The sequence below is a fragment of the Ranitomeya variabilis genome, chromosome 3 (assembly GCF_051348905.1).
Source record: "Ranitomeya variabilis isolate aRanVar5 chromosome 3, aRanVar5.hap1, whole genome shotgun sequence".
Classification (NCBI taxonomy): domain Eukaryota; kingdom Metazoa; phylum Chordata; class Amphibia; order Anura; family Dendrobatidae; genus Ranitomeya; species Ranitomeya variabilis.
Genome location: NC_135234.1, coordinates 10,661,440 through 10,733,008, shown reverse-complemented (window position 1 = coordinate 10,733,008; position 71,569 = coordinate 10,661,440). Strand labels below are relative to the sequence as shown.

Genomic DNA, 71,569 nt, shown 5'->3' with positions numbered 1-71,569 from the left:
ACCTCGATTACTCTCCGGCATTCAACCGATGCAGTCTTAAAAAGGACTGCCACCCGGCTACACGGCTCGGCCGCAAGAGACCAGTACGAAGACCCGCACCTCCACTCGCTCTCCGCCTTGCGTATGGCCCCCATATCCGTAAGCCTGGTCTCCTGCAAAAACAAAATTTTAGCCTCAAATCGGGTGAGAAAATCAAAGGCTGCAAATCTAGCCGCATCAGACTTTATACTAGGGACATTAATGGTCGCTAGAGTCAACGGGGTGGGTGCCGCCATCATGAGTGATCGAGTTAGATGGCCTTTTTCTTCCCTCCACCCTTTTTCTTAGCCCGCTCATCTCCGGATGATTAAGCCCCCCCTCTTCTTTTCAGAGAGACAGAGGTATCCATCCCTCCCACCTCTTTCTCATCTCCGGACCCAGGGTCGTCCCTACCTCCCGAGGAAGACACACCCTCTGGAGAAGGGACTCCCCCGCCTCCCAAAGGCCCTCCCGATGTTACCTCCGGAACCTCACCCCCGACTCCCGTCTCAGCAGGATCGTCAAGGGCTTGGAACCGGTTGGAGAGGGGATCAGAGGGGAGTCGGTGGGACCTTCCTTAGGCACCTTGGTCAGGGAAGAAGATTTTCCACCTTTTTTCTTTTTTTTACTTTTGGCACTCTTGGTACCCTTGTCACCCATTTCTTTTGTCTGTTCCCCTCCATCCTCATCAAAACTTTCATATTGAGAGGCATCTGAGAGACCAGCCACTTCCTCATTCTCCATCCGTCTGATCTCCACATTCACCGCTTCCTCCCCCGGGGCCTCAGTGACATGGGCCGTCGCCTCGGAGGAGGGGGCAGCCATTAGCCCAGTTTCCCTCAGCTCCTCCTGCCCCCTGCCCTCCTGACGCCTTGCCTGCCTCTGCTGGTAAGAGGGGCCCCTAGCCCTGCCATTCCTCATTGGCCCTTCAGCTCCTCCCCCCGCTGCCACCTCCAACCCCTGCAGAAGTTGCACCGCCAGGAACTTCCTCGCGGCTCCCCTCCGCCCGGCTGGCCATGGCATTAGAGAAGGAACGAGGGCAGCGGCTGAACGGGTGACCTAGATCACCACACAGGTGGCATCGAATGACACCACAGGATGCGGCGAGGTGACCCACCTCGCCACACAAGGAACATTTCTGCACTTTGCAGCCTGCGCTGAAGTGGCGAGGATCACCGCACCTGTGGCATACCTTCGGCTGCCCCTGGTAGAAGACCAGAATCCGATCCCTTCCCAGGAAAGCCGAGGAAGAGATGTGGGTGACAGTGCCACCTGAATGCTTCAACTTTACCATGAAGGTCCAGCCTCCTGACCAGATACCAAAATCGTCCCGGTTCTTCTTAGGGACCTCCACAACCTCGCCGTACTGGCTCAACCAGGTCATTATGTCAACACCAGAAAGAGACTCATTACATGTTAAAACGGTCACTTTCTTCGGCCCACTTTGGCGAGAAATTGCCTCCAGAGCAAACCCTCGCCAGCTGGGCTCCTCTTTTACCAGCTCATAATTCGACCAAAAGAGCTCCAAGCCCTCCGGCCGAACAAAGCTGATATCAAAGGTGGAGGTCGCAAAAGGATGTATCAGAGCAAAGATGTCAATAGCCCTGAAGTCCATCTTCATGAGGAGGTTCACTACATTTGTCCTGGATGGACACGCCTCATCGCCCCTCCAGCGAAGACGAACCACATTTCTCCTGGAGACCCCTGCCCGGCTGTCGGGAGGGACCACACGGCCTCCCCCCCCCCCCTTTTCTCTTGGAAGGCAGCTAGACCAAACTTATCTAGCCAGTAGGACAACGCCACCTCTCTTCCCTCTACATTGATCGTCCGCTCCCCTTTTTTGAGGGCCTCCAGGAAACGGCGGCGAAAAGCTTCATTCCCTGGGTCCGGAGATGAGGAAGACCCCTGTGGAACCACACTGGCAGCAGCCGCATAACTAATGGCGGCTGCAGGTGAGGGGGACGATGGACCAGCCCCTATATTCCCTGAACCCTCAACCTCACAGTCAACCATCTCCACCTCACTTACCTCAGCCTCACCATTTTCACTGGTAGAAATCACCGCACTGGTACCATTCACACCAACCATACCTCCAGCAGAAACCACCCCTGACCCGTCACCATTATCACAAACAATATTCACACCACTTCCATTCTTATTTACATTTTTGTTTGCGGGGAGCGTTGACCACCGGCAAGGTACCCACAGCCTCCACCCCCCGAGTGTCAGCAGGTGCAGCAGGCACCAGGCCGCCCCCCGTTTCCACAGAGGATCGGGCCTGGACACCTCCACAGGTTTTATTACCGCCCGCCACAGGGCCACACTCCAGACCATGCACACTGTCCGGCTCTGCAGCCGCATGCCCACTCTCGCCCCCTCTGCTACCGCCAGCAGAGACGGCGACCTGCGCCATACGACTTGTACTCTCCCCACTCCCTCGCACCGGACCCACTGCAGGTCCCGGGCCGGGGTGGGTAGCGGGCTCCACACAGCGGGACCGGGGGGTCCCAGGAAGGGGGACAAACCCCTACCTCTCCTCCGATGTTTTCTTCCTTTTTTTGCTTTTCTTTTTCCCCCTTCTGGTTGCCTCGTCCCCGCAGACCTCATCCCCAAACTTCAGGTGGGCATAATTTACTGGGGACTCTAGCTGACGGATCTGCTGCAAGACGAGGCAACCCCCACTGCTGCTGTTATCGCTGCTGCTATCATCCGCATCACCCCCATCATCCTCTGAAATGCTGTTGTCTGATGGGAGGCCTGGAGATCACTTACCAAGCCCCCAGGTGGGTACGGTGCCTCCTCCATCTCCTCATGGTCCACCTCCTCCACCTGGGTCGGACGCCAAGACCCCTCTGGCTCCTTCGCAGCAGCCATGTTGTGGAATCGGTCCTCATTTTCCAGCTTTTCCCGTAAGGGCCCGCTGTTGTCCAATATAGCCGCTCTCCGGGCTTCCATGCCCTCAATGCATATCCTCAGGCTGGATATCCTGGCTGTTAGGGCAGACTTCTCTGTGCGGGAGGCTCTGCTTGTAGCTTGCCTCACCTCCTTCAGCTCCTCCCGGAGCCTTTTCAGGGTCTTCCCAGCCTCCTTATACTTACTGAGGTACGCATGAACGCGGGAGCCATAGCTGGTAACCGGCTCCCGTGCGGCCCTAGTGCCCCAATCCTTCGGCACCGCCGCCGCTGCACCTCTGCGAGTACTCCGCTCACCTCCGGGAGGAGACACCACAGTGGCCCTCGCCTCAGCCTTAGGGGCTTTGCAGCCCTCCTGGGTCTTCCTGGGCTCCTCCATGTTTCGGGCCTTGCCAGATCTGGTGACCCTCTTTGCCGGTAGCAATGAGCTCCCACCCCTCGCCGGCTTAAACCGAGGGGTGGGAGACGGGGACCCAGCCCCACAGTCCATCCACTGCACCCCTCTCTTTCCTGGGTCAGAGAGGGGGTGGGAATTCCTGGGTGAAAAAAAAAACTGGTGACTCTCCTGGAGCAAACAGACCAGCACCTTCCTCCACAGACTACAGGCTCCTAGTGGTGGCTGTATAATCTGTATGTAGTGAGCTCCCACTAGTGGTGGCTGTATAAATCTGTATGTAGTGAACTCTTTTATTATAAAAATACAAAACTTACAATAAATAGCAAAAATCAAAACCCCAGCAAAAGCAACTGTCCGAGTCCAACATTACCCCCCCAGTCCAAAGCAAAGTCCGAGTCCAGCATAACTGCCCCCAGTCAAAGCAACCCCGCAAAAGAAAACAAAACTGCCTTCTTCTTTCTCAGAGAAGCTTCCTCCATCTTTCTTTCTTATGTTGTTTTCCGTCCTTTACTCGTCTTTTCACTTTTTATCCATCCAGATCTCCTCCTCCCCAGGTTACATCACCCAAGGAGAGAAGAAACATTTTATTAATACACACGCACATACACACTTCATACCAAACCTGACAAAGAAAAACTCTGGTCCATCGCCCAAAAAGAAACATTATAGCCACCTGGCTTAAACACATCTATCTAAATCACACAAAACACATTTTTTTTCCTTTTTATCTATTTTATAATTTTTTTTTTTTTTTAATATATATATATATATATATATATTTTTTTTTTTACACAGCAAACACAACTATAAACAACCTACCACCAAACCCACACAATACAAAAATTAGCTCACCGAGGAACTTATATCCTCTTGCCTACAAGACAGGATCATCACATTACAATACAATGCTACATAACTCTATATACAACACTTACCCAGAGCCAGGATTGGTGCCTGTAAGCCCTATATCAATAATTCACTTCTGCAAAACAAAAATCTGATAGTGAAAAGCCCCAGCCCGCCACCGGGAAACCGGAGATGACAGGCTTCTACCCTAACAATCCTTACCCTACCAGCCGTCCCTACCTGTCTAGACATCTGTCCCTATTTATCTGCCTACCTTTCCCTGTCTCTCCCTGCCTGACCCTACTACCCTACCTAATTCACCGCGTGCCTACCTAACTGTCCCTAGGCTGTCCCTATCCTGTCCCTACCTATCTACCTGTCCCTACTGAAGCTATCTACCTGTCCCTATCATTTACCTGCTTATCTAAGCCCTAGGTACATTAAATGAGAACCCTCTCCAGAGAAGAGAGGCCCTCGCTGCACCCAGCCTGTCATACTCCAGAGAGCGCACCTTCACCAGGCCACCCAGAATGTTCCTAACAACCTCGTCCCTGGGGAGGATTTTCTGCTGAGTTGACACTAAGCACCGTGCGTTCCACGTGTAAAACCTGACCACTAAACTGACTAGAAATAAAGTGCCCCGATCTCGGCCACCCAGGGATCCGAAGGCCCCATACGCCCACTCCGCATAGGAAAGGTGTGCCAGCCGAGGCCAGCCTATGGAAGCACCCACCCTGTTGTAGACCCCTGTATTAAAAGGACACTGAAGGAGGAAGTGCTCCATGCTTTCCAGCGTGTCGCAACACCCCTCACGGGGACAACCCCAATCATCGGAGTTCCTACACTTCAGGTTGTCCCTTACATACAGTTTCCCATGGAAGCAGCGCCAAGCCAAGTCCCAAAACTTCAAGGGGACCCGTGTAGAATTCAATAACCTCAGCCCACCCTCCAGATCCCGACTTGGGCAATCTTTGAGCACCAGAGGCTTCTGGAAATGGGTCAACAGGACCCTCCTGTCAAGGAATTTCCTCGACATGGTCCTGATCTCCCACATTCCCAGACCCCACCGGCGGATCACCTTCAGAACCGGGGTAGCTTAAGCCGGGAGATGCCCGTGCGGTGTGCGCAGGTCCTTCACTTGCCCTCCTGTCTCCCATTCCTGGAAGAAGGGTCGAAGCCATCCCCTGCAGGAGAATACCCATGGAGGAGCCCTCTCTGACCAGAGGTTGGCGATGTTAGTCTTGACAAAAGTGTTTATTAGAAACACCACTGGGTTGACCATACCCAACCCTCCTAGTCTCCTCGTGCGGTACGTGACCTCCCGCTTGACTAGGTTCAGCCTATTTCCCCATAACATCTGGAAAAACAGGCTGTAGACCCGTGTCCAGAGCGGCTCTGGCAACATGCAGACACTGCCCAGGTATATTAACAAGGGTAGCAAAAAACCCTTAACCAGGCTAACCCTTTCCCTCAGGGTCAAAGACCAACCCTTCCATTGGTCCACCTTCTGGGCGGCGATCTTAAGTCTGCCCTCCCAATTTTGCTGGGGGTAGTCCCCAGGGCCAAATTCGATGCCTAGGATTTTTGCCGATGCCTGGGGCTCTGGAAGAGTGTCCGGGAGACCAAAACTAGGGTCACCCCCTCCCAGCCAGAGACTCTCACACTTTTCCTGATTAATTCTGGACCCAGAAGCCTCCGAGTAGCGATCAACCTCAGACATGACCCACTCCGCCTCCTCACCCGAGGACACGAAAAGGGAGACGTCATCGGCATACGCTACCACCCTCAGAGTGGCTTCCGGGGCCACCTGGTCCATCCTGACTCCCGCCAACGGCCCACGCTCAATCCTCCTTAAAAGGGGATCTATCGCGAACACGTATAACAGCGGGCTCAATGGACAGCCCTGGCGGACCCCAGACCCAACCTCAAAAGGGCGGCCAGACCAACCATTCACGAGCGGGAAAGTCTCTGCCCCCGCGTACAAGATCTTTAGCCAATTTACAAACCCCCCAGGCAGACCGTACCTCAGAAGGACGGACCAGAGGTACTCATGGTTAACCCGATCAAAAGCCTTCGCCTGGTCTAAGGACAGCAAGTACCCCTTCCAGTGACCTGCCCTGCCCTGCTCCACTGCCTCTCGGACACCGAGCACAGCACTAAACGTACTGCGGCCTGGAACAGAGCAGTGCTGGGCCCCCGAAAGGAGCCGGGGTGCAAACTTCACCAGCCGTTTGAACAGCACCTTTGCCAGAACCTTCCGGTCCGTATTGAGAAGCGCTATGGGACGCCAATTCTCAATACGGGACGGGTCCTTACCCTTTGACAGGATAATCAGGGCCGACTGCCTCATTGACCGGGAGAGAGCGCCCGAGGAGAGACACTCGTTAAACACCTCGGTCAAGAGGGGGACCAAGGAGTCCCTAAATGTCTTATAAAACTCGGATGTTAAGCCATCCGGACCTGGCGATTTCTTAGGCCGAAGCCCATCAATGGCCAGTCGCACTTCCTCTTCCCTGATTGGTTCTGTCAAAACGTGAAGCGAGGGGTCATCTCCTGGCTCAGGGATGGCCTCGGCCAGGAAAGCCGACATCACGTTCCGATCCAGATCCCTCTTCTCCAAGAGGTGTGAGTAGAAAGATCTGATCACCTCCAGGATCCCTGATTTGGATCTGTTCAGGGAACCCGTATCGTCGACCAAACCTGTCACCACCTTACAACTCACTGACATCTTACAGTTTCTGTAGGGGTCAGGCGAGCGGTACCTCCCGAAATCCCTCTCAAAAAACAAAGATGTGTGCCTATCGTACTGACACCTCTTGAGTAAAGACTTCACTCTGGAGATCTCCTCACGGTCACCTCCAGCCGAGACGAGATGTTCGAGTTTCCTCCTCAGTTCCTGATACAGGCGGTACCTGCTCAGGCTCCTGAGGCTCGAGAGCCGGCGGAAGAAACTCGCAACCCGATCCTTGAACATCTCCCACCACTCTGACTTATCGCTACAGAGATCCAAAAGCGGTACCTGGCTCTGAAGAAAGTCCTCAAAGGATTGTCTTATCTCTGCTTCTTCCAAGAGGGACGAATTCAGCTTCCATAGTCCCCTTCCCATCCGAGGGGTTTCTGAAACATTCAGAGAAAAAGAAATCAGACAGTGATCGGAGAACTCCACCTCAACAACGGACACTGCTGAAGAGATGGCTTCCTCCTTTAAAAAAAACCTGTCTATCCTAGACCTACAATTACCTCTATGAAAGGTGAAACCACAGTGACCTGGGGTGTGCCGGATGTGGACATCCACCAGGCGAGCGTCACTAGCTATGCTATTAAGAGTATTACTATCATAAGCCAGCCGGTCAATGGAGCCTCCCCTATCACGAAGCCTTGTGACAGTGTTAAAGTCACCTCCAAAGACCACCTGCCGACTCGTAAAAAGATAGGGCTTAATCTTCAGGAAGAGACATTTACGGTCCCACTTTGACTGCGGACCATAGATGTTAATGAGCCGAAGCTCCTGTCCCCTCATGAAGACGTCTAAGACCAGGCACCTCCCCATTTCTACCTCGATAACTCTCCGGCATTCAACCGATGCAGTCTTAAAAAGGACTGCCACCCCGCTACACGGCTCGGCCGCAAGAGACCAGTACGAAGACCCGCACCTCCACTCGCTCTCCGCCTTGTGTATGGCCCCCATATCGGTAAGCCTGGTCTCCTGCAAAAACAAAATTTCAGCCTCAAATCGGGTGAGAAAATCAAAGGCCGCAAATCTAGCCGCATCAGACTTTATACTAGCAACATTAATGGTCGCTAGAGTCAACGGGGTGGGTGCCGCCATCATGAGTGATCGAGTTAGATGGCCTTTTTCTTCCCCCCACCCTTTTTCTTAGCCCGCTCATCTCCGGACGATGAAGCCCCCCCTCTTCTTTTCAGAGAGACAGAGGTATCCATCCCTCCCACCTCTTTCTCATCTCCGGACCCAGGGTCGTCCCTACCTCCCGAGGAAGACACACCCCCTGGAGAAGGGACTCCCCCGCCTCCCAAAGGCCCTCCCGATGTTGCCTCCGGAACCTCACCCCCGACTCCCGTCTCAGCAGGATCGTCAAGGGCTTGGAACCGGTTGGAGAGGGGGATCAGAGGGGAGTCGGTGGGACCTTCCTTAGGCACCTTGGTCAGGGAAGAAGATTTTCCACCTTTTTTCTTCTTTTTTTTACTCTTGGCACTCTTGGTACCCTTGTGACCCATTTCTTTTGGCTGTTCCCCTCCATCCTCATCAAAACTTTCATATTGAGAGGCATCTGAGAGATCAGCCACTTCCTCATTCTCCATCCGTCTGATCTCCTCATTCACCGCTTCCTCCCCCGGGGCCTCAGTGACATGAGCTGTCGCCTCGGAGGAGGGGGCAGCCATTACCCCAGTTTCCCGAGGCTCCTCCTGCCCTCCTGACGCCTTGCCTGTCTCCGCTGGTAAGAGGGGCCCCTCGCCCTGCCATTCCTCATCGGCCCCTCAGCTCCTCCCCCGCTGCCACCTCCAACCTCTGCAGAAGTTGCACCGCCAGGAACTTCCTCACGGCTCCCCTCCGCCCGGCCGGCCATGGCATTAGAGAAGGAACGAGGGCAGCGGCTGAACGGGTGACCTAGATCACCACACAGGTGACATCGAATGACACCACAGGATGCGGCGAGGTGACCCACCTCGCCACACAAGGCACATTTCTGCACCTTGCAGCCCGCGCTGAAGTGGCGAGGATCACCGCACCTGTGGCATACCTTCGGCTGCCCCTGGTAGAAGACCAGAATCCGATCCCTTCCCAGGAAAGCCGAGGAAGGGATGTGGGTGACAGTGCCACCTGAACGCTTCAACTTTACCATGAAGGTCCAGCCACCTGACCAGATACCAAAATCGTCCCGGTTCTTCTTAGGGACCTCCACAACCTCGCCGTACCGGCTCAACCAGGTCATTATGTCAACGCCAGAAAGAGACTCATTACATGTTAAAACGGTCACTTTCTTTGGCCCACTTTGGCGAGAAATTGCTTCCACGGCGAACCCTCGCCAGCCGGGCTCCTCTTTTACCAGCTCATAATTCGACCAAAAGAGCTCCAAGCCCTCTGGCCGAACAAAGCTGATATCAAAGGTGGAGGTCCCAAAAGGATGTATCAGAGCAAAGATGTCAATAGCCCTGAAGTCCATCTTCATGAGGAGCTTCACCACATTTGTCCTGGATGGACACGCCTCATCGCCCCTCCAGCGAAGACGAACCACATTTCTCCTGGAGACCCCCTGCCCGGCTGTCGGGAGGGACCACACGGTCTCCCCCCCCTTTTTCTCTTGGAAGGCAGCTAGACCAAACTTATCTAGCCAGTAGGACAACGCCACCTCTCTCCCCTCTACATTGATCGTCCGCTCACCTTTTTTGAGGGCCTCCAGGAAACAGCGGCGAAAAGCTTAATTCCCTGGGTTCGGAGATGAGGAAGACCCCTGTGGAACCCCAGCGGCAGCAGCCGCATAACTAATGGCGGCTGCAGGTGAGGGGGACGATGGACCAGACCCTATATTCCCTGAACCCTCAACCTCACAGTCAACCATCTCCACCTCACTTACCTCAGCCTCACCATTTTCACTGGTAGAAATCACCGCACTGGCACCATTCACACCAACCACACCTCCAGCAGAAACCACCCCTGACCCGTCACCATTATCACAGACACTATTCACACCATTTGCACCACTACCATTCTTATTTACATTTTTGTTTGCATTTTTTTTTCTGCTTTCTGCTGGGGTTGTTATTTGCAGTGCAGCTGCCCCTTTAAGATCCATACTGCAGGGTTTGATTACCACACACTGCTTTTCAGCAGAGCATGTGCTGGCAGCTGCAGACTGTTGCTCCAGCCTCTCCTGCAGACCATCTCCACGCTGTGTGCACTTCACCGCCGGGTCCCCCACAGATACAGGTGACACACATGCAGAGGACCCCGGCAGTGCGACCCCCTCCGGTGAGGGTGCGATCCGGTCCGGCATTACCGCAGCCATTACAGCTGCACCTGAGATGATAGGCGGTGCCGGGGTCCCGGATTTTGACCCAGCATCGGATCTGCATGTGGGGGACCCCGACACCACAGCACACGCCGCCGATGATGCGGCCCCGGCTGACAGCACACCGCTAACACTGCGGGGAGCGGTGACCACCGGTAAGGTACCCACAGCCTCCACCCCCCGAGCGTCAGCGGGTGCAGCAGGCACCAGGCCGTCCTCCGTTTCCACAGAGGATCGGGCCTGGACACCTCCACAGATCTTATTACTGCCCGCCACAGGGCCACACTCCAGACCATGCACACTGTCCGGCTCTGCAGCCGCATGCCCACTCTCGCCCCCTCTGCTACCGCCAGCAGAGACGGCGACCTGCGCCATACGACTTGTACTCTCCCCGCTCCCTCGCACCGGAACCACTGCAGGTCCCGGGCCGGGGTGGGTAGCGGGCTCCACACAGCGGGACCGGGGGGTCCCAGGAAGGGGGACAAACACCAACCTCTCCTCCGATGTTTTCTTCCTTTTTTTGCTTTTCTTTTTCCCCCTCCTGGTTGCCTCGTCCCCGCAGACCTCATCCCCAAACTTCAGGTGGGCATAATTTACTGGGGACTCTAGCTGACGGATCTGCTGCAAGACGAGGCAACCCCCACTACTGCTGTTATCGCTGCTGCTATCGTCCGCATCACCCCCATCATCCTCTGAAATACTGTTGTCTGATGGGAGTGGGACCTGCACTGGATCTATCCCGCTGTGTGTGGCCTGGAGATCACTTACCAAGCCCCCAGGTGGGTACGGTGCCTCCTCCATCTCCTCATGGTCCACCTCCTCCACCTGGGTCGGACGCCGAGACCCCTCTGGCACCTTTGCAGCAGCCATGTTGTGGAATCGGTCCTCGTTTTCCAGTTTTTCCCGGAAGGGCCCGCTGTTGTCCAATATCGCCGCTCTCCGGGCTTCCATGCCCTCAATGCATATCCCCAGGCTGGATATCCTGGCTGTTAGGGCAGACTTCTCTGCACGGGAGGCTCTGCTTGCAGCTTGCCTCACCTCCTTCAGCTCCTCCCGGAGTCTCCTGATGGTCTTCCCAGCCTCATACTCGCTGAGGTACGCATGGACGCGGGAGCCATAGCTGGTAACCGGCTCCCGTGCGGCCCTAGTGCCCCAATCCTTCGGCACCGCCGCCGCTGCACCTCTGCGAGTACTCCGCTCACCTCCGGGAGGAGACACCGCAGTGGCCCTCGCCTCAGCCTTAGGGGCTTTGCAGCCCTCCTGGGTCTTCCTGGGCTCCTCCATGTTCTGGGCCTTGCCAGATCTGGTGACCCTCTTTGCCGGTAGCAATGAGCTCCCACCCCCCGCCGGCTTAGACCGAGGGGTGGGAGACGGGGACTCAGCCCCACAGTCCATCCACTACACCCCTCTCTTTCCTAGGTCAGAGAGGGGGAGAATTACTGGTGGGAAAAAAAAAAACTGGTGACTCTCCTGGAGCAAACAGAACAGCACCTTCCTCCACAGACTACAGGCTCCTAGTGGTGGCTGTAGAAATCTGTATGTAGTGAGCTCCCTCTAGTGATGGCTGTATAAATCTGTATGTAGTGAGCTCCTCCTAGCGGTGGCTGTATAATCTGTATGTAGTGAGCTCCCACTAGTGGTGGCTGTATAAATCTGTATGTAGTGAGCTCCCTCTAGTGGTGGCTGTATAAATCTGTATGTAGTGAGCTCCCTCTAGTGGTGGCTGTATAAATCTGTATGTAGTGAGCTCCCCCTAGTGGTGACTGTATAAATCTGTATGTAGTGAGCGCCCTCTAGTGGTGGCTGTATAAATCTGTATGTAGTGAGCGCTCTCTAGTGGTGGCTGTATAAATCTGTATGTAGTGAGCTCCCCCTAGTGGTGACTGTATAAATCTGTATGTAGTGAGCGCCCTCTAGTGGTGGCTGTATAAATCTGTATGTAGTGAGCGCTCTCTAGTGGTGGCTGTATAAATCTGTATGTAGTGAGCTCCCCCTAGTGGTGGCTGTATAAATCTGTATGTAGTGAGCTCCCCCTAGTGGTGACTGTATAAATCTGTATGTAGTGAGCGCTCTCTAGTGGTGGCTGTATAAATCTGTATGTAGTGAGCTCCCCCTAGTGGTGCCTGTATAAATCTATATATATTCTCAGCCCTTAGCTGTGGAGCATTATGGGAGACATCAATTTTACTATGCTTTGTCCAATAGTATAAAATAATTTGACACATGCTGACAACTGCACATGCTCTAACATGTCATCTAATCAGAACCATGAATGCAGCTCTGGAGGGAGCTGATGTTTGAGCCATGGGATAACAGTAGAATTGTGATTGCAGCTCTGACAGTACAGTCGGTTACAAACTTACACAAGTAAATAAAGGCTATGTGCACATGTTGCGGATTAGGCTTAGGAATTTCTGGTGCGGATTCTGCCTCTACTGGCAGAAAACGCAGGTGCGGATTTGACGCGGATTTTGTGTGGTTTTGCTGTGGATTTTTTGCGGATTTACTGCGTTTTTACCCCTGCAGATTTCTATAATGGAATGGGTTCAAAAATGCAAAAAAGTGACATGCTACTTCTTTTAATCCACAGCGTTTCCGCACGGAATTTTCCGCACCATTTTTTTTTTTTTACCATTGATTTACATTGTACTGTAAATCATTTGCGGATCTGCAGCGTTTCTGCGCGGCAAAAAATGCTGTGGATCCGCAGGAAATCCGCAACGTGTGCACATAGCCTAAAGCTTCTCAGTGTGATGTGACCCCTGGAGCTGGTGCTCAGCGGTGGACAGATGGGGAGGTCGGAGTCCTTGTTAGAGAAGACACCTGTAATGTTCTGCTGTCAGTGACCCGAGCGGTCCATCCCCTCCCCCTCCACCAGTCACACTGTAGAATTGGGCAACCGGCCTGTGTTTAATCAAATCCACATTGAGCTGCGGGTTACATCTCGGCAGAGCAGAAATCTGCAGCACAGAGCGGAGCGCAGCGGAGGAGCAGCAGCAACAACCGGGACATGGCCGAGCTCAAGGTAAGTCCGGAGCTGGTGGAAAAGTGGAGCCTGGCGCTGGGAAGGAAGGGAAATGTATCCTAACGATAACGAGCCGCCATTCTTATGTGGTGCCGGCGGGAGACGCAGAATCTGCGACAGGTTTGTTATATTTGAGGTCGAGTTCAAATTGACACAAACTCCTGATACATTTGACGATTCCTGTGTGATACGGACTGATACATGGTGGATACATCAGTGATACATGTGTGATACACGGCGGATACATCAGTGATACGTGTGTGATACTCACTGATACACGGCAGATACATCAGTGATACGTGTGTGATACGGACTGATACATGGTGGATACATCAGTGATACATGTGTGATACAGACTGATACACGGCGGATACATCAGTGATACGTGTGTGATACGGACTGATACATGGTGGATACATCAGTGATACGTGTGTGATACAGACTGATACACGGCAGATACATCAGTGATACGTGTGTGATACAGACTGATACACGGCAGATACATCAGTGATACGTGTGTGATACAGACTGATACATGGTGGATACATCAGTGATACGTGTGTGATACTCACTGATACACGGCAGATACATCAGTGATACATCAGTGATACGGACTGATACATGGTGGATACATTTGATACGTGTGTGATATGCTGCTGATACTCGTGTGCTTCGTCTGGTGCGATGTTCTGCGTGTGATCGTCGTGCCGGTTACGGCTCAGTCTTATGTACGTGACTCTTCATCGTTAATGGCAGTAGCTCTGCAGTTTTTCCCGTTTTCAGTGACCGGGAGCATTGTTATTTATATCTGTGCATAGGTGATACTCCTCGCAGGTCAGGGTTTGTTGCAATGTGCGGGTGGTTGTTTACTCCGACCAATCACAGGTCTGCTAAGTGCCGCCTGTTTCCCGGAGCCTGGTGGTGGCGGCAGTGTTATATGTGCAGTACGGATGTTATACGGGGACGTCAGGACTGTGGGGCGCTGATATATATAGGCGGGAGGATTGTGCACCTCTGTAGTATCAGGACTGACGACAAAAGCGATACGTACAGATACCTGCAGTCCCATGTAACACCACAGATAATGTAGTAGACGTCACCTGCAGTCCTATGTAACATCACAGATAATGTAGTAGATGTCACCTGCAGTCCCATGTAACACCACAGATAATGTAGTAGATGTCACCTGCAGTCCTATGTAACACCACAGATAATGTAGTAGACGTCACCTGCACTCCTATGTAACACCACAGATAATGTAGTAGACGTCACCTGCAGTCCTATGTAACACCACAGATAATGTAGTAGACGTCACCTGCAGTCCTATGTAACACCACAGATAATGTAGTAGACGTCACCTGCAGTCCTAACACCACAGATAATGTAGACGTCACCTGCAGTCCTATGTAACATCACAGATAATGTAGTAGACGTCACCTGCAGTCCTATGTAACATCACAGATAATGTAGTAGATGTCACCTGCAGTCCCATGTAACACCACAGATAATGTAGTAGATGTCACCTGCAGTCCCATGTAACACCACAGATAATGTAGATGTCACCTGCAGTCCTATGTAACACCACAGATAATGTAGTAGATGTCACCTGCAGTCCTATGTAACACCACAGATAATGTAGTAGACGTCACCTGCAGTCCTATGTAACACCACAGATAATGTAGTAGACGTCACCTGCAGTCCTATGTAACACCACAGATAATGTAGTAGACGTCACCTGCAGTCCTATGTAACATCACAGATAATGTAGTAGACGTCACCTGCAGTCCTATGTAACATCACAGATAATGTAGATGTCACCTGCAGTCCCATGTAACACCACAGATAATGTAGTAGATGTCACCTGCAGTCCCATGTAACACCACAGATAATGTAGTAGATGTCACCTGCAGTCCTATGTAACACCACAGATAATGTAGTAGATGTCACCTGCAGTCCTATGTAACACCACAGATAATGTAATAATAATAATAATCTTTATTTTTATATAGCGCTAACATATTACGCAGCGCTTTACAGTTTGTACACATTATCATCGCTGTCCCCGATGGGGCTCACAATCTAAATTCCCTATCAGTATGTCTTTGGAATGTGGGAGGAAACCGGAGTGCCCGGAGGAAACCCACGCAAACACGGAGAGAACATACAAACTCTTTGCAGATGTTGTCCAAGGTGGGATTAGAACCCAGGACTCCAGCGCTGCAAGGCTGCTGTGCTAACCACTGCGCCACCGTGCTGCCCTGTCACCTGCAGTCCTATGTAACATCACAGATAATGTAGTAGATGTCACCTGCAGTCCCATATAACACCACAGATAATGTAGTAGATGTCACCTGCAGTCCTATGTAGCACCACAGATAATGTAGTAGATGTCACCTGCAGTCCTATGTAACACCAGTGACAACACTGCGTTTCTTTATACCCATTGGTCAGACACATCTTTGGGGGGCGCTTTATCCTCACAGACAGGAATTATAAATACACTTCTGTACAAATGCTGGGAGTTGTAGTTTCACAATAGCTGAAAACCTTTAGGCTCTGTGCACACGCTGCGGATTTTGCTGCGGATCCAGCGGATTGGATGCTGTGGATCCGCAGCAGTTTTCCATGAGTTGTACGGTACCATGTAAACCTATGGAAAACAAAATCCGCAGTGCACATGGTGCAGAAAATACCGTGCGGAAACGTAGCGTTGTTTATTCCGCAGCATGTCAATTCTTTGTGCGGATTCTGCAGCAGTTTACACCAGCTCCATAATAGGAATCTGCAGGTGTAAAACCGCACAAAAACAGCTGTAAATCCACAGTGCAGTTTACCTGCAGATTTACCAAAATCAGTGCTGAAAAATCCGCACACCATTTTGCAGCGTGTGCACATACCCTTAGAACTCTCTGCGGCTGTTGGAGATGCTGGGAGTTGTAGTTCCCCATCAGTCCTCTGTGCAGCTTCTCGCTGTGACCTTTGCTGCCTCCTGATGTGGTGCGTCTGTGGGTGGGGCAGGGGTGTTTCCGGCTCAGCCAATCAGAGCCTGCGCTGGGACATCTGCCCAGATGTTCCACCACATGGAAGCGTTCACACTGCAGGCAGCTGCTGTCACCATTAACCCCCTCACCGCTGGCAGTGCCGGCATTACAAGGAGGCGCAGCCGATCCCAGAGCCCGGGGGCGATGATGTAATAATACAAGTGTGCGATACAGTGCTCACCCCGATATAGTGCTCTCCCTGATACAGTGCTCTCCCCGATACAGTGCTCACCCCGATACAGTGCTCACCCCGATATAGTGCTCTCCCTGATACAGTGCTCTCCCCGATACAGTGCTCTCCCCGATACAGTGCTCTCCCCGATATAGTGCTCTCCCCGATATAGTGCTCTCCCCGATACAGTGCTCTCCCCGATACAGTGCTCACCCCGATACAGTGCTCTCCCCGATATAGTGCTCTCCCCGATACAGTGCTCTCCCCGATACAGTGCTCACCCCGATACAGTGCTCTCCCTGATATAGTGCTCTCCCCGATATAGTGCTCTCCCCGATACAGTGCTCACCCCGATACAGTGCTCTCCCTGATATAGTGCTCACCCCGATATAGTGCTCTCCCCGATATAGTGCTCTCCCCGATATAGTGCTCACCCCGATATAGTGCTCTCCCCGATACAGTGCTCACCCCGATACAGTGCTCACCCCGATATAGTGCTCTCCCCGATACAGTGCTCTCCCTGATACAGTGCTCTCCCCGATATAGTGCTCTCCCCGATATAGTGCTCTCCCCGATACAGTGCTCTCCCCGATACAGTGCTCACCCCGATACAGTGCTCTCCCTGATATAGTGCTCTCCCCGATATAGTGCTCTCCCCGATACAGTGCTCACCCCGATACAGTGCTCTCCCTGATATAGTGCTCACCCCGATATAGTGCTCTCCCCGATATAGTGCTCTCCCCGATATAGTGCTCACCCCGATATAGTGCTCTCCCCGATACAGTGCTCACCCCGATACAGTGCTCACCCCCAATATTGTGCTCTCCCCAATACAGTGCTCACCCCGATATAGTGCTCACCCCGATATAGTGCTCTCCCCGATATAGTGCTCTCCCCGATACAGTGCTCTCCCCGATATAGTGCTCACCCCGATATAGTGCTCTCCCCGATATAGTGCTCTCCCCGATATAGTGCTCACCCCGATATAGTGCTCTCCCCGATATAGTGCTCTCCCCGATACAGTGCTCACCCCGATATAGTGCTCTCCCCGATACAGTGCTCTCCCCGATATAGTGCTCACCCCGATATAGTGCTCACCCCAATATAGTGCTCACCCCGATACAGTGCTCTCCCCGATATAGTGCTCTCCCCGATATAGTGCTCTCCCCGATATAGTGCTCTCCCTGATATAGTGCTCTCCCCGATATAGTGCTCACCCCGATATAGTGCTCTCCCCGATATAGTGCTCTCCCTGATATAGTGCTCTCCCTGATACAGTGCTCTCCCCGATACAGTGCTCACCCCGATATAGTGCTCTCCCCGATACAGTGCTCTCCCTGATATAGTGCTCTCCCCGATACAGTGCTCACCCCGATATAGTGCTCTCCCTGATATAGTGCTCTCCCCGATATAGTGCTCACCCCGATATAGTGCTCTCCCCGATATAGTGCTCTCCCTGATATAGTGCTCTCCCTGATACAGTGCTCTCCCCGATACAGTGCTCACCCCGATATAGTGCTCTCCCCGATACAGTGCTCTCCCTGATATACTGCTCTCCCCGATACAGTGCTCACCCCGATATAGTGCTCTCCCCGATATAGTGCTCTCCTCGATATAGTGCTCTCCCTGAAACAGTGCTCACCCCGATACAGTGCTCACCCCGATATAGTGCTCTCCCCGATACAGTGCTCTCCCCGATACAGTGCTCTCCACGATATAGTGCTCTCCCCGATATAGTGCTCTCCCTGATACAGTGCTCTCCCTGATACAGTGCTCACCCCGATATAGTGCTCACCCCGATATAGTGCTCTCCCTGATACAGTGCTCACCCCGATACAGTGCTCACCCCGATACAGTGCTCACCCCGATATAGTGCTCTCCCCGATATAGTGCTCTCCCCGATACAGTGCTCACCCCGATACAGTGCTCACCCCGATATAGTGCTCTCCCCGATATAGTGCTCACCCCGATACAGTGCTCACCCCGATACAGTGCTCACCCCGATACAGTGCTCACCCCGATATAGTGCTCTCCACGATATAGTGCTCTCCACGATATAGTGCTCTCCCCGATATAGTGCTCACCCCGATACAGTGCTCTCCCCGATACAGTGCTCTCCCCGATACAGTGCTCACCCCGATATAGTGCTCACCCCGATACAGTGCTCACCCCGATACAGTGCTCTCCCCGATACAGTGCTCACCCCGATATAGTGCTCTCCCCGATATAGTGCTCTCCCTGATACAGTGCTCACCCCGATACAGTGCTCACCCCGATATAGTGCTCTCCCCGATATAGTGCTCACCCCGATACAGTGCTCTCCCCGATACAGTGCTCTCCCCGATACAGTGCTCTCCCCGATACAGTGCTCTCCACGATACAGTGCTCTCCACGATATAGTGCTCTCCACGATATAGTGCTCTCCCCGATACAGTGCTCACCCCGATATAGTGCTCTCCCTGATATAGTGCTCTCCCCGATATAGTGCTCACCCCGATATAGTGCTCTCCCCGATATAGTGCTCTCCCTGATATAGTGCTCTCCCTGATACAGTGCTCTCCCCGATACAGTGCTCACCCCGATATAGTGCTCTCCCCGATACAGTGCTCTCCCTGATATAGTGCTCTCCCCGATACAGTGCTCACCCCGATATAGTGCTCTCCCCGATATAGTGCTCTCCTCGATATAGTGCTCTCCCTGATACAGTGCTCACCCCGATACAGTGCTCACCCCGATATAGTGCTCTCCCCGATACAGTGCTCTCCCCGATACAGTGCTCTCCACGATATAGTGCTCTCCCCGATATAGTGCTCTCCCTGATACAGTGCTCTCCCTGATACAGTGCTCACCCCGATACAGTGCTCACCCCGATATAGTGCTCTCCCCGATATAGTGCTCTCCCCGATACAGTGCTCACCCCGATACAGTGCTCTCCCCGATATAGTGCTCACCCCGATATAGTGCTCTCCCCGATATAGTGCTCTCCCTGATATAGTGCTCTCCCCGATACAGTGCTCTCCCCGATACAGTGCTCACCCCGATACAGTGCTCACCTCGATATAGTGCTCTCCCCGATATAGTGCTCACCCCGATATAGTGCTCTCCCCGATACAGTGCTCACCCCGATACAGTGCTCACCCCGATATACTGCTCTCCCCGATATAGTGCTCACCCCGATATAGTGCTCACCCCGATACAGTGCTCTCCCCGATACAGTGCTCTCCCCGATACAGTGCTCTCCCCGATACAGTGCTCTCCACGATACAGTGCTCTCCACGATATAGTGCTCTCCCTGATATAGTGCTCTCCCCGATACAGTGCTCACCCCGATATAGTGCTCTCCCTGATATAGTGCTCTCCCCGATATAGTGCTCACCCCGATATAGTGCTCTCCCCGATATAGTGCTCTCCTCGATATAGTGCTCTCCCTGATACAGTGCTCACCCCGATACAGTGCTCACCCCGATATAGTGCTCTCCCCGATACAGTGCTCTCCCCGATACAGTGCTCTCCACGATATAGTGCTCTCCCCGATATAGTGCTCTCCCTGATACAGTGCTCTCCCTGATACAGTGCTCACCCCGATATAGTGCTCACCCCGATATAGTGCTCTCCCTGATACAGTGCTCACCCCGATACAGTGCTCACCCCGATACAGTGCTCACCCCGATATAGTGCTCTCCCCGATATAGTGCTCTCCCCGATACAGTGCTCACCCCGATACAGTGCTCTCCCCGATATAGTGCTCACCCCGATATAGTGCTCTCCCCGATATAGTGCTCTCCCTGATATAGTGCTCTCCCCGATACAGTGCTCTCCCCGATACAGTGCTCACCCCGATACAGTGCTCACCTCGATATAGTGCTCTCCCCGATATAGTGCTCACCCCGATATAGTGCTCTCCCCGATACAGTGCTCACCCCGATACAGTGCTCACCCCGATATACTGCTCTCCCCGATATAGTGCTCACCCCGATATAGTGCTCACCCCGATACAGTGCTCTCCCCGATACAGTGCTCTCCCCGATACAGTGCTCTCCCCGATACAGTGCTCTACACGATACAGTGCTCTCCACGATATAGTGCTCTCCCTGATATAGTGCTCTCCCCGATACAGTGCTCACCCCGATATAGTGCTCTCCCTGATATAGTGCTCTCCCCGATATAGTGCTCACCCCGATATAGTGCTCTCCCCGATATAGTGCTCTCCCTGATATAGTGCTCTCCCTGATACAGTGCTCTCCCCGATACAGTGCTCACCCCGATATAGTGCTCTCCCCGATACAGTGCTCTCCCTGATATAGTGCTCTCCCTGATACAGTGCTCTCCCCGATACAGTGCTCACCCCGATATAGTGCTCTCCCCGATACAGTGCTCTCCCTGATATAGTGCTCTCCCCGATACAGTGCTCACCCCGATACAGTGCTCACCTCGATATAGTGCTCTCCCCGATATAGTGCTCACCCCGATATAGTGCTCTCCCCGATACAGTGCTCACCCCGATACAGTGCTCACCCCGATATACTGCTCTCCCCGATATAGTGCTCACCCCGATATAGTGCTCACCCCGATACAGTGCTCTCCCCGATACAGTGCTCTCCCCGATACAGTGCTCTCCCCGATACAGTGCTCTCCACGATACAGTGCTCTCCACGATATAGTGCTCTCCCTGATATAGTGCTCTCCCCGATACAGTGCTCACCCCGATATAGTGCTCTCCCTGATATAGTGCTCTCCCCGATATAGTGCTCACCCCGATATAGTGCTCTCCCCGATATAGTGCTCTCCCTGATATAGTGCTCTCCCTGATACAGTGCTCTCCCCGATACAGTGCTCACCCCGATATAGTGCTCTCCCCGATACAGTGCTCTCCCTGATATAGTGCTCTCCCCGATACAGTGCTCACCCCGATATAGTGCTCTCCCCGATATAGTGCTCTCCTCGATATAGTGCTCTCCCTGATACAGTGCTCACCCCGATACAGTGCTCACCCCGATATAGTGCTCTCCCCGATACAGTGCTCGCCCCGATACAGTGCTCTCCACGATATAGTGCTCTCCCCGATATAGTGCTCTCCCTGATACAGTGCTCTCCCTGATACAGTGCTCACCCCGATATAGTGCTCACCCCGATATAGTGCTCTCCCTGATACAGTGCTCACCCCGATACAGTGCTCACCCCGATACAGTGCTCACCCCGATATAGTGCTCTCCCCGATATAGTGCTCTCCCCGATACAGTGCTCACCCCGATACAGTGCTCACCCCGATATAGTGCTCTCCCCGATATAGTGCTCACCCCGATACAGTGCTCACCCCGATATAGTGCTCTCCACGATATAGTGCTCTCCACGATATAGTGCTCTCCCCGATATAGTGCTCACCCCGATACAGTGCTCTCCCCGATACAGTGCTCTCCCCGATATAGTGCTCACCCCGATATAGTGCTCACCCCGATACAGTGCTCACCCCGATACAGTGCTCTCCCCGATATAGTGCTCTCCCCGATATAGTGCTCACCCCGATATAGTGCTCTCCCCGATATAGTGCTCTCCCCGATATAGTGCTCTCCCTGATACAGTGCTCTCCCTGATACAGTGCTCTCCCTGATACAGTGCTCTCCCCGATATAGTGCTCTCCCCGATATAGTGCTCTCCCCGATATAGTGCTCTCCCTGATATAGTGCTCTCCCCGATATAGTGCTCACCCCGATATAGTGCTCTCCCCGATATAGTGCTCTCCCTGATATAGTGCTCTCCCTGATACAGTGCTCTCCCCGATACAGTGCTCTCCCCGATACAGTGCTCACCCCGATACAGTGCTCACCTCGATATAGTGCTCTCCCCGATATAGTGCTCACCCCGATATAGTGCTCTCCCCGATACAGTGCTCACCCCGATACAGTGCTCACCCCGATATACTGCTCTCCCCGATATAGTGCTCACCCCGATATAGTGCTCTCCCCGATATAGTGCTCTCCCCGATACAGTACTCTCCCCGATACAGTGCTCTCCCCGATACAGTGCTCTCCCCGATACAGTGCTCACCCCGATACAGTGCTCTCCCCGATACAGTGCTCACCCCGATACAGTGCTTTCCCCGATATAGTGCTCTCCCCGATATAGTGCTCTCCCTGATATAGTGCTCTCCCCGATATAGTGCTCACCCCGATATAGTGCTCTCCCCGATATAGTGCTCTCCCCGATATAGTGCTCTCCCCGATATAGTGCTCTCCCTGATATAGTGCTCTCCCCGATATAGTGCTCACCCCGATATAGTGCTCTCCCCGATATAGTGCTCTCCCTGATATAGTGCTCTCCCTGATACAGTGCTCTCCCCGATACAGTGCTCTCCCCGATACAGTGCTCACCCCGATACAGTGCTCACCTCGATATAGTGCTCTCCCCGATATAGTGCTCACCCCGATATAGTGATCTCCCGATACAGTGCTCACCCCGATACAGTGCTCACCCCGATATACTGCTCTCCCCGATATAGTGCTCACCCCGATATAGTGCTCTCCCCGATATAGTGCTCTCCCCGATACAGTACTCTCCCCGATACAGTGCTCTCCCCGATACAGTGCTCTCCCCGATATAGTGCTCACCCCGATACAGTGCTCTCCCCAATACAGTGCTCTCCCCGATACAGTGCTCTCCCCGATACAGTGCTCACCCCGATACAGTGCTCTCCCCGATATAGTGCTCTCCACGATATAGTGCTCTCCCCGATATAGTGCTCTCCCCGATACAGTGCTCACCCCGATACAGTGCTCTCCCCGATACAGTGCTCACCCCGATACAGTGCTTTCCCCGATATAGTGCTCTCCCCGATATAGTGCTCTCCCTGATATAGTGCTCTCCCCGATATAGTGCTCACCCCGATATAGTGCTCTCCCCGATATAGTGCTCTCCCTGATATAGTGCTCTCCCCGATATAGTCCTCACCCCGATATAGTGCTCACCCCGATATAGTGCTCTCCCCGATATAGTATCCTGTATACACCGTGTGCAGAATTATTAGGCAAGTTGTATGTTGATCCCATGATACTTTTTCTACATGTTGTCCTACTCCAAGCTGTTCAGGCTGAGAGCCAACTATTACTCAAAGCCATATATATGGGAATCAAAGTTAAAGTATGCGTACATGTAATCCCTTAAAACTTTACTTTTATTTAATATCAAATATAAAACCCAGACCCAATGAAAAAGGAAAAATAATAACAAATTGGTCACAAAAATACAAAAAACTTATTAAGGTCCTAGATACAGCTGCTGCTTACACCTGCCTGCCTGTGGAGGTTGGCACCCTAAGAATCGATTTTTTGGCGCCCCACTCAGCGTAGGCTGTCCCTCTCTCCCCTGCAATATCCCTCTCAGTGCAGGTGGGAAAACAATATAGGGAAAGAGCAGTGGTGAAAACCCAACAACTATATAATGTAAGCCATAATAGAGACCTATATAGGTACCTCCATATCATAAATGAAGTTATTGGCACAACGCAAGACAACTTAGTTAATCCCCTTACATCCATGCAGCATCCGGCATCATGAATATCGCTTCCTCCTGATGAACCGTGAGAGCGGGGAAACGCGTTGAGGAAAGACCGGCATACGCTAAGTTACCCTCATTATCCATCTAGAGATGTTTCTCTTTGGTTACTCTGTGTTTTTTTATTTTTCCAAGGGTATCATATGATTGGAAATGTACTGTGTGGGGGAAATATGGACACATGTTAAGTCATTATGACTATCCATTGAGTGGAGTTTTTGCCACTGCCAGATTAGTGGCGTTTGATTTGGGATATCGATAAGTATACATGTGTTGTGGAAGTACCAGTACAGTTGCCATTGGCAGAGAATACCTTTTGATGGGGGATTAACTAAGTTGTTTTGCGTTGTGCCAATAACTTCATTTATGATATGGAGGTACCTACAGGTCCTTCTCAAAAAATTAGCATATAGTGTTAAATTTCATTATTTACCATAATGTAATGATTACAATTAAACTTTCATATATTATAGATTCATTATCCACCAACTGAAATTTGTCAGGTCTTTTATTGTTTTAATACTGATGATTTTGGCCTACAACTCCTGATAACCCAAAAAACCTGTCTCAATAAATTAGCATATCAAGAAAAGGTTCTCTAAACGACCTATTACCCTAATCTTCTGAATCAACTAATTAACTCTAAACACATGCAAAAGATACCTGAGGCTTTTAAAAACTCCCTGCCTGGTTCATTACTCAAAACCCCCATCATGGGTAAGACTAGCGACCTGACAGATGTCAAGAAGGCCATCATTGACACCCTCAAGCAAGAGGGTAAGACCCAGAAAGAAATTTCTCAACAAATAGGCTGTTCCCAGAGTGCTGTATCAAGGCACCTCAATGGTAAGTCTGTTGGAAGGAAACAATGTGGCAGAAAACGCTGTACAACGAGAAGAGGTGACCGGACCCTGAGGAAGATTGTGGAGAAGGACCGATTCCAGACCTTGGGGAACCTGAGGAAGCAGTGGACTGAGTCTGGTGTGGAAACATCCAGAGCCACCGTGCACAGGCGTGTGCAGGAAATGGGCTACAGGTGCCGCATTCCCCAGGTAAAGCCACTTTTGAACCATAAACAGCGGCAGAAGCGCCTGACCTGGGCTACAGAGAAGCAGCACTGGACTGTTGCTAAGTGGTCCCAAGTACTTTTTTCTGAAGAAAGCAAATTTTGCATGTCATTCGGAAATCAAGGTGCCAGAGTCTGGAGGAAGACTGGGGAGAAGGAAATGCCAAAATGCCTGAAGTCCAGTGTCAAGTACCCAGTCAGTGATGGTGTGGGGTGCCATGTCAGCTGCTGGTGTTGGTCCACTGTGTTTCATCAAGGGCAGGGTCAATGCAGCTAGCTATCAGGAGATTTTGGAGCACTTCATGCTTCCTAGCACCTGCTCACAGTGCCAAAACCACTGGTAAATGGTTTACTGACCATGGTATTACTGTGCTCAATTGGCCTGCCAACTCTCCTGACCTGAACCCCATAGAGAATCTGTGGGATATTGTGAAGAGAAAGTTGAGAGACGCAAGACCCAACACTCTGGATGAGCTTAAGGCCGCTATTGAAGCATCCTGGGCCTCCATAACATCTCAGCAGTGTCACAGGCTGATTGCCTCCATGCCACGCCGCATTGAAGCAGTCATTTCTGCCAAAGGATTCCCGACCAAGTATTGAGTGCATAACTGAACATTATTATTTGATGGGTTTTTTGTTTGTTATTAAAAAACACTTTTATTTGATTGGACGGGTGAAATATGCTAATTTATTGAGACAGGTTTTTTGGGTTATCAGGAGTTGTAGGCCAAAATCATCAGCATTAAAACAATAAAAGACCTGACAAATTTCAGTTGGTGGATAATGAATCTAGAATATATGAAAGTTTAATTGTAATCATTACATTATGGTAAATAATGAAATTTAACACTATATGCTAATTTTTTGAGAAGGACCTGTATATAGGTCTCTATTATGGCTTACATTATATAGTTGTTGGGTTTTCACCACTGCTCTTTCCCTATATTGTTTTCCCACCTGCACTGAGAGGGATATTGCAGGGGAGAGAGGGACAGCCTACGCTGAGTGGGGGTGCAAAAAAATCGATTCTTAGGGTGCCAACCTCCACAGGCAGGCAGGTGTAAGTAGCAGCTGTATCTAGGACCTTAATAGGTTTTTTTGTATTTTTGTGACCAATTTGTTATTATTTTTCCTTTTTCATTGGGTCTGGGTTTTATATTTGATATTAAATAAAAGTAAAGTTTTAAGGGATTATATGTACGCATGGAGAGCCAACTACCAATTAAGTAAATCAGGTGATGTGCATCTCTGTAATGAGGAGGGGTGTGGTCTAATGACATCTGATCCCTATATAAGGTGCGCGTAATTATTAGGCAACTTCTTTTCCTTTGGCAAAATGGGTCAGAAGAGAGATTTGACGGCTCTGAAAAGTCCACAATTGTGAGATCTCTTGCAGAGGATGCAGCAGTCTTGAAATTGCCAAACTTTTGAAGCGTGATCACCGAACAATCAAGCGTTTCATGGCAAATAGCCAACAGGGTCGCAAGAAGCAAGTTGGGCAAAAAAGGCGCAAAATAACTGCCCATGAATTGAGATAACAGAGCCAGGTGTAGCAACACCATCAGATAATTGTGCCTGATGTGGCAACGCCCCGACATATAATACCCCAATATTGTACTCACCCTGATATAATGCTCACCCAGATATAATACCCCTATACAATGATTACCCCGCTATAGTACCTGCCCCAATGTAGTACCCCAATATAATTCTCACCCCGATATAGTACCCCAATAAAACGGTGCTGAATGTAGCAACACCCCAAAATACCGGAGTCGGATGTAACAACATCTCGAGAGAATGGATGTAGTAAGACCCTGAGATAATGGAGCCGGATGTAGCAACACCCTGGGACAATGGTGCTGGATGTAACAACAACCCGAGATAATTGTGCCAGAAGTGGCACCACCTCAGGATAATGGTGCCGGATCTTTCAAAACTAGAGAACGGTGTCTGGTGTAGCAACACCCTGAGATTATGGTGCCAGATGTATCAACAACCCAAGATAACGGTGTCTGATGTGGCAACGCCCTGAGATAACTGTGCCTGAGGTGTTGGTGCTCTGTGCACTGTGCAGGTTGGATGGGACCGGTGTGTCATTTACTGACTCGCTCTCTGTGCTTTCTGTGCCTTGTGCTCTGTGCGCTCTGTTCTTGTGCTCTGTGCTTTCTGTACTCTGTGCGCTCTGTTCTTGTGCTCTGTGCTTTCTGTACTCTGTGCTTTCTGTGTGGTCTGTGCTCTCTATGCTTTCTGTGTGGTCTGTGCTCTCTGTGCTCTCTGGGCTCTCTGGGCTTTCTGTGCCTTGTGCTCTGTGATTTCTGTGCTCTCTATGCTCTCTGTGCTCTCTGTGCTTTCTGGGTGCTCTGTGCTTTCTGTGCGCTCTGTGCTTTCTGTGCTTTCTGTGCACTCTGTGCTCTCTGTGCCTTGCGCTCTGTGCTTTCTGTGCGCTCTGCTTTCTGTGCGCTCTGTGCTTTCTGTGCGCTCTGTGCTTTCTGTGCTCTCTGTGCCTTGCGCTCTGTGCTTTCTCTGCTCTCTGTGCTTTCTGTGCACTCGGCTTTCTGTGCTCTCTGTGCTCTCTGTGCTTTCTGTGCACTCTGCTCTCTGTGCTTTCTGTGCGCTCTGTGCTTTCTGTGCTCTCTGTGCCTTGCGCTCTGTGCTTTCTCTGCTCTCTGTGCTTTCTGTGCACTCGGCTTTCTGTGCTCTCTGTGCTTTCTGTGCACTCTGCTCTCTGTGCTTTCTGTGCGCTCTGTGCTTTCTGTGCTCTCTGTGCCTTGCGCTCTGTGCTTTCTGTGCTCTCTGTGCCTTGCGCTCTGTGCTTTCTGTGCGCTCTGTGCTTTCTGTGCGCTCTGTGCTTTCTGTGCTTTCTGTGCTCTCTGTGCCTTGTGCTCTGTGTGCTCTGTGCGTCATTTATTGAGTACTGCTATTCTCTGTGCAGAAAAACCCATAGACCCCAGTTAATATTTGGCTTAGGGCAGCTGCATCTTTCCTTTCCCCCTGGGCCTGTGTGACTGTAAGCTGTGGGAGTGAAGTGGATGCATCTCGTCTCTGCGGCCCGGTGGAGTAAGATGCAACAAAATGTGCACCTTTTTTCTGCTGCCTCAGATAGTTCAGTAAATGTCCCCTCGTGTCCCTGAGACTGTGTGCTGTGAGAGGGGAGGAAGAGCCGCAGGAGGAGACATCTGAGGTTACCGCCACCATGCCGGACTCCGCTCCTTCCGCAGTCGGTGCATTAATACTCCATCATTGGCCGCTGTCTACTGGTTATTTCTGCCTCTCTGGCAGCGGAGTTAATTCTGCACCATTTCTTCCTTCCATAAACATAGGATTAACGAGCGGATTAATTACTGAATTGTCAGCGAGCGGCGGGAGAGCGACCACCGCCAGCATCTGCCCTATATGAATAAATGATGGGTTTGTGCAGATCCCGAGTTTCCAGCACTGGCTCCAGAACCTTCATTGGTGCGAAGTGTGGAAAGGTCATGAGTGGGGGACACTGGGGTGCGACTGCTAAATATTTCACAGCCCCCGGTGTGTGCGTGGCAAATGTCACCGTCGCCTGCTGCAAAGGATGGCGGAAAAAGCGGCATCCCGAGGCCATTAAAGGGACACTGACAATAAGGGCAATGGCACCATAAAGACCAAGTGCAGTGGGTGGCTATAGAGACCCTCCGCCCAATGCTACATGATCTATTGGACCGCTGATGGGCATGCAGGACCACCCGGCTAGTAAAGCAGCACCGGCTTCTGCTCGCCATTTACAGTGCAGGTGCATGCAATCTATCGCTCCCTGCTATCAGCCATTTTAAGATGGAGTGGGGCCAACGGTCTAACAGGTGACAGCTGTCGCTCCCTGTTATCAGCCAATACATAAATCTCTAGCATTTCTTCTATACGTTTCTGGGATATCTGGGGGATGAGCCACATCTCAGGTTCTGGAATACCAAGTGTCCCATGTAGATGTAAACCTGCATTGTAGACCCCGTGTGGATGTCGGAGCCCCCTGCCTGATCCCCTTTCCTAGTTTCGTGTACCCCCTTCCCCACCAGACTCTGCAGTTTTAGTAACTTCTCCCACATGTGGCGGTCCTGACACATTGTGACTCAGCAGCTTTCTCTGGCGGACATTGCACCAGCACCGCACGACGGTTACAATGCGAAGTGAAGCTGGAGGATGACCTGCCGATCCTAGAAGGCGTCCTGCTTCATCAACTCAGGACCCCAATGGCAAGATAAACATTCGATACCTCCCACGATGGCACCGTTCCTGCAATGTCATCATTGCCGCTATTCAAGGCTGATAAAAATAATAATTAATAATGTGATATTGACTGCAGCGGACACATGACAACAATCAGCGGCCTCTGGCTCTATGAATCTGTATGTACTGAGTCCGCACATAACCCCTATATACAGTGTGAGCCCCCTATATACAGTGTGAGCCCTCATATAGCCTCCTATATACAGTGTGAGCCCTCACATAGCCTCCTATACACAGTATGAGCCCTCATATAGCCTCCTATATAGTGTGAGCCCCCATATACCCTCCTATATACAGTGTGAGCCCTCACATAGCCTCCTATACACAGTATGAGCCCTCATATAGCCTCCTATATAAAGTGTGAGCCACCATATAGCCTCCTATAAACAGTGTGAGCCCCCACATAGCCTCCTATATAGTGTGAACCACCATATAGCCCCTATATACAGTATGAGCCCTTATATAGCCCCTATATACAGTATGAGCCCTTATATAGCCTCCTATACACAGTATGAGCCCTCATATAGCTTCCTATATACAGTATGAGCCCTCATATAGCTTCCTATATACAGTGTGAGCCCTCACATAACCTCCTATATAGTGTGAACCACCATATAGCCCCTATATACAGTATGAGCCCTTATATAGCCCCTATATACAGTATGAGCCCTCACATAGCCTCCTATACACAGCATGAGCCCTCATATAGCCTCCTATATACAGTGTGAGCCCCCATATAGCCTCCTATATACAGTGTGAGCCCCCACATAGCCTCCTATATAGTGTGAACCACCATATATCCCCTATATACAGTATGAGCCCTTATATAGCCTCCTATACACAGTATGAGCCCTCATAGCCTCCTATATACAGTATGAGCCCTCATACAGCTTCCTATATACAGTGTGAGCCCCCATATAGCCTCCTATATACAGTATGAGCCCTCACATAGCCTCATATATACAGCATGAACCCACACGTATCCACCTGCATAGAGTGTGAGCCCCATATAGCCTCCTGTATCCAGTGTGAGCCTTCATATAGCCTCCTATAGTGTGAGCCCCCATATAGCCTCCTAGATAAAGTGTGAGCCCGCACATATCCTCCTGTAACCAGTATGAGACCCATATAGCCTCCTATATACAGTATGAGCTTGCACACATCCTCTTGTATACAGTGTGAGCCCCATATAGCCTCCGATATACAGTATGAGACCCCATATAGCCACAAATCTACAGTATGAGCTCACACATATCCTCCTGTATCCAGTGTGAGCCCTCATATAGCCTCCTATAGTGTGAGCCCCCATATAGCCTCCTAGATAAATTGTGAGCCCACACATATCCTGTAACCAGTATGAGTCCCATATAGCCTCCTATATACAGTATGAGCTCGCACATATCCTCTTGTATACAGTGTCAGCCCCCACATAGCCTCCGATATACAGTATGGGACCCCATATAGCCACATGTATACAGTATGAGCTTGCACATTTCCTCTTGTATACAGTGTGAGCCTGCACATAGCCTCCTATATACAGTATGAGCCCGCACATAGCCTCCTATATACAGTGTGAGCCCCCATATAGCCTCCTATATACAGTGTGAGCCCCCACATAGCCTCCTATACACAGTATGAGCCCTCATATAGCCTCCTATATACAGTGTGAGCCCCTATATAGCCTCCTATATACAGAGTGAGCCCCCACATAGCCGCCTATATAGTGTGAACCTCCATATAGCCCCTATATACAATGAGCCCTTATATAGCCTCCTAGATACAGTGTGAGCCATCACATAGCCTCCTATATACAGTATGAGCCCTCATACAGCTTTCTATATACAGTGTGAGCCCCCATATAGCCTCCTATATACAGTGTGAGCCCCCATATAGCCTCCTATATACAGCATAAGCTTGCACATATCCTCCTATATACAGTGTGAGCCCCCATATAGCCTCCGATATACAGTATGAGACCTCATATTATTATTATTATTATTTATTGTTATAGCGCCATTTATTCCATGGCGCTTTACAAGTGAGGAGGGGTATACATAATAAAAACAAGTACAATAATCTTAAACAATACAAGTCATAACTGGTACAGGAGGAGCGAGGACCCTGCCCGCGAAGGCTCACAATCTACAAGGGATGGGTGAGGATACAGTAGGTGAGGATAGAGCTGATCGTGCAGCGGTTGGTTGATCGGTGGTTACTGCATGTTGTAGGCTTATCGGAAGAGGTGGGTCTTCAGGCTCTTTTTGAAGGTTTCGATGGTGGGCGAGAGTCTGATGTGTTGTGGTAGAGGGTTCCAGAGTAGGGGGGATGCGTGAGAGAAATCTTGTATACGATTGTGGGAAGAGGAGATAAGAGGGGAGTAGAGAAGGAGATCTTGTGAGGATCGGAGGTTGCGTGTAGGTAAGTACCGGGAGACGAGGTCACAGATGTATGGAGGAGACAGGTTGTGGATGGCTTTGTATGTCATGGTTAGGGTTTTGTACTGGAGTCTCTGGGCAATGGGGAGCCAGTGAAGGGATTGACAGAGGGGAGAGGCCGGGGAATAGCGGGGGGACAGGTGGATTAGTCGGGCAGCAGAGTTTAGAATAGATTGGAGGGGTGCGAGAGTGTTTGAGGGGAGGCCACAGAGCAGGAGGTTGCAGTAGTCAAGGCGAGAGAGGATGAGGGCATGGACTAGGGTTTTTGCAGATTCTTGGTTGAGGAATGAACGGATTCGTGAAATATTTTTGAGTTGAAGTCGGCAGGAAGTGGAAAGGGCTTGGATTTGTGGATTGAGGCAGCGAGCTTGTGGGACTGGGGAGAGTGGGTAGCCGTTTACTGTAATGGATAGGTTTGTTGGGGGGGGTCACGTGAGATGGGGGAAAGATGATGAATTCTGTTTTGTCCATGTTAAGTTTCAGAAATCTAGCGGAGAAGGATGAAATAGTGGACAGACATTGAGGGATTCTGGTTAGTAGGGAGGTGATATCTGGTCCAGAGATGTAGATCTGTGTGTCATCAGCATAGAGGTGATACTGAAAGCCATGAGATTCTATGAGCTGTCCCAGGCCAAAGGTGTAAATGGAGAAGAGCAGGGGCCCTAGGACTGAACCTTGTGGGACTCCGACAGATAGGGGGCGAGGTGAGGAGGTGGTGTGTGAGTGGGAGACGCTGAATGTCCGGTCTGTTAGGTATGATGAGATCCAGGATAGGGCCAAGTCTGTGATGCCAAGGGATGAGAGGGTCTGTAATAATAGGGAATGGTCCACTGTGTCAAAGGCAGCCGACAGGTCCAGGAGGAGGAGGATAGAGTAGTGTCGCTTGCTCTTGGCGGTTAAGAGGTCATTGGTGACCTTAGTTAGGGCAGTTTCAGTGGAGTGGTGTGACCGGAAGCCAGATTGTAAGTGGTCGAAGAGGGAGCAAGAAGAGAGATGGGAGGACAGTTCAAGATGGACGTGTTGTTCCAGTAGTTTTGAGGCAAAGGGGAGAAGTGATATAGGGCGATAGCTAGATACAGAGGATGGGTCAAGAGAGGGCTTTTTGAGGATAGGTGTGATGGAGGCATGTTTAAAGCTTGAGGGGAAAACACCAGTTGTTAGTGATAGGTTGAAGAGATGGGGTAGGGTTGGGATGAAGACTGTGGTGAGGTTTGGGATGAAGTGGGATGGGAGCGGGTCAAGTGCACAGGTGGTGAGATGCGATCTTGAGAGTAGAGTGGAGAGTTGATCTTCTGTAATGGTGGAGAAGTTAGTTTTGGAGGTGGAGAGCTGGGAAGTCGGGAGGAAGGGCTCTGGGGGTTGTTGACCAAAACTGTCTCTGATGTTATCAATCTTCTGCTTGAAAAATGAGGCAAAGTCTTCAGCTGAGATGAGTGGGGAGGGAGGAGGTGCTGGGGGACGGAGGAGAGAGTTGAAGGTGTTGAATAACTGTTTAGGGTTGTGAGACAGGGAGGATATGAGAGATGAGAAGTAGGTTTGTTTAGCTGTGGCGAGTGTGGTCTTGAAAGTAGTGAGGGACTGTTTGAATGCGATGAAGTGCTCGTTGGAGTGGGATTTTTTCCATCTGCGCTCAGCAGCACTGGAAGCTCGCCTCAGTTCTTTGGTCAGGCTGGTGTGCCTGGGCTGTCTGTTGATTTTGCAAGCTTTGGTATGTGTAAGTGGGGCAGCAGATTCCAAAGCTACAGCTATTGTGGTGTTATATAGAGCGGCAGCGTCATCCGCATTGTGTATGGAACTTATGTCTGTGAGAGGGAGGAGGGATTCAGAGAATGAGTGTAGATCAAGATGTTTAAGATTTCTGCAAGGGTGTGAAAGTTTGTGGGGTGGGGATTGTAGACATGGAGTGGAGAGGGAAGAGAATGTGAGAAGGTTGTGGTCAGAAAGAGGAAGAGGTGAGTTAGAGAGGTTACATAGGGAGCAGAGGCAGGTGAAGATGAGGTCCAGTGTGTGGCCATCTTTGTGGGTGGCTGTAGAAGACCATTGAGTGAGGCTGAAGGAGGAAGTGAGAGATAGAAGTTTAGTGGCAGCTGAGAGGGAAGTGTCAATGGGGATGTTGAAGTCGCCCATGATGATAGTAGGGATGTCCGCGGAAAGGAAATGAAGTAGCCAGGTGGTGAAGTGGTCAAAGAAGGTGGTGGCTGACCCTCGGGGGCGGTAGATGACAGCCAGTTGGAGGTTGGAGGGGGAGTAGATGCGCACAGAGTGCACCTCAAAGGAATGGAGGGTAACAGAGGGTGGCAGTGGGATTGGGGTGAAGGAGCAGGTATCTGACAGAAGACCAACTCCTCTGCCATGTTTGCTGCTGGGGCAGGGTGTGTGAGAAAGGTGGAAGCCACCATACAAAAGTGCAGCAGGAGAGGCTGTGTCAGAAGGGGTGAGCCACATATAGCCACATGTATACAGTATGAGCTCGCACATATCCTCCTGTATACAGTGTGAGACCCCAATATCCCACACCAGGATGAATTAAATGCCTGCAAATTCTTCCTGGAAAACACAGGGACTGATGCAGAGTCTGTGGTGAAACTTATAAAATTCATCCTCACCCACAATTACTTTGAGTTTGACAAGAAGATCTATCTACAGGAGACTGGCACAGCAATGGGAAGTAAAATGGCCCCACAGTATGCAAATCTGTTCATGGCCAACCTTGAAAGCGACTTTCTGTCCTCATGTCCCATCAGGCCTATCGCCGTTACATTGATGATATTTTAATCATCTGGACGGAGTCTGAGCCACAGCTAAAGATGTTCCATGAACTGTTTAATCAATTTCATCCGACCATCAACTTAACACTCAACTACTCCTGCACTGAAATTAACTTTTTGGACACCATCATTAAGCTGCAGAACAATAAAATAGAGACATCCCTGTATCAGAAGCCAATCGACCGTCCAACATACCTTAAATGGGACAGTTCCCATCCAAAACACATAAAAAACTCTATCGTCTACAGCCAAGCCATCAGATACAATCGTATATGTTCCATCCCAATGGATAGAGATGAACACCTTGGTCGCCTCAGAAAGACCTTTTTGAATCAGGGCTACCATCCAAGAACAATTCAAAACCAGATTACAAGAGCCACCAGAATATCAAGGAATCACCTGCTACATTACAAAACTAAAGAAGAAAATAACCGGGTGCCTCTAGTGGTCACCTACAATCCAAATCTGGAGGCACTAAGGGGAGCTGCACGGAAATTAAAACCTTTACTACAAAAAGATGCCCGATTACAATCCATTTTTCCAGACCCCCCACTACTGTGTTTTAGGCAGCCCCCAAAATCTAAGAAGCATCATTGTCAGAAGCTCCCTGTCCTCTCCAACAGCTGCAGGAACCTTTCCCTGCAATCAGAAAAAATGTAAAACCTTCCATTTATAATGACCACGGACAAGATAAAGATCCCCAATTCACACCAGGACTACAAGATCCCAGGTACCTTCAGCTGCGTCACTTCTAATGGGGTGTACCTAATTATTTGTACTAAATGTCCAACTGGGGGTCTGTATGTGGGGGAGACAGGGCAAAAACTGAGGACAAGAATGAATTCTCATCGCCACACAATAAAAGAAAAAAGAATGGATCTACCTGTGGCAATTCATTTCTGTCTCCCAAATCATAACATTATGGACATGAAATTTCTTGTGTTAAAAGGTGACTTCAAATCTAAGAGACACAGAAGAGTCTGGGAATATAAACTGATGACAACCTTTGACACTCTCAGTGCAGGAATGAATGTGTTGCATGGATTTATGTCTTTTTACATCAACTAAGGAGCTTGCCTCTCAGACCATGAGGGGTCATCATCACAAAAGAACCAGACCCCAATCAGAGGACAATAAAACAGTCCTTATCTAACAACTGGTCCAATATTTATGGGCATAACTGTTTATCACCCATCGTGATTTTGCTTCATGTCACCTGTCTTATCCATGTTTTTTTTTCTGTGCTATGTTGTGCATAAATATGTGATTCTTCAGAATTTCTTTTAGTCTTTGCCTGATGAAGTGGTGACTGTATAAATCTGTATGTAGTGAGCTCCCTCTAGTGGTGGCTGGATAAATTTGTATGTAGTGAGCTCCCCCTAGTGGTGGCTATATAAATCTGTATGTATTGAGCTCCCCTTAGTGGTGGCTGTATAAATCTGTATGTAGTGAGCTCCCTATAGTGGTGTTTGTATAGAAATCTGTATGTAGTGAACTCCCCCTAGTGGTGGCTGTATAAATCTGTATGTAGTGAGCTCCCTCTAGTGGTAACTGTATATATCTGTATGTAGTGAGCTCCCCCTAGTGGTGGCTGTATAAATCTGTATGTAGTGAGCTCCCTCTAGTGGTAACTGTATATATCTGTATGTAGTGAGCTCCCCCTAGTGGTGCCTGTATAAATCTGTATGTAGTGAGCTCCCCCTAGTGGTGGCTGGATAAATTTGTATGTAGTGAACTCTTTTATTATAAAAATACAAAACTTACAATAAATAGCAAAAATCAAAACCCCAGCAAAAGCAACTGTCCGAGTCCAACATTACCCCCCCAGTCCAAAGCAAAATCCGAGTCCAGCATAACTGACCCCAGTCAAAGCAACCCCGCAAAAGAAAACAAACTGCCTTCTTCTTTCTCAGAGAAGCTTCATCCATCTTTCCTTTCTTTCTTTATGTTGTTTTCTGTCCTTTACTCTTCTTTTCACTTTTTGATTCCTCCTCCCCAGGTTACCTCACCCAAGGAGATAAGAAACATTTTATTAATACACACGCACATACACACTTCATACCAAACCTGACAAAGAAAACTCTGGTCCATCGCCCAAAAAGAAACATTATAGCCACCTGGCTTAAACACATCTATCTAAATCACACAAAAATTTTTTTTTTTTTTTTTTAATTTATATATATTTTTTTATTATTATTTCATTTTTTTTTTTTTTTTTTTTTTTATTTTTTTATTTTTTTTTTTTTTTTTACACAGCAAACACAACTATAAACAACCTACCACCAAACCCACACAATACAAAAATAAGCTCACCGAGTAACTCATAACCTCTTGCTTACAGGTGCATTAACCCTGTAAGCCACAGGATCATCACCTTACAATACAATGCTACATAACTCTATATTACAACACTTACCCAGAGCCAGGATTGGTGCCTGTAAGCCCTATATCAATAATTCACTTCTGCAAAACAAAAATCTGATAGTGAAAAGCCCCAGCCCGCCACCGGGAAACCGGAGATGACAGGCTTCTACCCTAACAATCCTTACCCTACCAGCCGTCCCTACCTGTCTAGACATCTGCCCCTATTTATCTACCTACCTTTCCCTGTCTCTCCCTGCCTGACCCTACTACCCTACCTAACTCACCGCGTGCCTACCTAACTGTCCCTGGGCTGTCCCTATCCTGTCCCTAACTATCTACCTGTCCCTACTGAAGCTGTCTACCTGTCCCTATCATTTACCTGCTTATCTAAGCCCTAGGTACATTAAATGAGAACCCTCTCCAGAGAAGAGAGGCCCTCGCTGCACCCAGCCTGTCATACTCCAGAGAGCGCACCTTCACCAGGCCACCAAGAATGTTCCTAACAACCTCGTCCCGGGGGAGGATTTTCTGCTGAGTTGACACTAAGCACCGTGCGTTCCACGTGTAAAACCTGACGACTAAACTGACTAGAAATAAAGTGCCCCGATCTCGGCCACCCAGGGATCCGAATGCCCCATACGCCCACTCCGCATAGGAAAGGTGTGCCAGCCGAGGCCAGCCTATGGAAGCACCCACCCTGTTGTAGACCCCTGTATTAAAAGGACACTGAAGGAGGAAGTGCTCCATGCTTTCCAGCGTGTCGCAACACCCCTCACGGGGACAACCCCGATCATCGGAGTTCCTACACTTCAGGTTGTCCCTTACATACAGTTTCCCATGGAAGCAACGCCAAGCCAAGTCCCAAAACTTCAAGGGGACCCGTGTAGAATTCAATAACCTCAGCCCACCCTCCAGATCCCGACTTGGGCAATCTTTGAGCACCAGAGGCTTCTGGAAATGGGTCAACAGGACCCTCCTGTCAAGGAATTTCCTCGACATGGTCCTGATCTCCCACATTCCCAGACCCCACCGGCGGATCACCTTCAGAACCGGGGTAGCGTAAGCCGGGAGATGCCCGTGCGGTGTGCGCAGGTCCTTCACTTGCCCTCCTGTCTCCCATTCCTGGAAGAAGGGTCGAAGCCACCCCTTGCAGGAGAATACCCACGGAGGAGCCCTCTCTGACCAGAGGTTGGCGATGTTAGTCTTGACAAAAGTGTTTATTAGAAACACCACTGGGTTGACCATACCCAACCCTCCTAGTCTCCTTGTGCGGTATGTGACCTCCCGCTTGACTAGGTTCAGCCTATTTCCCCATAACATCTGGAAAAACAGGCTGTAGACCCGTGTCCAGAGCGGCTCTGGCAACATGCAGACACTGCCCAGGTATATTAACAAGGGTAGCAAAAAACCCTTAACCAGGCTAACCCTTTCCCTCAGGGTCAAAGACCAACCCTTCCATTGGTCCACCTTCTGGGCGGCGATCTTAAGTCTGCCCTCCCAATTTTGCTGGGGGTAGTCCCCAGGGCCAAATTCGATGCCTAGGATTTTTGCCGATGCCTGGGGCTCTGGAAGAGTGTCCGGGAGACCAAAACTAGGGTCTCCCCCTCCCAGCCAGAGACTCTCACACTTTTCCTGATTAATTCTGGACCCAGAAGCCTCCGAGTAGCGATCAACCTCAGACATGACCCACTCCGCCTCCTCACCCGAGGACACGAAAAGGGAGACGTCATCGGCATATGCTACCACCCTCAGAGTGGCTTCCGGGGCCACCTGGTCCATCCTGACTCCCACCAACGGTCCACGCTCAATCCTCCTTAAAAGGGGATCTATCGCGAACACGTATAACAGCGGGCTCAATGGACAGCCCTGGCGGACCCCAGACCCAACCTCAAAAGGGCGGCCAGACCAACCATTCACGAGCGGGAAAGTCTCTGCCCCCGCGTACAAGATCTTTAGCCAATTTACAAACCCCCCAGGCAGACCATACCTCAGAAGGACGGACCAGAGGTACTCATGGTTAACCCGATCAAAAGCCTTCGCCTGGTCTAAGGACAGCAAGTACCCCTTCCAGTGACCTGCCCTGCCCTGCTCCACTGCCTCTCGGACACCGAGCACAGCACTAAACGTACTGCGGCCTGGAACAGAGCAGTGCTGGGCCTCCGAAAGGAGCCGGGGTGCAAACTTCACCAGCCGTTTGAACAGCACCTTTGCCAGAACCTTCCGGTCCGTATTGAGAAGCGCTATGGGACGCCAATTCTCAATACGGGACGGGTCCTTACCCTTTGACAGGATAATCAGGGCAGACTGCCTCATTGACTGGGAAAGAGCGCCCGAGGAGAGACACTCGTTAAACACCTCAGTCAAGAGAGGGACCAAGGAGTCCCTAAAGGTCTTATAAAACTCGGATGTTAAGCCATCCGGACCTGGCGATTTCTTAGGCCGAAGCCCATCAATGGCCAGTCGCACTTCCTCTTCCCTGATTGGTTCTGTCAAAACGTGAAGCGAGGGGTCATCTCCTGGCTCAGGGATGGCTTCGGCCAGGAAAGCCGACATCACGTTCCGATCCAGATCCCTCTTCCCCAAGAGGTGTGAGTAGAAAGATCTGATCACCTCCAGGATCCCTGATTTGGATCTGTTCAGGGAACCCGTATCGTCGACCAAACCTGTCACCACCTTACAACTCACTGACATCTTACAGTTTCTGTAGGGGTCAGGCGAGCGGTACCTCCCGAAATCCCTCTCAAAAACCAAAGATGTGTGCCTATCGTACTGACACCTCTTGAGTAAAGACTTCACTCTGGAGATCTCCTCACGGTCACCTCCAGCCGAGACGAGATGTTCGAGTTTCCTCCTCAGTTCCTGATACAGGCGGTACCTGCTCAGGCTCCTGAGGCTCGAGAGCTGGCGGAAGAAACTCGCAACCCGATCCTTGAACATCTCCCACCACTCTGACTTATCGCTACAGAGATCCAAAAGCGGTACCTGGCTCTGAAGAAAGTCCTCAAAGGATTGTCTTATCTCTGCTTCTTCCAAGAGGGACGAATTCAGCTTCCATAGTCCCCTTCCCATCCGAGGGGTTTCTGAAACATTCAGAGAAAAGGAAATCAGACAGTGATCGGAGAACTCCACCTCAACAACGGACACTGCTGAAGAGATGGCTTCCTCCTTTAAAAAAAACCTGTCTATCCTAGACCTACAATTACCTCTATAAAAGGTGAAACCACAGTGACCTGGGGTGTGCCGGATGTGGACATCCACCAGGCGAGCGTCACTAGCTATGCTATTAAGAGTATTACTATCATAAGCCAGCCGGTCAATGGAGCCTCCCCTATCACGAAGCCTTGTGACAGTGTTAAAGTCACCTCCAAAGACCACTTGCCGACTCGTAAAAAGATAGGGCTTAATCTTCAGGAAGAGACATTTACGGTCCCACTTTGACTGCGGACCATAGATGTTAATGAGCCGAAGCTCCTGTCCCCTCATGAAGACGTCTAAGACCAGGCACCTCCCCATTTCTACCTCGATAACTCTCCGGCATTCAACCGATGCAGTCTTAAAAAGGACTGCCACCCCGCTACACGGCTCGGCCGCAAGAGACCAGTACGAAGACCCGCACCTCCACTCGCTCTCCGCCTTGCGTATGGCCCCCATATCCGTAAGCCTGGTCTCCTGCAAAAACAAAATTTCAGCCTCAAATCGGGTGAGAAAATCAAAGGCCGCAAATCTAGCCGCATCAGACTTTATACTAGCGACATTAATGGTCGCTAGAGTCAACGGGGTGGGTGCCGCCATCATGAGTGATCAAGTTAGATGGCCTTTTTCTTCCCCCCACCCTTTTTCTTAGCCCGCTCATCTCCGGACGATGAAGCCCCCCCTCTTCTTTTCAGAGAGACTGAGGTATCCATCCCTCCCACCTCTTTCTCATCTCCGGACCCAGGGTCGTCCCCACCTCCCGAGGAAGACACACCCCCTGGAGAAGGGACTCCCCCGCCTCCCAAAGGCCCTCCCGATGTTATCTCCGGAACCTCACCCCCGACTCCCGTCTCAGCAGGATCGTCAAGGGCTTGGAACCGGTTGGAGAGGGGGATCAGAGGGGAGTCGGTGGGACCTTCCTTAGGCACCTTGGTCAGGGAAGAAGATTTTCCACCTTTTTTCTTCTTTTTTTTACTTTTGGCACTCTTGGCACTCTTGGTACCCTTGTCACCCATTTCTTTTGGCTGTTCCCCTCCATCCTCATCAAAACTTTCATATTGAGAGGCATCTGAGAGATCAGCCACTTCCTCATTCTCCATCCGTCTGATCTCCTCATTCACCGCTTCCTCCCCCGGTGCCTCAGTGACATGAGCTGTCGCCTCGGAGGAGGGGGCAGCCATTACCCCAGTTTCCCGAGGCTCCTCCTGCCCCCTGCCCTCCTGACGCCTTGCCTGCCTCCGCTGGTAAGAGGGGCCCCTCGCCCTGCCATTCCTCATCGGCCCCTCAGCTCCTCCCCCGCTGCCACCTCCAACCTCTGCAGAAGTTGCACCGCCAGGAACTTCCTCGCGGCTCCCCTCCGCCCGGCCGGCCATGGCATTAGAGAAGGAACGAGGGCAGCGGCTGAACGGGTGACCTAGATCACCACACAGGTGGCATCGAATGACACCACAGGATGCGGCGAGGTGACCCACCTCGCCACACAAGGAACATTTCTGCACCTTGCAGCCTGCGCTGAAGTGGCGAGGATCACCGCACCTGTGGCATACCTTCGGCTGCCCCTGGTAGAAGACCAGAATCCGATCCCTTCCCAGGAAAGCCGAGGAAGGGATGTGGGTGACAGTGCCACCTGAACGCTTCAACTTTACCATGAAGGTCCAGCCTCCTGACCAGATACCAAAATCGTCCCGGTTCTTCTTAGGGACCTCCACAACCTCGCCATAGCGGCTCAACCAGGTCATTATGTCAACGCCAGAAAGAGACTCATTACATGTTAAAACGGTCACTTTCTTCGGCCCACTTTGGCGAGAAATTGCTTCCACAGCGAACCCTTGCCAGCCGGGCTCCTCTTTTACCAGCTCATAATTCGACCAAAAGAGCTCCAAGCCCTCCGGCCGAACAAAGCTGATATCAAAGGTGGAGGTCCCAAAAGGATGTATCAGAGCAAAGATGTCAATAGCTCTGAAGTCCATCTTCATGAGGAGCTTCACTACATTTGTCCTGGATGGACACGCCTCATCGCCCCTCCAGCGAAGACGAACCACATTTCTCCTGGAGACCCCCTGCCCGGCTGTCGGGAGGGACCACACGGACTCCCCCCCCCTTTTCTCTTGGAAGGCAGCTAGACCAAACTTATCTAGCCAGTAGGACAACGCCACCTCTCTTCCCTCTACATTGATCGTCCGCTCCCCTTTTTTGAGGGCCTCCAGGAAACGGCGGCGAAAAGCCTCATTCCCTGGGTCCGGAGATGAGGAAGACCCCTGTGGAATCCCAGCGGCAGCAGCCGCATAACTAATGGCGGCTGCAGGTGAGGGGGACGATGGACCAGCCCCTATATTCCCTGAACCCTCAACCTCACAGTCAACCATCTCCACCTCACTTACCTCAGCCTCACCATTTTCACTGGTAGAAATCACCGCACTGGCACCATTCACACCAACCATACCTCCAGCAGAAACCACCCCTGACCCGTCACCATTATCACAGACACTATTCACACCATTTGCACCACTACCATTCTTATTTACATTTTTGTTTGCATTTTTTTTTCTGCTTTCTGCTGGGGTTGTTGCTATTTGCAGTGCAGCTGCCCCTTTAAGATCCATACTGCAGGGTTTGATTACCACACCCTGCTTTTCAGCAGAGCATGTGCTGGCAGCTGCAGACTGTTGCTCCAGCCTCTCCTGCAGACCATCTCCACGCTGTGTGCACTTCACCGCCGGGTCCCCCACAGATACAGGTGACACACATGCAGAGGACCCCGGCGGTGCGACCCCCTCCGGCGAGGGTGCGATCCGGGCCGGCATTACCGCAGCCATTACAGCTGCACCCGAGATGATAACCGGTGCCGGGGTCCCGGATTTTGACCCAGCATCGGATCTGCATGTGGGGGACCCCGACACCACAGCACACGCCGCCGATGATGCGGCCCCGGCTGACAGCACACCGCTAACACTGCGGGGAGCGGTGACCACCGGTAAGGTACCCACAGCCTCCACCCCCCGAGCGTCAGCGGGTGCAGCAGGCACCAGGCCGTCCCCCGTTTCCACAGAGGATCGGGCCTGGACACCTCCACAGATGTTATTACTGCCCGCCACAGGGCCACACTCCAGACCATGCACACTGTCCGGCTCTGCAGCCGCATGCCCACTCTCGCCCCCTCTGCTACCACCAGCAGAGACGGCGACCTGCGCCATACGACTTGTACTCTCCCCGCTCCCTCGCACCGGAACCACTGCAGGTCCCGGGGTGGGTAGCGGGCTCCACACAGCGGGACCGGGGGGTCCCAGGAAGGGGGACAAACACCAACCTCTCCTCCGATGTTTTCTTCCTTTTTTTGCTTTTCTTTTTCCCCCTCCTGGTTGCCTCGTCCCCGCAGACCTCATCCCCAAACTTCAGGTGGGCATAGTTTACTGGGGACTCTAGCTGACGGATCTGCTGCAAGACGAGGCAACCCCCACTACTGCTGTTATCGCTGCTGCGATCATCCGCATCACCCCCATCATCCTCTGAAATACTATTGTCTGATGGGAGTGGGACCTGCACTGGATCTATCCCGCTGTGTGTGGCCCGGAGATCACTTACCAAGCCCCCAGGTGGGTACGGCGCCTCCTCCATCTCCTCATGGTCCACCTCCTCCACCTGGGTCGGACGCCGAGACCCCTCTGGCTCCTTCGCAGCAGCCATGTTGTGGAATCGGTCCTCATTTTCCAGTTTTTCCCGGAAGGGCCCGCTGTTGTCTAATATAGCCGCTCTCCGGGCTTCCATGCCCTCAATGCAGATCCCCAGGCTGGATATCCTGGCTGTCAGGGCAGACTTCTCTGTGCGGGAGGCTCTGTTTGCAGCTTGCCTCACCTCCTTCAGCTCCTCCCGGAGTCTCCTGATGGTCTTCCCAGCCTCATCGTACTCGCTGAGGTACACATGGACGCGGGAGCCATAGCTGGTAACCGGCTCCCGTGCGGCCCTAGTGCCCCAGTCCTTCGGCACCGCCGCCGCTGCACCTCTGCGAGTGCTCCGCTCACCTCCGGGAGGAGACACCACAGTGGCCCTCGCCTCAGCCTTAGGGGCTTTGCAGCCCTCCTGGGTCTTCCTGGGCTCCTCCATGTTTTGGGCCTTGCCGGATCTGGTGACCCTCTTTGCCGGTAGCAATGAGCTCGCCTCCCACCCCTCGCCGGCTTAGACCGAGGGGTGGGAGACGGGGACTCAGCCCCACAGTCCATCCACTACACCCCTCTCTTTCCTAGGTCAGAGAGGGGGGGGGAATTACTGGGTGGAAAAAAAAAACTGGTGACTCTCTTGGAGCAAACAGACCAGCACCTTCCTCCACATACTACAAGCTCCTAGTGGTGGCTGTATAATCTGTATGTATTGAGCTCCCCTTAGTGGTTGCTGTATAAATCTGTATGTAGTGAGCTCTCCCTAGTGGTGTTTGTATAGAAATCTGTATGTAGTGAGCTCCCTCTAGTGGTAACTGTATATATCTGTATGTAGTGAGCTCCCCCTAGTGGTGCCTGTATAAATCTGTATGTAGTGAGCTCCCCCTAGTGGTGGCTGGATAAATCTGTATGTAGTGAGCTCCCCCTAGTGGTGCCTGTATAAATCTGTATGTAGTGAGCTCCCTCTAGTGGTGCCTGTATAAATCTGTATGTAGTGAGCTCCCTCTAGTGGTGCCTGTATAAATCTGTATGTAGTGAGCTCCCCCTAGTGGTGCCTGCAGGCGGACAGAATATCATTATTTAGGTCTGTGGTTTGATGAAGGGTCTCAGGGATTTGGAGCATTTGCCGTCTCACCTGTAACATTTCTGTCCTTGCTTTCCAGTATATGCCAGGATTTGGCAATGAATTCTCTTCGGAGGATCCTCGGTGTCCGGGATCTTTACCGGAGGGACAGGTAAGCAGCTGATATTAGTCTCTGGCCGATATTATTTCTTACTGAAGCTTTTCATTTTGAAAGCTCTTTTCTTGCTCTCAGTGAGTGGGAATTGTCTCCTCAGTCCCAGGTCCATCACCTCGTAGTATATAATACTGAATGTCCCCATTCACTGACAGCAAGAAGAGATCTAGACAGCGGTAGGGAATTGACACAGATCCGGATTCATTCAGTGCATTGCTCTTCAGAATAACCCCCAGGTCTGTCCATACGGTCTGTACGCGGAGCAGCTCTCCGGTTCTGCCTTCACCTGTCCCAGGAGCTCCAATAAAAGAAGGTAAGGAAATGGAAATCAGAGGGCGCTGCCCCTTTAAGAGGAGTAAGGCCCCAGTAACTATGAATCGTCCCCTTCTATTCATTCATTGCTTTGTTATATCTGGTCCTGGGAAAGTTGGGCTACAACCAACATGGCAGCTGTTAACCCACAAAGGCTGGCATCCATCTTTCCTACAGTCCTGAATGGTTGAGTTCCGGATGATGGGAGTTATCTCTCATATTTTACATTTTCAGTTGGCTTTACCGTATTCTGCCGTCCGTCCGCCATAAACCCTTTCAGGCTTACGATCAAAAACATCTGACACATAACTGGGATGAAGTGGAGCCAGACCCCAATCAGGTGAGACGGCCCCCAATCATGTGAGGCGGACCCCAAATCAGGTGAGACGGCCCCCAATCATGTGAGGCAGACCCCAAATCAGGTGAGACGGCCCTCAATCATGTGAGGCGGACCCCAATCAGGTGAGACGGCCCCCAAATCAGTTGAGACGGACCCCAATCAGGTGAGACGACCCCCAATGTGAGGCGGACCCCAAATCAGGTGAGACGGCCCCCAATCATGTGAGGCGGACCCCAATCATGTGAGACGACCCCCAATCAGGTGAGACGGCCCCCAATCAGGTGAGACGGCCCCCAATCAGGTGAGACGGCCCCCAATCATGTGAGGCGGACCCCAATCATGTGAGGCGGACCCCAATCATGTGAGGCGGACCCCAATCATGTGAGACGGACCCCAATCATGTGAGGTGGTCCCAAATCATGTGAGACAGCCCCCTATCAGGTGAGACGGACCCCAAATCAGGTGAGACGGACCTCAAATCAGGTGAGACGGGCCCAATCATGTGAGGCGGACCCCAATAAGGTGAGACGGACCCCAAATCAGGTGAGACGACCCCCAATCAGGTGAGATGGACTCCAATCATGTGAGACGGACCCCAATCATGCGAGATGGCCCCCAATCAGGTGAGACGGACCCCAATCATGTGAGACGGACCCCAATCATGTGAGACGGACCCCAATCAGGTTAGACGGACCCCAAATCAGGTGAGACGGCCCCAATCATGTGAGACGGCCCCCAAATCAGGTGAGAAGGACCCCAATCAGGTTAGACGGACCCCAAATCAGGTGAGACGGCCCCAATCATGTGAGATGGCCCCCAATCAGGTGAGACGGACCTCAATCATGTGAGACGGACCCCAAATCAGGTGAGACTGCCCCCAATCATGTGAGATGGCCCCCAATCAGGTGAGACGGACCTCAATCATGTGAGGCGGACCCCAATCATGTGAGGCGGACCCCAATCAGGTGAGGCGGACCCCAATCAGGTGAGACGACCCCCAATCAGGTGAGACGGATTCCAATCATGTGAGATGGCCCCCAATCAGGTGAGACGGACCCCAATCAGGTGAGTCGGACCCCAAATCAGGTGAGACGGACTCCAATCGTGTGAGACGGACCCCAAATCAGGTGAGATGGCCCCCAACAGGTGAGATGGCCCTCAATCATGTGAGATGGACCCCAAATCAGGTGAGACGACCCGCAATCATGTGAGATGGACCCCAATCATGTGAGACGGACCCCAAATCAGGTGAGACGGCCCCAATCATGTGAGACGGACCCCAATCATGTGAGATGGCCCCCAATCAGGTGAGAAGGACCCCAATCAGGTGAGACGGAACCCAAATCAGGTGAGACGGCCCCCAATCATGTGAGACGGCCCCCAATCATGTGAGACGGACCCCAATCATGTGAGACGGACCCCAAATCAGGTGAGAAGGCCCCCAACAGGTGAGATGGCCCTCAATCATGTGAGACGGACCCCAAACCAGGTGAGACGACCCCCAATCATGTGAGACGGACCCCAATCATGTGAGATGGCCCCCAACAGGTGAGATGGCCCCCAATCATGTGCGACAGCCCCCTATCAGGTGAGACGGACCCCAACCAGGTGACACTGCTCTCCAAAAGGCTGAGCTGCTCCCATCTGGCACCTGTAGTGCCGAGGGTGTGATGATTTATTCAGCGCCTCTCTTACTAGGACTTGTCACGGTTCACACCGTGCTGCCAACACTATGTCATGGATCCCAACAATAAGTCAGGGATCCCGGGGAGGATATCTTTTTCATCTACACTACTCACAACAATTTGTCATGAACCGGGGTTGTTTGGTTGCCCCTGGTTCCTTCTGAAGGGGATTTATCAATATCCCACTTCCCAGTTCCTGTTTGGAACCTGCAGCTCTCTGGCTCCCCCCCCCTTACCCTCAGGTCAGATTAGGTACTGCACCCAGAATGCCTGCTATGTACTGGCTATTGGGCACGCTGCAGCGAGGGCAATATAACTACTCCTATGCAGGTGGGAACAATAATTATCAACGCCGCCGTCGCTACAAAGATTCCCAATCACACAGAACAAAGTATGCTGCCACTAGCTCCGATTCCACAAGGGTTAACGGGTCTGGAGCCAACCCAAATCAGTAGCATAATTCACTTCAGAGGAAGCGATAGTTCGTTTATAGAGCAGATAGACAAGCTAGTAAATTATATATTTTACTACATGAAAAGGTAGGCAGTGTTTACACAGTATTAAAAGAGGACAAAATCATGTGTACATTACAAATTACAAATAAAATAGGATTAACATTGAAAAGAGAACACTTACAGGTCGTTCAGATCATGTCAGCTTGTGACCGGCCGTGTGCTATGGAGGAGAAAGGGCTTCCGTATATCCAGATGCATGAGCACAGCTTTGCCGAGCTGTTGTTAGCGTGCTTTCTGGACTATCTCTGCCCCCAATTACCAGGGGTAAAGATATGCCCTCTTGTTGTGACCTAACTGAGTGGGCTGAGTAATGACATGCACTCTTTTTCCAACTATTTACGTTCTTTATGCCCCCAGACAAAGACATTCCTTGGGCAAGGGGAGGGGGGAATGAGTGGCTTTACAGGATTGGTCGTCTGCAGTCTAAAAGCCATAAACTGTTCACACATTGGTATCAAGTTGCACAGTGTCCGCCATAGGGTTTTGTTTGTTGTATGAGCGAATGCAGAGGGGGAGAAAGGGGGGTCTAAACTGCAGAGTGTGTCTGTGACATGGTACTGTCTAGAACTAATCTCACATAATGACATTTTTACATTATCGTGACTGGACTATTGTGCTTATACTGTATATGACGCCATATCGATTATACTGCCTAGTGGCTGTAATAATACAACTGAGGGCAGTGCAGCGAAGCACCACGTGTCACTACGGGGGCCCTCACCCGAGGGGCGGCTTAGGCCAGGTTCACACAACTGGTCTAAAATTCTGCATTGGTTCAATTCTCCATAATCCCAAACCCCTGCACAAGTCATCACTACCAGCAGCCACCACTAAAGGGAGCGCACTGCACACTGAGTCGCTGGGGAACAAGCAGATTGTTCCTGAGATTTTGGACCTGATTTTCGGTCGTTTTTGTCGCTGATTCTGAATCTGCGCTTATATTTCTTCCATCATGATTGACTGATCACAGTTGATGAGAGGTGATATTCCCTGTGTATACGCATCCGACCGATCGGACACTAGGACTGATGTCTGATATGCATTATTGGTTGTTAAACCCTTCATGACATCATGACGTTGGAGGCGAGGGGCCGACAAGAAAGGTCAGAAGTGAAAACAGTTTTAAAAGATATGAAAAAAATTTAAAAGTTTAAATCGCCTCCTTTGCCTCATTGAAAATATAGATATAAAAAAATGTAAAAAAAGAAATACACATGATATTGCCGCGATCATAAAAGTCCGAGCTATCAAATATAAAAACGACTAACCCAATCTGTAAACACCATAAACAGAAAAAAATTATGTTTATTTGGTCACCGCAATTTTTCAAAAAAGGCTGCAACAAGTGATCAAAAAGTCAGATGTATCAGAAAATGGTTCTAATAAACACATCGTCTCGCCCCTCAAATAACAAACCATCACACAGCTCCATCGGCCGAAAAATAAAAATGTTAGGGGTCTGGGAAATGGCAACACAACCCCCCAAAAATTGGGGGGCAAATTTCTGATTTCTGACTAGTCCAGGCCTGATCTGTTCATATGTAATGTAATAAAAGGATTTATATGCAGACACAACTGCTGGCGGTTTGGAGGGTGCGGGGGTCCTGACAGGTTCACGTTAACACTTATGTTCTCATTACCTGAGCAATTGACCTGAGCCTGAACCGACCCGAGGCTGAGCCGACCAGAGACTGAGCCGACCTGAGACTGAGCCGACCTGAGACTGAGCCGACCTGAGACTGAGCCGACCTGAGACTGAGCCGACCTGAGACTGAGCCGACCTGAGACTGAGCCGACCTGAGACTGAGCCGACCTGAGACTGAGCCGACCTGAGACTGAGCCGACCTGAGACTGAGCCGACCTGAGACTGAGCCGACCTGAGACTGAGCCGACCTGAGACTGAGCCGACCTGAGACTGAGCCGACCTGAGACTGAGCCGACCTGAGACTGAGCCGAGACTGAGCCGACCTGAGACCGAACCGACCCAAGACTGAGCCGATTTCAGACCAAACCGACAAAAGGCCAAGCAGACCTGAGACCAATCCGACTCGAGACCGAGCCAACCTGAGACTGAGACAACCTGAGACCGAGCTGACCCGAGACCGAGCCGATCTGAGACTGAGCCAACCTGAAACTGAGCCGACCTGAGACTGAGACGACCTGAGACCGAGCTGACCCGAGACCGAGCCGATCTGAGACTGAGCCAACCTGAGACCGAGTCGACCTGGTACCGAGCCGACCCTAGATCGAGCAGACCCGAGGTTGGGCAGACCCAAGATCAAGCCGACCCAGGACTGAGCCGACCTGAGACCGAGCCAACCCGATACTGAGCTGACATGACCCAAGACCAAACCAATCCGAGACCAAGCAGACCTGAGACCATGCCGACCTGAGACTGAGCCGACACAACCAAAGACTGAGCTGACCCGAGGCCGAGCTGACCTGAGACTGAGCTGACCTGAGACTGAGCTGACCTGAGACTGAGCAGACCTGAGACCGTGCCGAGGCCGCAGAGTGTCATCCTGAGTCTTTAGTTATGTCGGGGGTTCAAGTTTTGATGACTGTAAAAATATATTAAGAAATACATTTTTGCTGAATTTTGTACTTCAGGTGAATGACTGTTCTGCCCCTCGTAGATCGTTATACAACGTGATCCAGTAATGTCAGCCATTATAACAAATGGGGGCGCTAATCACCTTCTTGTGGTCTTTCCGCAGCTGAGGTGGAAGCCATTTGTGGTCGGGGAGAAGAAGCAGGACTTTGTGGATGTGAGTCATAAGCTGAGCCGTGTGGATGACACCATAGCGTCCTATCTGCACAGAAGCCGGGGGGCACAAACATATCATCTAATGGGTCTTATTTAGGGGTCCCTGATGGACATCCCCTATCTGAGCCCCTGCAAAGTCTTTAGAATTAATCTTTTATAAACAGAAGCACAAAGTCCTTTTGAAAGGTTGCCTTAATTCCAAACACAGGCGCCAATACTTCTGCAAATTTCTAAACAAATTATGTTTTACAAACTATTATTATATCTTTGTCATTATCTGTTCAGGGACTGTACACGCTCTGCGGAGCTGGAGACACCAAGGCACGCAATGGGATCGCCATCCATATTTACACCTGTAATGTGTCCATGATTGACAGGTAAGTTAGTGCCCCTTCTATTATTTTCACACATCAGTGTGTCTGGTACGTGTGGTGACAGTTTTCGCACGTACTGGAGACACTTACACACATAGACCCATTCAGGTCAATAGGTCTGTGCACGTCAGTGTGTCTCCATGGACCGTGTGTTCATGGGCAAAATACGTCGACATGTCTGTTTTTTACCAGCAGCAGAGACCGCAAAATCTCCCGCACACGGGTACACTGATGACACGCGGATGTAATCTGTGTGACACGTACCGGTGCCTGGGAAGAAGAAAGAAGATGTACTGTTAGCGCTGTTCCCCAGCGCGGGGCGCTGAAAACGACTCATCATTGTCCCCTGCTGTGCCGGCGATGAGTGCGAGCAAGGGAGAATGATGAGAGTTGTATTCAACTCATAACAGCCACAGCAGGCGGTGGCTGATGGGACTAAAACTCCCATCAGCCTACACCTGCTGCCGCTAATAACAGTGAGATCAGACGGCAGCTGATGGGAGTATTCATCACCCGCCGCCCACGCCATAAATTAATATTTTTTTTTTTAATGACATGGGTTCCCTTCTATTTTTTTATAACCAGCCAGGCAAAACTGACAGTTCGGGGCTGCAACCCTCAGCTGTCAACTTCAGCAAGGCTGGTTATCAAGAATGGAAGGGTCCCCAAGCTGTTTTTAAAATTATTTAAATAATTAAAGAATACGGCGTGGAGTCCCCCTCATTTTTTACAACCAGCCAAGCTGAAGCAGACAGCTAGGGGCTGGTATTTTCAGGATGGTAAGGGGCCATGGATATTGACCCCCCAACCTAAAAATAGCAGCCCGCAGCTGCCCAGAAAAGGTGCATCTATTAGATGCATCAATTCTGGTGCTTTGCCCAGCTCTTCCCATTTGCCCTGTAGCGGTGGCAAGTGGGTTCATATTTGTGGAGTTGTCACCTTTGTATTGTCAGGTAGCATCAAGCCCATGGCTTAGTAATGGAGAGGCGTCTATAAGACACCTATCAATTACTAATCCTATAGTTACATGGTAAATAAAGACACAGCCAGAATAAAGTATTTTATTAGAAATAAAACAAAAATTTTCCATTTTTTCTTCAAAAATAACAGACAGTTATACTCACCTAACCCCTACTCCACCGAAACCCTCATTCTCCTGTAATAAAACAAAAATGAAAAACAATATCCCTCACCTCTCTGTCGTTCTGTCCCACGCTGTAATCCATGTCTAGAGGATAATTAGTTTTCAACATGGATGGTGCCAAGATGCGACTGTCCAGGCTGAGAACCACTGGTGAATGAGCGCAGCGTCAGTGACCGGCGGTGACATCATCGAGGACACCTCCGGTCACTGAGGCTGTGTTCCCAGCTGGGCCAATTAAATGCCATGATCTCAGCACCGTGAGGAAAAGTCACTGATTACACCGCAGTGACTTTTCTCACCGAGGTCACTGCAGTTCAGCCCAGCTGGGAACACAGCCTCAGTGACCAGAAGTAACCTCGATGATGTCACCACTATTCACTGATGCTGCGCTTGCAGCAGCTCATTCACCAGTGTTTCACAGCCTGGATGGTCACATCTTGACACCGTCCAGGTTGAAAACTATTAATTCCCAGACATGGATTACGGCGTGGGACAGAACGATGGACAGGTGAGGGATATTGCTTTTTATTTTATCTAATAGATGTGCCTTTTCTGGGCGGCTGCGAGCTGCTATTTTTAGACTGGGGGAGGCAATATCCCTGGTCCCTTACCAGCCTGAGAATACCAGCCCCCAGCTGTCTGCTTTAGCTTGGCTGGGTGTCAAAAATGGGGGGACAGATACTTCCATCAGACGCCGCCTGCTCTCGGCTGAATACAACTCTCAACATCCTCCCCTGCTAGCAGTGATCGCCGGCAGAGCAGGGGAGAATGATGAGAGCCGTCTTCAGCACCCGGCGCCGGGGAACAGCGCTTACTGTGCCGCTGATTCCCAGGCATCGATACGTGTGGTACTGAGGCAGCACACGGCGACACACGTATGCCACAAGTATTACACACACGGACACACACTCCGATATCTCCGGTACCAGAAGTATCAGGACGTGCAAAACCACCCTAAGGCCGGGTTCACATGTTACAGTTTAATCATATTTTTCACATAGGGGATTTTTGCACATGTGTGTGGGGTCTGTCTCCTCTTTGTCTACATGATGTGTGATTTATCGCTTCTTCCCTCCAGGTGCTTGTATAACTCTGACGGGGATTTTCTTATCGGTGAGTTCAGATTTCTCCATTTTGTCACTTTCTTTGATAAAAGTTTTGCAGAAAGTTGCCGAAAAGTTAGAACTTGGCTGTGTAAACAAATGTCTGTGTGCGGCCACCTAGTGTCGGTGGTTGGAACTGCAGTATTAGTTGACCTTACATCAAGTCTCCTTCTTCCCACAGTTCCGCAGCAAGGAAAACTCCTAATTCTCACTGAATTTGGGAAGGTCTTGGTAGAACCCAATGAGATCTGTGTTATTCAGGTGATATGAGGTCCTATGAGAATACAGCAGTACAAGGTATTATATATGGCGGTTATAATACTGTATGTCTCTTGTCTGGATCTCTGTTTGGCAGCAAGGGATGAGGTTCAGCATTGAGGTCTTTGGTGACTCCAGAGGTTACATCTTAGAGGTCTTCGGGGTCCACTTTGAGCTCCCTGACCTGGGACCAATAGGTAAGAGCCTGAGATATATAGATATAAGGACATAAAATATTCTTCATGTTCGGGACTGAAAACTGTTACCAATGATAACTAGAATGAATGCACTTTATTGTAGGAGCCAATGGCCTGGCCAATCCCCGGGATTTTCTGACCCCTGTGGCCTGGTATGAAGACAGGACAGTAGCCGGTGGCTACACTGTGATCAGCAAGTACCAGGGGAAGCTTTTCTCCGCACAGCAGGTCATTCCGTTTATTCCTCTGATTATGGCTAAAGGGCCGGTGTTCTGTCCTATCTAAATACACTTCTGACAGATTTTTGTATTTAATTTTTAAGCATTTTCATTTCATTCTGCAAATTTTTTTTTTCAAAATGATCAATTTTTTAAGTAGGAAGGTACAACCATGGGTATGGCAACACTGCAAAATATGAATTAACAAATACTGTGATGGGTACAGAAACAACCCCAACTAATCTGTGAGATAACCTATCAAACATACTGAAGCAACTCAAAACAAGCAACCTGATTAATCAGGCACCATGATTGGACTATAGCAGTGTCTGAGGGTACATACCAGAGAAACAATGTATTTACTGTATCACCCTTCAACACCCATTACTGTGCCATTATTATTTTCTGGTACTGTGATGGGTACATTTTCCCCACCCAACCCAATAGACTATCGCAAGGACATAACTAAATTTCCTGGAGAAATTATTTCTTTAATATATGTAATATCTAGTAATATCTCAACTTCCCAGTGAACCTACTTTTGAGTTTATACTTTAATGCTTTATCGTTTATTGTAATTAAGGTACTGCAGTGGGCACCAACACAACCCCTAAAATTGCTAATAATTCTCTGTAATACAATTTTTCTTACTTTCTTCATATATTTCATATTGTGTCCTATATGCAATTGTGTTATATTTTACTATTATACACTAGTCACAAAAAGTTAGGGATATTTGGCTTTCTGGCAAAATGTATAGAAAACATAAAAAGTTCATGAAACGGTGATATTTTATCATGAAAGTAGGGCATTTAAGTAGAAGTAGCAATGGTGGTTTCCTCATCTCAAACAATTTACTGAAACAAAAGCCGACAACAGTGGTGAGTATATCCAACACAAAATGTCAATGTCTCAATAACTTGACCATCAATGACAGCTGACGACGTCTCATGCTGTTCACAAGTGGAGTTATTGTCTGCTGAGGCATGGCATCCCACTCATCTTGAAGGCCGACCCTCAGGTCATTGAGATTCTGGGGTACAGATTTACGAGCCTCTACACGGCGACTCAGCTGATCCCGTAGGTTTTCTATGGGATTCAGATCTGGCGAAAGTGCAGGCTGCTCCATCTGAGGTCCCCCAGTCTCCAGCAGCCGTTCCCTAATGATGACTTCAATGGCCTGGAGCATGGTCGTCCATGAAGATTAGGCCTGCATTGTGCATGCAGAGGCACATTGACAGGATTAACGATGTTATTCAATAGTACGGGCTCATCACTGTACCATTCACAAAGTGTAGGGCAGTTCTGTACTGACTAAGACCCACCTGCCCACACTAACCCCACCACCACCAAAGCCTCGTCTGGTGACAACAGTGGCTGACTGTTATGATCCCTAGTGGCGGAGGATCACAAATAGATCAGCAAGTGATTAAACTAAGGACGAGCTCTAGGGAGATGGTAACTGGACTGATCGCAAATCTGAACCTATCCAAAACAACTAGAGGTAGCCGGTGAACGTGCCTAAAAAATTCTTAGACGTCTCGAGCCAGCCTGAGGAACTAGCTACCCCTAAAGAGAAAGAAAGACCTCGCTTGCCTCCAGAGAAATAATCCCTAAAGATATAGAAGCCCCCAACAAATATTAACGGTGAAGTCAGAAGAAGGCACATACATAGGGATGAAATCAGATTCAGCAAAAGAGGCCCACTAGTACTAGAAAGCAGAAAATAGAGCAGGGGTCTATGCGATCAATAAAAAACCCTTACAAAATATCCATCCTGAGATTTCAAGAACCCACACACCAACTAACGGTGTGTGGGGAGAAACTCAGCCCACTAGAGCAACCAGCAAGCGAGGGAATTACATTTTAGCGAGCTGGAACAGAAAACATGATAAACACTGCTGATCAAAAAATGAGCAAAGAAAACTTAGCTTATCCTGGATGGACTGGGAGCAAGGTAGTCAGAAGGAATCTGAGTAGCACTGATTACATCGACAGCCGGCCACAAGTGGAAGTAAAACAGAGCTATATAGGAACCTCCCAGAGGATAACGAACCAGCTGATAGCCAGAGATCAGCAGGATAACAAACAAAGCCACCAGGGGGAGCCCAAAGCAAAAGTCACACAATACCACCAGTGACCACAAGAGGGAGCCCGAAAACAGAGTTCACAACAGCTGACGCATAATGCTCTCCTTGATGTCTCCAACATCGTTGGTGCCATCATTTCTGCTCGGCATGAATCGCCTTTCATCAGTGAACCGCACTGAGGCGAGAGGTCCCTCATCCATCGTAGATGGCGTCTGTGCCTGGTGGTGCGGTCAGGAACCTTGCAGGTTGTCTAGCCCACAGTCCACGCTGATGTAAATGGTTTTGAATGGTGTGACGTGGCACTTGGGTCCTCTCTCTTCCCTCACATGTGCCTGGAGTTGTGCGGCACTCATCATTCGGTTCCGGAGGGATCGTTCACAATGAAGCCGACACCAGTGTGGGATGTGGCAGAGGACGACCACTTCTCTGACGGTCTGTGACTCCTCCAGTCTCTGTATCTCTGATGACTCTGACCCTCTGAACTCAGTGGTCACTTCTGTCCGACAACATCCTTCTTGAAGCCTCGTGATGGCGACGTCATGGGGATCAGCTGCTCGGTGTCGTCTTGGTCTCATGGTGTCAAAACGTGGCCAGCACGATCCGGGGGAAGTTTAATACCGATCCAACCTGACCCTGAAATGTATCAGCCGAGTAATCAGAGGACGAGTAATCGGATGAGTAATCAGAGGTTAGAGACATCACCTAAAGCTCTCCTGAGAAGGTCAGAGGCCATTGTAGGGTCACCCTGAAATTTCGCCCAATATCCCTGAGCTTTTGCAGCAGTGCGTCATTGCAGTTTGTTGCATTCTATTGGCTTTGTGTTGCGATCTCCCGGTTTCATGTTACGTATAATGGCATCTTGGCTTTTCTTGCAGGATTTTTCACCATTCAATGTGGTTGCCTGGCACGGGAACTATGCCCCCTACAAGTACCAACTGGACAATTTCATGGTCATTAACTGTGTGGCGTTTGACCACGCGGTGAGTTCCGATGTTCTGTGTCTGGGATCTCCATCTCCTCTGTTCTCTTATTTATATCCGTGCTTTGTCTCCAGGACCCGTCCATCTTCACCGTCCTCACCGCTAAATCGCTCAGACCCGGGGTCGCCATCGCAGATTTTGTCATTTTTCCTCCACGTTGGGGGGTGGCGAACCGCACCTTCCGCCCCCCCTATTACCACAGTAAGTGTCCGTCTCCCCGCCAGGTCCCCGCGATGTATCAGACCTAATGCGATGTCTCCTCTGCTAGGAAACTGCATGAGCGAGTTCATGGGTCTAATCAAGGGCCACTACGAGGCCAAAGAAGAGGGGTTCCAGCCCGGGGGAGGAAGTCTGCACAGCGCCATGACCCCTCACGGGCCGGACACCGAATGCTTCGAGAAGGCGAGCAAAGCCAAACTAGAACCGGAGCGAGTGGCTGAAGGAACCATGGTAAATGGGGAGCCCCTTATCAAGTCAGACCATCCCTTTAAGAAACATTGTCCCTATACATCTTGGAATTTGTAACAACCTGTGAGCTGAACACAGACCTCGTGTCCTGAAGGTTTGTTACAATGTGTCAGGCAGGAGTCCAGGCTGTTAACCAGAGGATTGTGTAGACTGGTACAATTGTAACAAACCCTCAGCTGTGGGCAGGACGAGCCTAGTATGGAGGCTTCATGGCTTACAGAAAGGGACAGAATGGAGCCGTTGTGATTCTCATGTTTCCTGGGCTCCGGTGACATCACAACTGTGACATCACTCCTCCCGTTATATCATCACTCCTCCCGTTATGTCATCACTCCTCCCGTTATATCATCACTCCTCCCGTTATATCATCACTCCTCCCGTTGTGTCATCACTCCTCCCGTTATGTCATCACTCCTCCCGTTGTGTCATCACTCCTCCCGTTGTGTCATCACTCCTCCCGTTGTGTCATCACACCTCCCGTTGTGTCATCACACCTCCCGTTATGTCATCACTCCTCCCGTTATGTCATCACTCCTCCCGTTATATAATCACTCCTCCCGTTATATCATCACTCCTCCCGTTATATCATCACTCCTCACGTTATATCATCACTCCTCCCGTTATGTCATCACTCCTCCCGTTATGTCATCACTCCTCCCGTTCTGTCATCACACCTCCCGTTATATCACTCCTCCCGTTATATCATCACACCTCCCGTTATGTCATCACTCCTCCCGTTATATCATCACTCTTCAGGATTTCTCTTTCAGGCCTTCATGTTCGAGTCTTCGCTCAGCATGGCGGTGACCCGCTGGGGGATGGAGACCTGCAGCCGCCTGGATAAAGAATATTATCGCTGCTGGGAGACGCTGCGCAGTCACTTCACCCCCACACAGAGGAGCCAGAACTGAGCCTGCAGAGCGTCGCTCCTCACTGCAGCCCCTTATTGGACAAGGATCGTGCATTATTACATCTGACGACATCACAACCATCTCTAATCTCCCATGTGATCTGCATGAACGGGAGCACAAATTATAATAAAGCTGACGTATTCAAATTCATTGCTGAATGTAAGCTCATTACCACTTATCCCCCAGAGCTGCACTCACTATTCTGTTGTCACATCGTGTCTTATTCTCTAGTCACATCCAAAGCTGCACTCACTATCCTGATGTTACATCATCTTATCCTCCAGCACTGCACTCACTATTTTCCTGTTACATTGTGTCTTATCCTCCAGAGCTGCACTCACTATACTGATGTTACATCGTGTCTTAGCCTCCAGAGCTGCACTCATAGAATGGTAGAGTTGGAAGGGACCTCCTGGGTCATCTGGTCCAACCCCCTGCTCAATGCAGGATTCACTAAATCATCCCAGATGTCTGTCCAGCCTGTGTAAAGACTTCCATTGGAGAACTCACCACCTCTCGTGGCCGCCTGTTCCACTCATTGATCACCCTGACTGCTGCATCACACTGTTGACTCATGTGCAGTCTGTGATCTATTAGTATACCCAAGTCTTTTTCACATGTGCTGTTGCTTAGCCCTATGCCTGCCATTCTGTAAATGCTTTTTTCATTTTTATTGCCCAGATATAGTACTTTGCATTTTTCTTGTTAAAAACCATTCTGTTAGTTGCTGCCCACTGCTCCAGTTTATTTATATCTTTTAGAATCCTCTCTCTCTCTTCTCTAGTATTAGCTATCCCTCCTAGCTTTGTGTCATCAGCAAATTTAATCAGTGTACCCTCAATTCCTTCATCTAAATCATTGATAAAGATGTTTGACAATACAGGGCCCAGGACAGAGCCCTGTGGTACCCCACTTGAGACATTCTTCCCACTGGATGTGCAGCCATTTACGACCACTCTTTGGGTCCGATCACTAAGCCAGTTATGAATCCACCTAACAGTTGCCTTGTCCATTCCATACTTAGTCATTTTTTCAATAAGGATTGTGTGAGATACTTTGTCAAATGTTTGCTGAAGTCAAAGTCATTTTTTCAATAAGGATGGTGCGAGATACTTTGTCAAATGCTTTGCTGAAGTCAAGATATACTATATCTACAGCATTTCCCTGATCCACCCAGTCAGTGATTCTGTCATAGAAGGAAATTACGTTAGTCTGACATGACTTATTAGTTACAAACCCATGCTGAGTCTGGTTAATCACTTCATTCTTATCCATGTACTTGCATACATACATACATGTTGTTTAATAATTTGTTCAAAGATCTTTCCTGGTATGGAGGTCAGACTCACTGGCCTATAGTTCCCTGGGTCCACCTTCTTCCCCTTTTTGAAGATAGGAACAACATTTGCTCTTCTCCAGTCTTCTGGGACTTCTCCTATTCTCCAAGAATTTTCAAAGATTATGGAGAGTGGTTCAAAAATTTCTTCTGCTATCTCCTTCAGTACTGTGGGGTGTAATTCATCTGGACCTGGAGACTTGAATGCATTTATGTTAGCTGTTTCCTCACTATCTTTCTGTTTATAGATATCCTGGATTCTTCTACTCCTTTAATAGGAATTCTATTCTGCTGCACCAGCAGCTCTTTACCTATTCTGTGGTTTCCCTACAGGTGTCTATGAGGAGACTGTTACGGTCAGTCACGTTCTGTACATGCAGATACTCGGCGTTTCTGCAAAGATGACAAAAATAGAGCAGACACTGAATGAGTGGCTGGAGCAGGCAGCCTACAAACTGTGCAGAACTGGACATGCAGATTTGGATGTGACTAGAGTATAAGTGGAGTCTTCATCTTCTCACCAGACAGGAGGTGACCAGCAAAGCAAGAACCTGAGAATAAGGCCGGGGTCACACTTGTGAGTGCAATGCGAGAAACTCTCACAAGTCTCTCGCATCAACACCCGACACTGCTGCTGGCACTCGGGACCGGAGTGTGCAGCTGCATGTATTTCTAGGTCAAGACTGCTGGCACACTACCCTCCCCTCCCCCACAGCCCAGGCGGCGAAGCATCAGGACAACAAGGCGACAGTGCAGGGACTTTATTACAAGACACAGGTTCGGTGTGGAGCCGCCATCAGTTTGAGAGGTGGAACGGACGCTCGTATTTTCCCTCTTTGATGAGCTTTTCCTTTCGCTCCTGTAGAAAACATAAGAAATAAGAGTAAGGGCAGAGACGCACTGTAACCCTGGTACTGGCTGTCGGCGCTCCTGTCCTGCCCTGACAGCTGCATAGTAATCCATTATGGCGTCATGCCCGGGTCAGGAGAGCTGCCGGCCAGTCCATGCAGTGCAATTATCGCAGGAGGAACACGGCAGTGAGTGTCTGCCCTGAGAGAAGAGCCGACAATCTAATAACTGAGACTGCACTGAATACGGGGAGAGCTCGAAACACTCCACCTCATACTCCACTCACAGCCAGAGCTGCAGCCAGAATTCAGGAGGCGTCCGGCTCTGCTCGGGGGCAAAGATTTATCATCCTCAGGGTGTGCAGCCGGTCAGTAATCGCTGCGGGTTGGACGCTCGGTGCAGCCTCTGGATGTTACAGCACAGTGGGGGGATTTCCAGAGACACCCGCAAAGACGGACATGGGGCGCAGCGCGTCTCCGCAAGAGAAGTGTCACCCGTACGAGAAGCGTCACCGGTACAATGTATCGGATGCGGTGATGGATCACTGATCAGAGGAGCCACCTGTGCTGTACAGACGGCGGCGGACCGACCCGGATCGTCTGCACCGGCCTCACTGGTTCATTCCAAACCATTATCACAACCTCTGCTGAGAACATTCAGAGGCCAAGAACCCTCCTGACCCAACATGTCTCACAGCTGAAGGTTTGTTACAGTTGTAGCCAGTCTAGACAAACCCAGATACAAATCCCACAGCGTCGCCCCCCCACACCCACACTGCAATCAGCCCACGCAGGATGGCAGTGGCCCACCTAAGTATCTAAAGGCCCCGTCACACATAGCGAGATCGCTAGCGAGATCGCTGCTGAGTCACAAGTTTTGTGACGCAACAGCGACCTCCATAGCGATCTCGCTATGTGTGACACGTACCAACGATCAGGCCCCTGCTGCGAGATCGCTGGTCGTGTCAGAATGGCCTGGGCCGTTTTTTGGTCGTTGAGGCCCCGCTGACATCGCTGAATCGGTGTGTGTGACACCGATCCAGCGATGTCTTCACTGGTAACCAGGGTAAACATCGGGTTACTAAGCGCAGGGCCGCGCTTAGTAACCCGATGTTTACCCTGGTTACCAGCGTAAATGTAAAAAAAAAAAAAAACAGTACATACTCACCATCTGATGTCCGTCAGGTCCCTTGCCGTCTGCTTCCTGCTCTGACTGAGATCCGGCCGTGAGAGCAGAGCGCAGCGGTGACGTTACCGCTGCGCTCTGCTCTCACTGTACGGCGGCACTCAGTCAGAGCAGGAAGCAGACGGCAAGGGACCTGACGGACATCAGATGGTGAGTATGTACTGTTTTTTTTTTTTTTACATCTACGCTGGTAACCAGGGTAAACATCGGGTTACTAAGCGCGGCCCTGCGCTTAGTAACCCGATGTTTACCCTGGTTACCCGGGTGCTGCAGGGGGACTTCGGCATCGTTGAAGACAGTTTCAACGATGCCGAAGTCGTTCCCCTGATCGTTGGTCGCTGGAGAGAGCGGTCTGTGTGACGGCTCCCCAGCGACCACACAGCGACCACACAGCGACGCTGCAGCGATCAGCATCGTTGTCTGTATCGCTGCAGCGTCGCTGTGTGTGACGGGGCCTTAAGGAGTTCCAGGCTGTGGGGGGATACATGGCTGCCCCCGATATACCGCATCCTGCAGCCAGACCGGAGCCGTCACTGCAGAGCGTCAGACAGTGCCATCGCCTCCCCCACCACTGTAACAAACCCTCAGCTGTGTGCACTAGTGCCGAGCGGACCCCGACAATGATCTCCAGCCGTGGACAGAAGCTGCGAGAGTTTCCGTGGTCCCAGGGTTATGATCCAACACCAGGGAAACCAGAAGCCCCCGGCTACAAACAGCAGCGCTTCCATTCACTGACAGCCATCAGATCAGATCTTCTCCTGGCACCTGTGGACTGTTCCAGGCCGGACAGCAGCAGATCTGGCACCATGAATGGGGGATGGGTGCAGTGAACTGAAGGCGGACCCCCATCAGATGCATCGGCAGGGGTGGCCTGATGGCCCCACCCACTGCGGAGGACAGGTCGGAGTCAGAGTAAATGGCAGCAGCGGCTCACCCGGTCCTTCTTGATGATTGTATAAAAGAAGAGGAAGGGGCCGGCGGTCCAGAGGAGGCCGAGCAGCGAGTTCTTGGGTGTCGGCCGGAAGTTGGGGTAAATGTTCTGGTTCCGGGCGAACATCCAGCGGGTGATAGCGGGGTCTTCCTGTAGGGAGGAGAGACGGGTGACTGCAGTGGCCACGTGACCCAGAAGCCCCCAATGCTTTATCTACCCAGCACCACATCTGCAGCTGGGGCACAGGAGCCCCTGCCCACCTCAGGCAATTATGTGGCCCCCAGGATCCCCTGCTCACTTCCCCCATCTGTTACGTGGCCCCCTGCTCACCACCACCCTGTCCATTACGTGGCCCCCGGGAGCCCCTGCTCACCACCCCATCCGGTACGTGGCCCCCAGGAGCCCCTGCTCTCCACCCCATCCGTTACGTGGCCCCCTGCTCACCACCACCCTGTCCATTACGTGGCCCCCGGGAGCCCCTGCTCACCACCCCATCCGTTACGTGGCCCCCGGGAGCCCCTGCTCACCACCCCATCCGTTACGTGGCCCCCGGGAGCCCCTGCTCTCCACCCCATCCGTTACGTGGCCCCCTGCTCACCACCACCCTGTCCATTACGTGGCCCCCGGGAGCCCCTGCTCTCCACCCCATCCGGTACGTGGCCCCCGGGAGCCCCTGCTCACCACCATGCCGGTCCTGTGCGGATCATTGAGCTTCAGCAGATATTCCCTCTTCACCTGCGCCCTCAGGGCCTGGCGCCTCTCCTGCAGCCTCCGCTGCTCCGGGGTCAGGTCATAATACCGGGCCGGGTCCAGCCCCTCCGGCCGACTGACGAGAGGACTCTCCTTGTACTCCGCCATGACACAAGGACACTGAACCCGCCCAACTTTATTGACAGCTCCTGACAGAGACACGGCGTGCAGAACCAGCGCTGACCACCAGAGGGAGATATACAGCATACAGTTCCAGCAGAGGGAAATATACAGCGAGAACTACCAGCACCAACCACAAGAGGGAGATCTACAATACCAAAAATAACCACCAGAGGGAGATATAAGCATACAGTACCAGTAGTAACCACCAGAGGGAGACATACAGAAAGCATTGGCGCCAATACCACTAGAGGGAGCACTACCAGCTTCAGACATTGGAAGGAGGCTGAACCCCGGTAGAACAGTCTCAACAACCACTAGATGGCGCAGTATCACAATTCGAGCAGTGTAATGACTGGAGTTGGCCGCCAGAGGGCGCCACTTTTCCACCATTTCCATTCTCTGAGGGGTCGTTACAATGGAATCCGACCGTGATGAAGGCTGTTGTGTGACAGATAAGATTCACCGCTCGCTCCTTATTAACACAAAGTTTACTGTGAATTTATTTTCCACAATCTGGGAGCGGAACAGAATATACAACTTATGCGATCTTTGTACAACGTTTTGGCTCCACCAGAGCCTTTGTCATGTGATCGCGTATTCCAGTATAGATAGTTAGGCCGGCCTCACACTCTGCGTATGTAAATACGGTCCATTTATTACGGCCGTAATACGCAGAAAAGTCCCCAAAATAGTGGTCCGTATGTCCTCCGTAGTCAGGGTGTGGCAGCGTATTTTGCGCATGGCATCCTCCGTATGTAATCCGTATGGCATCCGTACTGCGAGATTTTCTCGCAGGCTTGCAAAACCGACATCTAATGGATTTATGTGCTCAAATGTTCGATAAAACATATATACAGTGTATGTATATATATATATATATATATATATATATATATATATATATATATATATATACCATTGAGACACATATATATATATATATATTCTGTATTTAGATTTCATTCCGCGCGATATCTGTGAACAGCCGGTAATTCAATTGCCGGCTTCTCATTTCTCCTTCCCAAACCCGACAGGATATGAGACATGATTACATACAGTAAACCATCTCATATCCCCTTTTTTTTTGCAGATTCCACACTACTAATGTTAGTAGTGTGTATGTGCAAAATTTCAGCGCTGTAGCTGCTAAAATAAAGGGTTAAATGGCGGAAAAAATTGGCGTGGGCTCCCGCGCAATTTTCTCCGCCAGAGTGGTAAAGCCAGTGACTGAGGGCAGATATTAATAGCCAGGAGAGGGTCCATGGTTATTGGCCCCCCCGTGGCTAAAAACATCTGCCCCCAGCCACCCCAGAAAAGGCACATCTGGAAGATGCGCCTATTCTGGCACTTGGCCACTCTCTTCCCACTCCCTGTAGCGGTGGGATATGGGGTAATGAAGGGTTAATGTCACCTTGCTATTGTAAGGTGACATTAAGCCAGCTTAATAATGGAGAGGCGTCAATTATGTCACCTATCCATTATTAATCCAATTGTATGACAGTGTTAAAAAACACACACACATTATTACAAAGTATCTTAATGAAATAAACACACAGGTTGTTGTAATATTTTATTGCTTTCTCAATCCACCTGAAGACCCTCGCTCGGCAAAATAATAAACCAACAATACACATACCCTCTGATGATCTGTCACGTCCCATGAAGTAAATCAATCTGAAGGGGTTAAATTATTTTACAGGCAGGAGCTGCGCTAAAGCACTCGCTCCTACCTGTAAACCCCGGGTACTGAATGGAAAGCAGGGTGATCTGTAGTTACCTTGAGTCGCGGTGATGCGCCCTCTGCTGGATGTCCTCATATGAACTCGAGCGTGGGAAATTTTCCAAGGCTGCAGTTCATGAGAACATCCAGCAGAGGGCGCCTCACCGCGACTCAATGTAAGTACAGATCACTCTGCTTTCCATTCAGTACCCGGGGTTTACAGGCACGAGCGAGTGCATTAGCACAGCTCCTGGCTGTAAAATAATTTAACCCCTTCAGATGGATTTACTTCGTGGGACGTGACAGTTCATCAGAGGGTATGTGTATTGTTGGTTTATTATTTTGCCAAGCGAGGGTCTTCAGGTGGATTGAGAGAGCAATAAAATATTAAAACAACCTGTGTTTATTTCATTAAAATACTTTGTAATAATGTGTGTGTGTTTTTTAACCCTTTCATACAATTGGATTAATAATGGATAGGTGACATAATTGACGCCTCTCCATTATTAATCTGGCTTAATGTCACCTTACAATAGCAAGGTGGCATTAACCCTTCATTACCCCATATCCCACCGCTACACGGGAGTGGGAAGAGAGTGGCCAAGTGCCAGAATAGGCGCATCTTCCAGATGTGCCTTTTCTGGGGTGGCTGGGGGCAGATGTTTGTAGCCACGGGGGGCCAATAACCATGGACCCTCTCCTGGCTATTAATATCTGCCCTCAGTCACTGGCTTTACCACTCTGGCGGAGAAAATTGCGCGGGAGCCCAGGCAAATTTTTTCTGCCATTTAACCCTTTATTTTAGCAGCTACAGCGGCCAAATTTTGCACATACACACTACTAACATTAGTAGTGTGGAATATGCAAAAAAAAGGGGATATGAGATGGTTTACTGTATGTAATCATGTCTCATATCCTGTCGGGTTTGTGAAGGAGAAATGAAAAGCCGGCAATTGAATTACCGGCTTTTCACTAACACCGCTGCGTATTTCTCGCAAGTCACACTGCTGGTCCGTGTGGAATCCGTATTTTTCTCGCCCCCATAGACTTTCATTGGCGATTTTTTTGCGCAATATGGTGACAAACGCAGCATGCTGAGATTTTGTACGGCCGTACAAGACCGTATAATACGGATCAGTAAAATACGGCTGATAGGAGCTGGGACATAGAGAATCATTGGGCCGTGTGTAATGCGAATTTTACGGACGTAGTTTATGCGCTCATACGTCCGTAAAACTCGCCAGTGTGACGCCGGCCTAATAGGTAGAAGGGGAATGTCCCAGTAGTATCAGTCTTCCACCATTATGGTATAAATGTCCACATGAAGCAGCCGATGGTCTGAAGCTGCACTGTCCTGTGTAGTGAGCGGCGCTGTGACTAGTGATCGTACGGTGCCCACCTGGAAGAGTTTGGGGGTCCGACACGTCAGTGGTGATCCTCAGTTAACCAAAATCTCTGCACAGTCACGGATCAACTGGGTTTATTCAGTATAGTGAAGGGTTAATGCCACGTCATCCCTACAAGATGGCGGCAGCGGAGGAGGGGGGCACACAAAGGCGGCCCCCAATATGGCCCCGAAGTCACAGGGAGTCCACACAGCGGCCCCGAGAGAGGTGAAGTCAGAAGGGCGAGAAAAGAACTGCGCCCCGGAGAAACCACCGCCTGCCGGAGAGACGGGGATGAGATACACGGCTCAGCAGTCAGTATCACACAGGACAGGATTAGATACACGGCTCAGCAGACAGTATCACACAGGATAGGATTAGATACAGCTCAGCAGACGGTATCACACAGGAGAGGATTAGATACACGGCTCAGCAGTCAGTATCACACAGGAGAGGATTAGATACACGGCTCAGCAGTCAGTATCACACAGGAGAGGATTAGATACACAGCTCAGCAGACAGTATCACACAGGATAGGATTAGATACACAGCTCAGCAGTCAGTATCACACAGGATAGGATTAGATACACAGCTCAGCAGACAGTATCACACAGGATAGGATTAGATACACAGCTCAGCAGTCAGTATCACACAGGATAGGATTAGATACACAGCTCAGCAGACAGTATCACACAGGAGAGGATTAGATACACGGCTCAGCAGTCAGTATCACACAGGAGAGGATTAGATACACGGCTCAGCAGTCAGTATCACACAGGAGAGGATTAGATACACAGCTCAGCAGACAGTATCACACAGGATAGGATTAGATACACAGCTCAGCAGTCAGTATCACACAGGATAGGATTAGATACACAGCTCAGCAGACAGTATCACACAGGATAGGATTAGATACACAGCTCAGCAGTCAGTATCACACAGGATAGGATTAGATACACAGCTCAGCAGACAGTATCACACAGGAGAGGATTAGATACACGGCTCAGCAGACAGTATCACACAGGATAGGATTAGATACACGGCTCAGCAGTCAGTATCACACAGGATAGGATTAGATACACGGCTCAGCAGTCAGTATCACACAGGATAGGATTAGATACACCGCTCAGCAGTCAGTATCACACAGGATAGGATTAGATACACGGCTCAGCAGTCAGTATCACACAGGATAGGATTAGATACACGGCTCAGCAGTCAGTATCACACAGGATAGGATTAGATACACGGCTCAGCAGTCAGTATCACACAGGATAGGATTAGATACACGGCTCAGCAGTCAGTATCACACAGGATAGGATTAGATACACAGCTCAGCAGACAGTATCACACAGGAGAGGATTAGATACACAGCTCAGCAGTCAGTATCACACAGGATAGGATTAGATACACAGCTCAGCAGACAGTATCACACAGGAGAGGATTAGATACACGGCTCAGCAGTCAGTATCACACAGGAGAGGATTAGATACACGGCTCAGCAGACAGTATCACACAGGAGAGGATTAGATACACGGCTCAGCAGCAGGTGCAGACACTGACAGCTCAGGCACCTGTGCAAGAAATGTGTCTGGGCCCCCTTTCTTTTACGGCGACAAAGCTACAAATATATATATGTATTGTAAGATGGCCGCCAGACAAGTCCTGAGGAGAGATATGTGTCATTGCGGCTATTAGCTGCGGTGATGTGAGCTCAGAAGTATGCTCCAGCGCATATAGTGCTGATAGAGTTGTTTGGGCCGCTATAGATCCGGGTTTTACAAGTGGTCATAAGAGATGGGTGTGAATGATGGCTCACATATCCCCACCCCAGGGGCCTGGTTTGGTTAATAAAATGGAGGCCAATTGCCTCATTCAGTGTCTGTGGCTGGAGGTGTTGAGACCTCCATTGTGTGTGCGCTAAGGACACTGACCGGCGCAGGCCGATCCGCTGTACTATATGGACTGGTTATTTTTCTGTTTGTTACTTTGTGCCAGAAAAGGCCGTGCGTTTGTTTTTTTTCTCTATCCAGAGCACTTTATGCAGTTTAATAAACCTGCTTGTACCTTTCAGCAGCACCGCGTCCTGTGCCGACCTCAACTACAGCCGACTGAGTAAAGATCCCTACAATTGGTGGAGAATGCGGGCACAAATCCCAAGAGGCAGTGTGACTGCTGATACGGCATGTCCTGGGTGAAAGCGGCTGCAGGAGGGAAATCTGACAACATGGAGGAACTGCTGAAACATCTGACCCAGACACAGAAGCAACAACTAAAGACCAACAGGCTGCAGATCCAGCAGAAACAGCAGCAGCAGGAGCAGCGGCAGCAGAAGCAGCGGCAGCAGATCCAGCAGAAACAGCAGCAGCAGAAGAAGCAGGAGCAGCGGCAGCAGATACAGCAGGAGCAGCGGCAGAAGATGCAGCAGAGCCAGCAGGAGCAGCAGATACAGCAGAGCCAGCAGGAGCAGCGGCAGAAGATGCAGCAGAGCCAGCAGGAGCAGCAGATACAGCAGAGCCAGAAGGAGCAGCGGCAGCAGAGCCAGCAGGAGCAGCAGATACAACAGAGCTAGCAAGAGAAGCAGCAGCAGATACAGCAGAGCCAGCAGGAGCAGCGGCAGCAGAGCCAGCAGAGCTAGCAGGAGCAGCAGATACAGCAGGAGCAGCAGATACAGCAGAGCCAGCAGGAGCAGCGGCAGCAGATGCAGCAGAGCCAGCAGGAGAAGCAGATACAGCAGAGCCAGCAGGAGCAGTGGCAGCAGATGCAGCTTCTGGCAACCGCCATCCAGGGCAGGACGAGCGCCCCAACCCAAAGTCCAGCTGATGACTCTTACGTAAGGAAGATGGTAAGAAGAGCGTTGCAAAAGATGACCCGGGGGGATGATGTTGAGGCATTCCTGGCGGTGTTTGAGAGAGTGGCGGAGGGGGAGAAATTGCCTCTGGAGCAGTGGGCCAAGGTTTTGACGCCATATTTGACCAGTGAACCGCAGAAGGCGTATTATGACATGGTGTTGCAGGACGCATTAGAATATGCCAAGTTAAAGGCCGAGATCTTGGAACACTTAGGAGTGACTCTGACTGTCAGGGCGCAATGTGTGCACCAGTGGGCGTATCAGTGACAAACCTCCCCGGTCCCAAATGTTCGATCTCCTACACCTGGTCCAAAAATGGTTGCAACCTAAATCCTCGTCCCCAGCACAGATGGTGGAGAAGGTTGTCATGGACAGGTTGATACACTCCCTGCCCAGGCCGCTGCAATGCTGGGTTGCCCAGGGAGGTCCCCGTAATGCCGATGACCTAGTGAGCCTGGTGGAGAGGTACCAGGCAGTCGAGAGGTCCTTGGTGAAGCAAGGGGCCGGAGCCTCCCCATACTGGGGTTCCCAAAGACTCCCAAACGAGGGGAGATAGAGCCACATTTGGGGGGCGTCCTAGAGCACCGGAGTTAGTGGCCAAGGTCCCTTCCCATAGTATAGTGTGTTGGAGGTGTCATACCCCTGGCCACATGGCCGCCCATTGTCCCATGACCACTGAGCCAATGGACTGCAGCACAGGACGGCGCTGCTCGTATTTTGCCTATCCGGCCTGCAGTGCTGTTCCCCAAGCGAGAGAGGGGCCGCAGGCGTGCCCCGTGTCAGTACACGGGGTGCAAGTGACTGGTCTGCTGGACTCAGAGAGTTTGGTAACCCTAGTGAGGGCCACGATTCCACATCGACTGATTCCTGGAAAGAGGCTGGGCGTCCGCTGTATCCATGGCCAAGTGAAGGACTATCCTGTGGCCCATGTGGTCATAAACACAAACTGCGGCACCGAGTCCCATGATGTCGGCGTGGTCAAGGACCTATTGCACCTATTATAATAGGGGGGACTTTGTGTTATTTTGGGACTTGTGGGGGAAAGGGAGGACGTCTGGTTGTCCGGATAACAGCCGGGTTTCCATTGTGCTTGTTGACGATGAGGATGAGGCAGCAACCACCGAGGCCAAAGTTCTGGAGGTGTCTGTGGGAAACTTTGGGACCGCCCAACTCAGAGACCTAACTCTTAAAGGGGCATTTGATAATGTAACGGTACTTAATGGTGTCGCTCAAGAGCCGGGGGACTGACACTGGATACCCACAGGTGATATAGCACATCACCAAGCTGAGCGGGGGGGGGGGGCAATTGAGCAGTTACTGGTACCTGGACCATACAGAAGCAGAGTATAAGGCCGGGGTCACACTTGCGAGTGTAATGCGAGAAATTGGCTCGAGTCTCTCGCCTCAATACCCGGCATTGCCACCAGCACTCAGGACTGGACTGTGCGGCTGCATGTATTCCTATGTGGCTGAACGCTCCATTTCTGAGAGCCGGCGGCAGTGGCTGGTATTGAGACTCGTGCGAATTTCTCGCATTGCACTCACAAGTGTGACCCCGGCCTTAGACATGGCCTATACACGTGTTAGGAAATCACCTGGGCCTAGAGAAAACCCTGGAACGGATCCTCCAGAGGTTCTACTGGCCCGGGTGTCACCGTGATTTTGTGTGTAGGTCCTGTCCCATCTGCCAGCTGACATCACGAGTGGCCCATTTTTGTAGCCCCTTGGTGCTGTTGCCTATTGTTGAGGTACCGTTTGATCGCATAGCCATGGATCTAGTGGGACCCCTTGTCAAGTCCGCCAGAGGACATCAGTATAGTATATCCTGGTGATACTGGACTATGCTACATGATACCCGTAGGCCATTCCACTACTTAACTCCTCTGCCAAGTGTATCGCCCGAGAGTTGGTCCATGTCTTCTCCAGAATGGGGTTGCCTAAAGAGATCCTGACGGACCAAGAGACCCCGTTTATGTCAAAGGTGATGAAGGAGTTGTGCAAAACCCTGAAAATCACACAACTCTGGACCTCAGTCTACCATCCACAGATGGATGGCTTGGTAGAAAGGTTCAATGAAACCTTGAAGGCCATGGTGAAGAAGATCGTAGAGAAAGACGAT

The 71,569-nt window shown here is 50.6% G+C and overlaps 3 protein-coding genes across 4 annotated transcripts; 1 reads left to right on the top strand and 2 right to left on the bottom strand.

The window, feature by feature from the left end:
- Positions 1-13,016: 13,016 nt before the first annotated feature.
- On the top strand, positions 13,017-58,471 carry HGD (homogentisate 1,2-dioxygenase). Of its 2 annotated transcripts, none has more exons than XM_077293632.1 (14): positions 13,017-13,227; positions 44,887-44,958; positions 45,186-45,274; positions 45,508-45,613; positions 50,531-50,581; positions 50,866-50,957; positions 53,177-53,211; positions 53,383-53,462; positions 53,557-53,656; positions 53,760-53,884; positions 56,840-56,944; positions 57,019-57,145; positions 57,213-57,394; positions 58,183-58,471. In XM_077293632.1, the coding sequence occupies exons 1-14, from the start codon at positions 13,213-13,215 to the stop codon at positions 58,321-58,323; spliced, it is 1,320 nt and encodes a 439-aa protein (XP_077149747.1). In that variant the 5' UTR covers positions 13,017-13,212; the 3' UTR covers positions 58,324-58,471. The 2 variants fall into 2 exon arrangements, with proteins under 2 accessions (XP_077149747.1, XP_077149748.1); XM_077293633.1 differs by lacking the exon at positions 13,017-13,227 and adding an exon at positions 42,691-43,044.
- On the bottom strand, positions 36,409-44,214 carry LOC143814935 (uncharacterized). Its single transcript, XM_077293637.1, has 2 exons — positions 43,653-44,214; positions 36,409-36,518 (listed from the first exon to the last, which is right to left on the bottom strand). The coding sequence occupies exons 1-2, from the start codon at positions 44,169-44,171 to the stop codon at positions 36,489-36,491; spliced, it is 549 nt and encodes a 182-aa protein (XP_077149752.1). The 5' UTR covers positions 44,172-44,214; the 3' UTR covers positions 36,409-36,488.
- Positions 58,472-60,405: 1,934 nt separating the features above from the next.
- NDUFB4 (NADH:ubiquinone oxidoreductase subunit B4) lies at positions 60,406-63,510 on the bottom strand. Its single transcript, XM_077293631.1, has 3 exons — positions 63,306-63,510; positions 62,628-62,774; positions 60,406-60,518 (listed from the first exon to the last, which is right to left on the bottom strand). Exons 1-3 carry the CDS (start codon positions 63,480-63,482, stop codon positions 60,456-60,458), a joined length of 387 nt encoding a protein of 128 aa, XP_077149746.1. The 5' UTR covers positions 63,483-63,510; the 3' UTR covers positions 60,406-60,455.
- Positions 63,511-71,569: the final 8,059 nt, after the last annotated feature.

Excerpts from the sequence above, each read along its gene's own strand:
- HGD (XM_077293632.1), top strand. Across the intron at positions 44,959-45,185 it reads GATCTTTACCGGAGGGACAG|AATAACCCCCAGGTCTGTCC; the intron begins GTAAGCAGCTGA and ends ATTGCTCTTCAG. Across the intron at positions 57,395-58,182 it reads GAGTGGCTGAAGGAACCATG|GCCTTCATGTTCGAGTCTTC; the intron begins GTAAATGGGGAG and ends TTTCTCTTTCAG.
- LOC143814935 (XM_077293637.1), bottom strand. The coding sequence starts at position 44,171 with ATGGAGGAGCCCAGGAAGACCCAGGAGGGCTGCAAAGCCCCTAAGGCT. Across the intron at positions 36,519-43,652 it reads CGTACCCACCTGGGGGCTTG|GTAACCTGGGGAGGAGGAAT; the intron begins GTAAGTGATCTC and ends TCCTTGGGTGAG.
- NDUFB4 (XM_077293631.1), bottom strand. The coding sequence starts at position 63,482 with ATGGCGGAGTACAAGGAGAGTCCTCTCGTCAGTCGGCCGGAGGGGCTG. Across the intron at positions 62,775-63,305 it reads CGCACAGGACCGGCATGGTG|GAAGACCCCGCTATCACCCG; the intron begins GTGAGCAGGGGC and ends TCCTCCCTACAG. Across the intron at positions 60,519-62,627 it reads CAATCATCAAGAAGGACCGG|GAGCGAAAGGAAAAGCTCAT; the intron begins GTGAGCCGCTGC and ends TGTTTTCTACAG.